Raw genomic sequence first — 65763 nt, 5'->3', positions numbered from 1 at the left:
TTGGTTATCTTAATTTGCAGAATACTGTGTTGGTGTTCTCCTGTTGTCATATTTAATGTACAGTGTCCCTCAGAAGGTGACTGTTGCTATTTCAGTGCCAGACCAATCTGTATTCACTCAAACTGCTCAGGAGCTGCTTTGAACTTTGAAGTGTATTTTTGTGACAAGAAGCATTTTTCATAATGAACAAATACAGTGATATTGCAGAGACAACAAAGACAGTGTGAAGGACAGGTAATGCTCTCGCATCGATATCATGTAATTTGCCTGACTGAGCATTTGCATAATGAAAAGCGAGAGGCAATGTACAGGAAAATGATATTTGCATTATCTTTTGTCATCAGAGTAATTAAGTATGTTCACAACGGCACTGGAGCACTAAATGCGATATACAGTGTGTCCTGTACACAAATCACTTCTCCATACGTTCAGTCAGTGGTGCGTCATATATGGTTCTTCTCTGTGCTGTGAGCAAAGATTGTAGGTATTGTTTTACTTTGATCAAGGCTGGATTACCAGCTGGGCAAAGCGAGCAATTTGGCCCCGGGGCCGAAGGTTCACTCTGTGGAAATGAGCTTGATTTGATGGTTACTGTGCCAATGAAATCCCTTAAAGTGTAAGGTGCTTGTTATAGCCTATGGTAAAACTTACATGCAATAAGTTATATTTAACCAATATATGAGTTATAGCTGAATGTAAACATTGTTTGTAAAGATTCAGACAGATATTGTGTGGTATACTTGTATACTTTCCCAAATGCTGTCAATGAAGAAACTGCAGCCTGTACTTTGATAGTCACTAATTTAAGCAGTGTCGCATAAACTGTTGTCCAGAGACTACTTTCATTTTTATTTAAGTCATCTGTGCTCTTATTTCTTATTTTAACAACCATACAGAATACCTAGAGGAGATTCAGGCTTTTAATCAATGATTGGTGCAGTGGTAATATTCAAGATTTATCAAACAAAACACTTGACTTTGCTATTTACAGTGTTTTTCACAAGTTGTTAAGTTATTTATGACTGTAGCAGGCTGCCAGGGGATGCCAAGTGAAGCAGTGGAAAGGTCTGCATGAAAATAAGAAGCACTGTCAGTTATGGTGTTGTGGAAGTCTATTTTCCTGAGGTTTGTCTGATGTTGTGGGACAAACTGTGAGTCTACGTGACCTTATGGAAGCAAAAGCCAGAGGGTTGACAGCAGAAACAGCTTTAGAGTCACAATCATCCACTTAAGTGACCCTGGATGAGACCTCAACCTCGACCTTGGTTCTTGTTTGATTCTCATGTTAGCAACTGCAGATTCAGACTGCAGAGGATTTCATAAGCTGTATTAAATTCCCTCTGCAGTATCAATGCCGTCACAGCAGTTTTATGAATGATAGAATTTCTTCCTGTCATAAGGCCAAAATGCTTTGGGAATTATGGCTCCTCTGTGTAATTTGATTTGAAAGTTATGGACACAGTTGAACACAATTATCATGGTAGCCCAAACTGTAGCTTTAACTTTTTTTTTTCCTATTTAAGGAGATGGCCTTGAGAAAACCTCTGACAATACTTACCTTTCAGACTGGATGAGACTGACACAGCAAATATATGATGTTATTGTGTAATCTTCCCTTTGAGGAAAACAAAACACATGCATGTATAAATATCGAACATTCCTGAATTACAGAAAGGGAGGTGTATTGTGGTGTAATGGCCCTGTTAATAGTGTCCTTTCTATTTTGACTCTCATGAAGTCTAAAAATGTTACAAAAAAGAGTATTTGTATGTTTACAGAGGAGGCGTGACTTAGCTAGGACCGGCATCTGGTTACCTTAGCTTAGCATAAAGACTGGAAAAAGGGAGAAACAGTTTAAACGTATGCCTACCAGCATCTCTAAAGCTCACTAATTAACTATTTGTATGTTATTTATTTAATCCCTAGTCTTGCCGTCACCATGAGGTTACCCGGCAACAAGCGGTTTCTGAACCTGAGTGCTAGTTGCTAAGAAATAGGCTAGTTATGGCATGTACACTAACCCCATGTAAAAACACTTCTGTTTTTGTTTAAACAAATGAGATATAACATAAGGTGTTGGTAGGCAGATTTTTTAAATTTATGGCAGAGAGTGTTTCCCCTGTTCCCCCGTTCCCCCTGGTCTTCATGGGTGATTAAACTTATTTGAATCTCCACATGAAATCATGAATCAACACAAACACTTCTACAAATATAAGAAAACAGTGCCTGAGAAAGAGGACAGGTAGTAGAAAGCCCATTAACTGTATATAGTTAACTGTGTACATTCCTGAGGAAAATGTACCTTTTCATTTTGAATGGAAACTAGTTTTATTCCAAAATAAAGGTCTTCTACTGTGCATGTGAATTGTGTGTTGAGAGTTCATTAATAAAGGTAAAAGAGTACAACATGTTGTCTTACCCTCCTCTTCACATTCACTACAGCAGCCCCTATTCTGAACCAAAAACACTTTCCAGTCCTGATTCAGTAAATGGTTGGACAGCAGTCCTTTTATGATCTTGCCAAACACATAAATCCCATGATTTTCTCCTCACTTCTTCTTTTCACTGACTTCTCTTTCCTATCTTAGTGAAGCAGATCCCTCCGAGTCCCACTGGGGACAACATAAATCAAATTAGAGATTCTTTACACTCATGTCTCAGGCCTGGAGAAAAGAAGCCAAACATCTTTTTCCTGCATTACAGGAAGAGCTATCATCATGAGATCATAAAAGATGCACAGCTGCCAAATTATCTCCTCTGCTGCTGAAACATTAAAGTAGATCACTACACGTAGAGTAAGTGGGCTGGTTCTGCAGCGCTCCACCTGCAGGTGCTCAGGTGGAGAGTTATGGTTGGTGAACCCACGTTGACAATAAAAACTTCACTTGTCAACACTAAAATGCTGCGGTAGCACAGAGCTGTCGCAATAATATTGATATTACACTTGAAAATATTGCCCTGTGGAAGAGGAAGTAGGGTGGCTTCTACTTAATTTCGGAGAGCTGCTCATCCACCTTCCACACCCAAACTTCGCCCAAACATCACACACTCTCCCCTCACAGCACTGCGATTTCTATGTTGTCAAACTGTGTTGCTAAAGATGACTCACAGGTTATAATAACCATTATGGGATGAATTTTGATAATAAACTTCAAGGATAATGCTGCTTATATTCAACATCTCTCTAGTAGTCAACAGATGCCCAATTCACTCCTGTTTGGTGTTTTCTAAACACCACAGTGCCCAGCTGTTTTAGGACATTTCTGGGCCTTTTTTTAAAAGTGAAGCTTTATATTTGTGAACCATTTTTTAAGATTTACAGTTTTCAAGTAGAAAACAATGGGCTAGGATTGCCACAGACAAGGTGGGGAAATCAGAAAATACTGCGAGATGGACTAACAATGTTGGTTTTGGTCTTTTCATGGGATTTGTTAACAATCAGAAAAATATGGACAGACACCAGCCTTATCCTTTAAGCAAACCCACACTATTCATGTCATCAGGTAACATCTGCCTTAGCTGAAATAGTGAAGGTGTGCTCTTCCCTACTCCTCCCACTCTAGAAATAGAAAGTCAGAAAGCTTGAAGGTGGGCAGCTCCATTCACACCAAAAACATGTCTTCCACTACCGCTACCACTTCTACTTTGTGCTTGTTATCAGCAGGTTAAATGTGAGTTCTGTCACCTCCAACTCTCTGTGATCACTTATGTTTTTTGTGTTCAGTAGAGCCAGACACACAATATAGGTTTTTCCTTTTGACACATCTGTGTAGTTTTGTTGTTAGACAACTGCAGAACGATAAAATAGCGACCTTGTCAGGGTTTATAATGTTATCTTACCAAGGCCAACAGTAATACCTTGATCCTCAGTCAAATCACTGCTTTATACTCATGGAGTTGTCTGCCAACATAAAGACACAGCGTGTCAACACCTCTATTGTGTGATCAGCTATAGGGGAAGGAATAATGAGTGACCACAGAGAGATCTGGAGGCTTCTTCATGTCGCTGCTTTGAAGGTCAACAGTCATACATTCGTGTTTTCAAAAAGCTTTTGTTACACTGTGATGTGTGTTGTCAAATTCATCCATTAGTTTTTTAAAAAGCTTGGTTTTCAAGTGTGTGAAACAGCAGTTTGGTGTGGTTAGAAGGCCGACAAGGACAGAAAAAGATGTTTTTATCTCCTTCAGTATGGACAGGGCCTAAAACCCCATATTACATACAGTTGGGCATAAATATCCTCTGCACGTCTGCAGAAACTGTTCTGAGTCTTTAAAAACCTTTCAGAAATCTGTATTGTCCACTTTTCGTCTTTCAGAGCGCACACTCAGACATTTGTTCTACCAGTTCTTCAGAATTTAATAACCCACATTCCAGCTCTCTTTTGGAGCATCACAGAGACTGTCTTGTGATGTTTGGATTCTTTTCCTTCTCAAATGTTCCCAAAGATATTCACTGGAATTGAGGTCTTGTGACTGCTGACAGAAAGCCAATGCGAGTGAACACTTGTTGCCATTCCTTGGACTTTAAATAGGCCCTTCAGAGAGCTCTGATGCATGTTTAGGCTTTTGTCTTGTTGGAAAACAAATCCTCTGCAACACTATTTTAAGTCAGGAGGGACTTAAAACTGCATGCTTCTGAAGGACAGAGCAGCGCTTCTCTTTGGTCGGTGTTGAGATTATCCTTTGCAAGTCACCATCTCTGTTTGAAGAGTGTGTTTGACTGTAGGTCATCAGCGCTGTTGCATTAACCTATAAGGTTTTTTTGGTCCATTTGAAAATGCTGTTCTTCCACTGAATCCTTTCATCTTTTGACTGCACTAAAAGGAGCAGGGTGTTCTTTAGTCAGCTGGCTTTGTATCACTTTGTATCTTGGATGCAGATGCTGTTCCAGCTCATGAACGTTTGTAAAAAAAAAAAAAAAAAAAACACTCCAGAGTGTCATCTAAAGCCCTCTTAAAAATGTACAATGTGGCATAGATAGGATTTTTTGGCAGTCGGGAGAACAACTTCACTCCACTGAAAATGTTACAAATAACAGTATATTTGCCACGGAAATACCAAATAAAATAAAAACACCATCAGTAGCAACAATAACAAGGATCTATGTTAATTTGGTTGATAACTAATAAAACCAAAACAACAGCGTGTTAGTTTATTGTCAACAAAACAAAACTTAAAATCATCAATATTCTCCCTTTCTTTTCCTCTTCCTCACCCTCTTGCCTTCAGTCATTCAGTCACCCGTGCACAGTGATGAATGGCAAAAAACACACAAGTCAGACAGGTCCTAGCAGACAACATGAAAGACATACTGACACTTAGTACTAACAGTAGCACACATATTCCAAGAGCCATGAAAGCTAATTATAGAACCATCTTTGTCAATAAACTGAATTAATCTATAATATTAAATCAATGAACAATTCCACAATGATTGGCATAACAGAGCAGTCCAGCACAATATCAGAACATGATTTTCACTTACAGTAAATCAGAATTTTTCTACCTGGACCTGAAGTAATTATATTTCATTTTTAAGTTGGAATGACAGATAGACTTGAATCACTTGGACACAGCAGGGATAGTGAAACAAAATTAAAGTAGAAAAGTAAAGAAAGCATATAGGCGTGATGTGTAAGGTAGTTACTGCCTTCTATTCTTTGCACCAAAGATGTGAGATAAACCTCTATAATAACAAGCTCACAGGCAAAGTGTGACCAGTAAAGTAATAACAACCTCTTTCAGTCCTATATTAAAAATCCCCTCAGAGTACATGTGTGATCGTCTCTATGTAGTAAAAAAAATATTCTGGGATTAGAAGGGGAAACTGACAAAGCTGCTGGTATGTGGGTAATTGTGTGCATCAATGAGCCACACTGGAAGCTGCTTATGCATTGAACTGGGCTCATAAACTTGAAAGTGTAAGTCATACCCTCCGTTCATTTCGACATAATGACCAGCCTTGTACTGATAAACACCTTCCTCTAGGCCTTGCCCAAAATGAATCTGCCATTATGAGGCAAAGCCTGTATATCCAGTCTTCATGCACTCTTTGTTGAAAGAATGTTTTGTGTAGGTCCTGCATGACTTAAGGATTGATAAAGTGTACTGTGGTCTCATGAAGGCTTTTAGAAAAATCATACTCACTAGTGTCAGCCAAAGTCAACAGTAAGCTTCTCAGCAGTGTTTCCAGGAAAGGTCAAGTAAACAAGATACATCATGGCCTGACAAAATAAACAATGTCCGTGACACACACACACACACACATATATATGTATATATATATATATATATATATATATATATATATATATATATATATATATATATATATATATATATCACGGAAACCATGTGTCACGGAAACCATGAGGAGGCAGCAAGGAAGTCAGCCACAGACTGTACACTAAGCGGAACGAGGGAGGCCGAGTACTAGTGAGTGCCAGAACCACTGTCCAGGATGAAACAACAAAGATCCAGGAGTACATCAGGAAGATGGCCCCCAGTGATGAACGGCTAAGTGAATACCTCAGGCAGCAGAAACCCGAGGATGATGATGAGGAGGAGGATGAACCATCATGGAGAGACAAGCCCCTGCACGCCATGTACCACAGATAGAAGGAAATGGCTGGACTAAAGGACAGCACAGAAGCACTAATCATGGCAGCACAAGAACAGGCACTACAAGATCAATAGAGGCTGGGATCTACCACACCAGACAGGATCCCAGGTGCAGACTGTGCAGGAGCCCCTGAGACGGTTCAGCACATAACAGAATGGTGTAAGATGCAGGCAGGAATAGCGTACATGGAACGCCATAACCAAGTGGTGGCATAGTGTACGGGACCATCTGCCAGCAGAGAAGTGGATTATGTCGGAGGAGTGGTGTGACAAGTTTCTATGGACATTTTAATACTTTTTTCTAGCATGCAAACTTTTCACTATTGGAGATGACTGCAGGTCTATAAAGTGGTGAATTTATCAGGGTTTGTAAATGCTGAATAACCAAGGTTAGTAGTTATTTAGGAACAATATGGGAAGAATGTAGAAAATACTAACTCACCACATGATCTTCATAGTGACCTATAAACTTGGAAAAATCAGTGTAAAGTAACAAAAAACATGATTTGAATATGAATCCAAATAATGTCAAATCAAAAATGTTGGTCAAACAATGAATTTTATTTGAACTTCATTAGAATTCTCCCCATCTGGTTTTTATTACCAATTTAAAGTGTTTCTCTACCCCTAAATCTGTCTCTGAGCATCTGGAAAAAATCTAGTAAGTGAACTTTTTGTCAACCTGCTGTTTCCAAGGTCAAGAATTAATCTTCAACTCAAAATTCTTTGTGTCTGTGAATATATATATATAAAGAATGGCAACTGCTTTTAAACTTTGGTACCTCACAAAAGTTCTCCAAATAAAAAAGTTTGTTGGCATCGACTGCACACACTAACTTGAGAATGAACATCTTACAAGTACAACTTTCCATGCAAATGTTTCTGTGTCTGTTATCCATCCACGCACTGACTAAAGTTATCCACAAAACAAACAATAGCTAACTAATAGCTAACTGATATATCACACATCGACCCCCCCATAAACACACTACTGAAAATTATTCTTCTCATATCCTGAAAGTGTTGGAAGAATCCTCTGCAATTTGTCATACTGCATCAACGGCTCACCTGAAAACCTCCACCTGCTTTAAACACATTAGCTAACATGCACTCATTGACGCCACTGAATCTAGTTACTTTCTCTGATTAAATGATTCTCAGTCTCAGTGAGCAGCGGCAGGCCTTCCAGTCATCGAGCAGCCCTGTGTGGGATGGTAATGTGGGGTGAAATAACTGAGATTGAATATTGATCAGGTGCCTGTGTACAGCCCGGAGGCACCTCAGTATAATCACCTCCACACTTGTTCTGTCTCCTTCTGAGCGCTGCTGATGGAGTGATGACAGAGGATTCAACCACGTTGCGCAGGGTGTGATTTGTCATAATTCAATGCACACACACACACACTGACTCATAGAAACTAGTTATGAGAATGAGATTAGGTTACATTCAAGTGCTGATTCAGAACCATCATAACTTAATTGTTTTGATCATCTATTTTAAGGAAGGAAATGTAGATTAAATAGTAGGGGGGAAATGCTTGAGTGTACTGAAATTGAAATGAGTTAGACCCAGTTCCATCCACTGAATACAGCCTTTTTTCTTTTTTTTTGCAGCACAAGTTTAATTGAACTGTGTCAGCAGTGTTAAAAAAAAAGTGGTGCTCAGGCTGAAAAAGAGAGTGTCTGAGAGGCATATTGATTAGCTGCTCCTGGAGGAAAGGATCCTCCTCATCACACTTCCTTGCAACACCTCCCACAGGGCATCCATCTTAATGTGATATGACAACCCTCAGCCATATCAAAACTAAATCTGGACATCGATTTCGACATTCAATTTCAGCGCTGAAAAACACTTTTCCGCTTTCATACGCATGGCCAGACGTTGGGGTGTTTGTCTTGCTGAGAGGGACTCCTGCTGAGGCCTTACACAGTGTGCGCTGGAAGCCCAGGCCTATACTACCAATAAATACATGCTTCTCAAAGTTCCTTGCTGTTGTTTGTATGCTATTTTCTATTTAGCTCTATACTGTCTGACCACCACGCAAAGTTTTAAGAGTTTAGGCTTTTTAGAGTACAACAATGAAAAGGTCAACTTCTGTTTGTCTGCAGCAGCCCTAGCAACTGAGGACGTGTGATTAGCATTTTTCATTTCTAATTTTATACAATAATAATGTTCACTTCAGACAGCAAATTAACCTGCATGAAGATTGCCCAAGTAGTCGCGGTTGCAATGTACTTGCCAAAGAACGTACGGTTTGCGTTGTGATGCTTAAAGGGGAGAATATGGTTTAAGCTTTTGGCTCAGAGCTCAGGAGGCAATAAAAGGCCACAAGACAAGATTTTGGCAGCAAAAACCAGTAGACCAGTTTAATAGGTGCAGACGCTCTGCGCACAAATCTGCTCTGAAGTTTAAAGAATAAATATGGCCAACAGTAATAGTACGGCCAAGGCTGGTGTGCTCATGTGGAGTACAGTACATCATTTAGTATACAGACTGTTAACCCCACATCATTCAAACAGCCTAGGCAAGCTGATGGTATGTGTGTGTAGGTTCAGCTGTGTTGAATGTATGTTGCAGTTAATGTAGGTGTCTGTAGGTGCATTACTCTTGTGATGTTTTTGCGACTGAGAGAATTGTACAGTTGAACTATATATCGGTGAAAAGTCAACTTCTTGGAGAATTAATATAAAATTGCCTTGTTTCTAGCCTGGCTGGTGCATTTGTGATGTTATCGATTGGATTTTAACAAGGTTTAACAAGTTCAGCCAGTCAGCCAGTTTTCTCAGTCTATAGAGGAGCATGCGGGTGACTGGAATCCCAGTGACTTCGGGCCTTAGTGCCAACTCGTCGCAGGGCAGCATGTAATCCTTTAAGTGAAAATGCAAAAACTGCCAAAACTTATGAGTTGTTATAAGGTTCACACATGGCAGCAGAGATATGTAAAAGGTTGAGGGCTATTGGAGAAGACTATTTTTACTGTATATTTTATGTCTTCCTTTTGTCTTTCTTGCATTTTGTGGTGTCTGCTCTATATGAAAGGTGCTTTAAAGGATTCACAGATTCAAGGGTTTTATTTGTCACATAAACAAACAGTATATAAGATTAACATCTAAAAGACAAGTGTGCAATGAATGATAATTATTAGGATAAAAGTAAAAAATAAGAATTAGAAAAATAAATTTAAAGGGTTATTATGTTTCTACCACAAGGTCCATTTAGTAAATATAAAGGGTTAATATATTCAATTCAATTCAATTCAATTTTATTTATATAGTGTCAATTCATAACAGAAGTTATCTCATTGCACTTTTCCTATAGAGCAGGTCTAGACCATACTCTTTATAATATTATTTACAGAGACCCAACAAATCCCACCATGAGCAAGCATTTGGCGACAGTGGCAAGAAGAAACCTCCTTTTAAGAGGCAGAAACCTTGGACAGAACCAGAGTCAATGGTGGGCGGCCATCCGCCGTTGCCATGTTAGGTTTTGAGAGAGTGAGCAAGAGAGAAGGGGGTGAGGGAGAGAGAAGGGGAGGGGAGAGGGAAGCAAATACCACATATTCCTACCACAAGGTCTATTTAGTAGTTGTTCTGGAGTTCTCAGTCATATCACATGATCTTAATCAGCAGGTTTGCTCAGTTGTCATGGAATTGTAGATGTTCAAATGTCCAATTTTTTTCTGAGCAGTTGCAGAACTTCTTTAAAGTCATGACAACTGGGCATGCTAAATCTGCTGATGACTATGTCATATGGTCAAAAGCTCCAGAAGAGCCACTAAATGGACCTTGTGGTGACATTGTTTTCTCAAATGATGAATGAGACTTTAATTGTGCTATGATTTAACAAATAAGTAAGGTGAATTTAGGTGAGTTTTCTTCAGTAACGTGCCATGTCAAGATCAGGACTGTTGTCTGGATGAGTGTCTGTACGTGTTCATGAGAATGTCTTTGTGCAGTGCTACATGTGCTTCTTTACCCCCCTCTACCATTCCTGACAACTACAAAGGTCCCTTTCAACAAGGTTGCCACAGTGTTTGGGCGTCCGTCCCACACAAAAAAAGAGTGAGTCAGTTCATGTAGCACTTAGCTACAGTAGCTATCAGTCTATGACTTCACTAAAACCAAACTCAAAACAAGTGTGATTAAATGGCCTTGTAGTAACATATATTAAGGTGGGAGATAAATAAATCTGCAGCACTAAAGAGGGTGAGGAAGAAGTCGGAGGTATAGAAGAACCTGTTTCTCCCTAATATGATTAAGTAGGACTTGTTGGCAGCTGCATACGTTATGTAAGCTTGCCTGATGATATATAGAGGAATGATGTGATTATAAGCATACGGCTGTGTAGATAGGATTCCATATTTCATGCTAAATAAAGCTTAAAGTCTTTGGTACATGAAGTGTGTAAGGAACTCTTATTGCACTTCACTTTTAGGTGTTTTCAGGGTGTCATTAGCTGATCCCTTCATGGTGTAGTGACATGATTAATATTATGGAAAGGCGGTCATTAACTCGTTAATTAACACAATTCAAGGCCTTTAAAAAGCTTTACTTCTATGCTAAGTATTTCTGAAGAGAAATAAGACTTTTTTAAGTGCTCACAGGGAACATCTTAATTTGTATGTTTAGGCCTCACAGAGACCTACAGTAAGAGGTCTGAATGCAGGAGATACAGTATGTGTTTATACACCAGGTAGTGTGGTACAACATCCTCCAGCTCTAAGATCACATGCAGACCATTTACTACCTCCCATGAAAAGGATTATTTCACTTTTATGGACGCCCCGATCTGACTTTTTCTTTTTCTCTTTATATTGATTAGGACACCTTTTATATAATAATAATAATAAACTTTATTTATACAGCACTTTTCAAAAACAGAGTTACAAAGTGCTTTACATGACTGAAGAGGGTTTGCATTGTGGCAAAGAAGGGTCACCAATGGCAAGACCAATCTGGAGTTTTATTTCATTGATTTTGGTTGTGAAGAAGACTACAAATTGCTCACAGATCATTGAGGTGGCTTCAGTTTGTTGGCTAGCAGGAGGGTTAATTATGGATTCAATGGTTTTGAACACAATACTGGGGTTATGACGGTTTGTTGTAATGGTGTTAAAGAAATAGGAGGACAAGGCTTCTTTTACTGATTTCTGATAAATAGACATGAATTCTTTCAAACTTTGAAATTAAACCATCAGACGGCCCTTTTTCCATTTATGCTCTGCTTGTCTGTAATTCCTCTTTATTTCTCTGGTGTTGTTATTTATCCATGGCATGCTGTGAGTTGCCTTGACTTTCTAGATTTTTACTTACACATATTGTAGAAGTTGTTTAGTAATTCTTCTGTAGACATATTTGATTTTTGGTTGTTGCTATGTGTAGATGCAGTGGTGAAGGCCTTATGGAATCTATCAGCAGTTTGTGTTGAGAACACAAGAAGAAACATAGGTAGCCACTTTGGAAGCAGGAGGTGGGAGGAGGGACTTAAAAATAATGGCTTTGTGGTCAGACAAATATAAGCTAGCCTCACAGAGAGCAACACTATCAAGACTAAAACCAGAGGACAGAACAATGTCCAGGGTGTGTCCCTTCAAGTGAGTGGGACCCTCAACTGACTGAATAAGATTAAAAGAATGCACAATTTCTATAAAATCCATAGTAAAAGAGGAACCAGAGGGCAGCATACACATATGTTAAAATCACCTAAAATCAAGACTCTGTCAAAATGAGGCATAATAGAAGGTAAAAGATCACAGAATTCCTGAATAAAACCAGAGTTAGATTGGGGATCTGTAGATTAAAACACAAAGTAGCTGGGCAACTTTGTGTTTGTGAATAAGCATATTTCCCAAAACACCAAACAATTTTTTAAGGACTCTCAGTGACTTACAGTACGCCCATTCTCTGGAGGACCATATTCAACCATATTGAATACATGTCCAGCTTTAACCATTCCCTTAGCCTTAACCATAACTCTAATGAAAATGGAAACCAGTTTACATTGTGACAAATGCAACTGTGGTGAAACCAATTTGGAAACACCAATTTGGAAACACCAATTTGTTCGTAGTTAGACAAAACAGCCCCATTAACTGGTTTAAATGTACAATTTGTCCCCATAAGTGGCCTAGTTCAGAAACACACACACACACACACACACACACACACACACACACACACACACACACACACACACGTACATTCTGCTCTTCTTGTCAAGCACCTTGAAAGCACTATAAATATATATAGCACAGATAAATATTCCAGCTAAAATTGGTGACATGCAATTAGCTCTTGTGTGATTCTGTCTTTAAAGTAGAGCCACTTGGGTGAATTATGGTTGGCCTGAGAAGCTCTCTCCTTCAACTTAACCCTGTGGCACGCTCCTGTGACTGAGGTGCCAGCAGATTAAGAGCAGTGCCGTGGGTTTTGTGCTTTGGCCATAATCATTCTTGCCATTAATTAAATTGAGCTCTGATTCAATCACTATTTTTCAGGTAATTGCAGAAACTCAGTCGATTACACCACCAACCAATCAGGTCTGTTAGACCACAACAAACGGATCAAAGCTCAGACATCATGACATCATTTGATGTCTGTGTCCATCTATCTTGTCTAAGAGAAAACCATTGCCTGCTAATATGTTGTGGAACATGTTGGGGTCAAAACTCAAGGATTAGAGATAAAAATCACTTCAGTTTCTTTTTCAAACTAGATAAGAACACAAATAAGATGCAGTTCTTCTCATTTAATAACAAACAGGAAGGAGCACACCACTTCAAAGATCAAGCGTGTTCATGTTTTTCCCAAGTACTTCAAAGATTTATATTTCTAGCAACTTCTGTATGTGTCAGTAACTCCCCTCGCATGCCTCTATCTCTACCCCATGTTGCTCTGAAAGAGTGGCTTTAACGCACAACATGAAAAGGCGAGGAGCTGAGAACTGTCATGTGATGTCTGTTTCTCCAAGTTAGCTGACGCAGATGTGACGTCACCCGCTACTGAATGGGTGCCTTTGACAGTTTGGGGGGGGTTTAGTTTGTTACGCAAAAGGCATCAATAAAATCAATTGCAGTCCATGCCAGCAGGACTAACAGCCCTATCTGGACGCTGACATGGTTCTACCCCTTGTGGAGAACCACAGGAACTTTTCCCACTGCCTCAAAATGAGTTGTATCTGTTGTGGGTTTCCGCCTATTACTCCAACGTTGTGGGTGTCTTTCCAGTGTGAACCATAAGAAAGAATCTCTGTGCTTGCTGAAACACTGAAATCATATTTGTGTTATGATTTGTCCATATAATTTGTGCTTGGTTCATTAACAGAAGGGGAGGGGCGTGGATGTTGCACATGAGATTATTTCCAGCATGGATTGCATTTATAAAGCTTAAACTTTAATGTATCATGCTCACTATAAAAAAACAAAACAATTTGTCCTCACAATTTGTAATCAGATGCAGTGTTTTCAAAGTGATAATCATTTCATTTATCTTGACTTTTCCCACTTCAAATTCAGGGAATCCAGGTTGAGCTCAGAGTGACACACCGTCAGAAAGAAGGGGATTTTCTTCTCTGAGGGTCAAATAGAGGGCCAGTGGACTCCTTTAAGATTGCAAACAGAGGCACCATGTGCTCTTTAATTGGCTAATTACAAACTGTGTGGCTCTAACTCAGCTGCTCAACCAAGGATTAAAACAACTTGGTGAAATCCTGAACAATGTACAAATGTATGGGCTCTAGGACCATGGACTGAGTCAGACACTGCAGGCCTGCAAGGAAACGTAACGGCGGCCTATCCCCAGTGTGGAAATCTCACTCATCAGACTTTATGAGTTATTGTCCAGTGTTGTAAGGGGGCAAGACTTAAGCCCTCCTAGGCAGAGCAATACAAAGTCTGCAAGTTAGTAAAAGCTCAGACGCAAAACTTGAACATAACAGCCGAAGAAAGTGTCATGACTCTAATGTCAAATTAGAGTCAGTTTCTATTTTGCTTATTGAGTGTTTATCAGCCTGGCAGATCAGTTAATGTTTAAATTATCATCAGATTTGTATATTTAACAGTTGGTGGTGTATAGTGCATCTAAAATTCGATATTTTAAATGCAGAGCACCTCATGGAACTGGGTGGTAACTAACTCACTTATTCACATTCAGCAGGCTGAAGATTCTCCACTAGAGGAAGCTATTCAATCAGACCAATTCTACACATGGCATCCAACCACACCTATAGAAAAAGAAAGTAAATGCAGCAGTTTTAATACATGCAGAAGTAGATATATCAGTGTGGCCTTGTACAGGCAAAGAAAGTACAAGCTGCCACCTGCCTTTTTGTATCATTTATTTCCCTATAAACCAGGTTTAACACCAAGCTTTTATTAAATGTTAACTGTCTGGAGCAATAGTCATAAGTTAACTCTTCTGACAATAAACAATACATATGTACCAATGGGTGACAAATGAAAGGAAAAACCAACATGCAGTGTCATGGAGTCAGGCTACCTTGAGCCTCCAGAACAGCTTCAGTGCTCCTTGTCAAGTCTATGGAACTCTACTGGAGGGATGAACACATTTCCCTCATTTATATATACAACCTTTATTTAATCAGGTAATCTCATTGAGATCAAGATCTCTTCTGCAAGCTAGACCTGAGTACAGCAGATAGGGAAACATAGCCAGCTATAACAAAAGGACATATAGCATCAGAGACAGTCACAGACATCACTAAATAGATTTGAAGATAAAGTTTATATCATTTGGTCTTATGGTGATGGTGGTGGAGAGCATTGTCTTACATGTTAGTCCAAGATCTTCCATAGGTGTGAAACTTTCCACTGTCTCCTCATATACCTTAACTTTAAATGCTGCTATATTATTTTTGCTGCTGTTATGTTATTTTTGCTACATGTACCACATGTTCATTTGCACTACTGGACTATTTATTTATATAATTCCATAATTTGTACTACTTAATATTCATTGCACTGCTATTCTGCTCAGTCCAATTCATTATTGTACATATCCATCAGTATACTTCTGTTTATACTAATTCCATCTGTATATAATGTCCATAGTACCTCTTGTAAAACATTTTCATAATATTGCTCTATCCTGCATTTATGCACACACTTTATATCCTGCACTAGCTTATTGCACTTCTGGTTAGACCTAAACTGCATTTCGTTGCCTTGTACTTGTACATGTGTAGTGACAATAAAGTTGACTCTAATCTAATCTAATATAAACTGGGTTGAGATCTGGTGATTGTAAAGGCTGTAGCTTTTTATTTACATCATTTTCATCCTCACCAAACCATTCAGTGAGCCCTGGTGCACGGAAGCATCTGCATTTGATATGTTTCTCCACTCTTTTATTCCGGTTTTTCCTTTAATTTGTTCCCCGTCCGTATTTTTAATTTCTGACACCAACACAAGTTTATACTTAAAAATATTTAGTAAACTTGAAAAGTTCAATTTTTGTCCGCAGAGTATTTTCCCAAAAATCTTGATGATCCCCAAGACTTTTGGGAAAATACTGGACTGACGAGACAAAAGTTTAACTTTTTTAAAAGTAACACCGCATTTCAGAAAAAGAACATCACACCAACAGTAAAATATGGTGGTGGTAGTGTGATGGTCTGGGGCTGTTTTGCTGCTTCAGGACCTGGAAGACTTGCTGTGATAAATGGAACCATGAATCCTGCTGTCTACCAAAAACTCCTGAAGGAGAATGTCCGGCCATCTGTTCGTGACCTCAAGCTGAAGCGAACTTGGATTCTGCAGCAGGACAATGATCCAAAACACACCAGCAAGTCCACCTCTGAATGGCTGAAGAAGAACAAAATGAAGACTTTGGAGTGGCCTAGTCAAAGTCCTGACCTGAATCCTATTGAGATGCTGTGGCATGACCTTAAAAAGGCAGTTCGTGCTCAAAAACCTGAATTACAACAATTCTGCAAAGATGAATGGGCCAAAATTCCTCCACAGCGCTGTAAAAGACTCATTGCAAGTTATTGCAAACGCTTGATCGCAGTTGTTGCTGCTAAGCGTGGCCCAACCAGTTATTAGGTTTAGGGGGCAATCACTATTTCACACAGGGCCATGTAGGTTTGGATTTTGTTTTCCATTATTAATAACAACCTTCATTTAAAAACTGCATTTTGTGTTTACTTGTGTTATCTTTGACTAATATTTAAATTTGTTTAATGATCTGAAACATTTAAGTGTGACAAACATGCAAAAAAATAAGAAATCAGGAAGGGGGCAAACACTTTTTCACACCACTGTACATCCTATATCTATACCGCCTCCTGCTTTCTTTTCATTCACATATTAAATTGTCAGAGTAGAAAGAAATCCTTGTCTAACAGCATCTCATGGGAACACTTACCCAAAGGTGGACATCAGACAGAGGAAAGTATTTAGTTCTGAAGAAGCAGCCTTGAAAGAGGTCACTGCCTTCTAGTTGACATTAAAGCAACAAAAGTCAGAAAACTGGACCTGGGACAAGAAAACTGACATTATTCTGAAGAAGATGTGTATATAAGCTGTGTTGATGTGGAATGGATGGACATCAGACAGAGGTGGATAACAGGAAGACTGTGTATTTCTAATCCTTTGTACTATTTCTGTTGAATTGTCTTCAGAGAAAAAAACAAGTAAAAATAATTTAAAAAACACATTTGACAACTAGTTAAAATGTACACATTATTTTTTTATGGCAGTGCATTCAAGATCACTATTTGTAAAGCCAAATAAGCAAAATGCTGTTGACACTTGGTTCATACGTCAACATGCTCAGCCAAACAGATGAGTTTATCAAGTGATGAATAGCTTTAGCTAAGATTACACCCTCAAGAAAGAAGATGCTTTTCTTATTGCACACATGAAGTATCTGTCTCCAGATCTACAAACCACCAGCATATGGATTCAGGCTGCACTCATGACTTTGCTGGAACTCTAAACCTTTTGAACTACATGGAAATGATAAGGCACCAGTGTAACACGTGGAACAATCAGAATCGGAATCAGAAATACTTTATTGATCCCTGAGGGGAAACTCTTTCGTTACAATTGCTCACTATCATGTCAATGCACACAGGAATAGAAGTACTAAGCATCTACTATCTTCTATGTAGGTTGTTGCTGCCTACTGTACATGATGTTTCCTGTGCAGATAAAAAAACACAAGGCCAGTCATATTTATTGGGCAGACAATGCTCATGGTGGCAGGTGCTTTAAATCAAATCAAAAATCGAGGAATCTCAGTTGCAGTAGTTGTCCTTGTGGTTGTGAAGCTGCATGCTTTATGTAAACAGGTACGACGCTAAATTTATGAATTTTCAAGGCTGGCTAGGTTTACAAATGATCATTCGCTGCTGTTCCCTGTGGCCAGAAACTGTAACATAAAGGCCATAAGAGCACTGAGGCTTGTGTCCATTATGTCATTCGTTCATTGTCAAGGAAATGGCTCCACTTTCTGCATCCTGCTGGAGTGTTTTGTCTTTGAGATGCATGGTAAAAGAAAATGCCAATAGTCTCTAATTTAGATGAAGATGTATTCTCTTTGATCTCAACATCAAGGCAGAGCCGTAATAGCAGGTAACTGAATGGGTTTGTATAGCTTCTAGCTGCTCTCCAAAAGCAACTAATGGCAATAATACACACGCTGTTGCTGTCTGCCTGCTTTGTTTATTTTATCTCAATTTTTGCATTGCATTTCTGCTGCCTTACAGGATTAAAATATGAAGTCACAGCAGAAGTGTGTCAGTGTCTGAACTCACAGTCACTATTTGTCTCCCTCTATTGGCTGACGCATCCATATCATATGATGAATAAAAGCATTTTCTAATTACAGAAAACGTTAAAAACAACATTCCAGTGTAACTGGGAGAATTAGTGTAGCATCTGTTCTTAATTTTTTGTCAGTGTCTAACAGTGCGTTGTTGCTTGACCCCTTTCCTCAGAGTTCAGTGATGGAAGAAGTATTCAGATCCTTAGTAAAAGTCAGAATATCAGTGTAAAAATATTCTTAACAAGTAAAAGTCCTGCATGCAAAATGTAAAAGTACAGAACTATTATCAGCAATTAAAGTAACAAACGTAAAAATACTAATTCTGATATATCACTATTGTATTATTACTATTATTATTAAGCATTTACATGTAAGCAGCATTTTAATGTAGTAGCTGGTCGAGGTGGCACAAATTTTAACTACTTTATATAGTATATACTTTATATATAGTTTGGTAGTTTCTGGTCAATAACAAATCAACATATTTGATGTCAAATCTTAATCTGCTAAATAGATTTCAAATACAGTAAATGTAAAAGTGGAGTAAAAAGTACAATATTTCCCTCTGAAATGTAGTGGAGTTTTAAGTATACAGTAGGAAAATTTTCAAGTACAATTATGTCAAAACTGTAAATACAGCACTTGTAAATGTACTTACTGTCCATGATTGCTTGAGTTAGAAAAAAAAAACACTCATCTGTTATCATAAATCATTTAATATAGGAAGGAGGCAGATTTTAACACAATATACAGTGTAACAGACCATGTCCCACAGTTTTCATATACAACATTTCTTTACAAGGCTACCCATCTGAGTAGACAGGTCTAAACAGAGTGGATAGACAGTATGGTTTTGTTTGTTGTATTCTGCTACAACTAAAAACTGACAAACTGTAAGTAAAACTGTGAAGAAATGTTTTTGTTGCTCAGCCGAACAAAGACATTTATAGTGGTTTTTGTGTGGCTAAAAGATCATTAACTACTGTATCCATATTCTTCAACTGTGAGCAAATCTGTAAAACCCATCTTCAACTTAAAACCAGTCAGATCCCGCTTGTGTCTTGATCAAATGCCATGACCTGGTATGGAAATGTCAGTACTAACAACTGTGACATTGCTGTTGATATGCTCACAAACAAGTCAATTATGGTGCTTCTCTGTGCTCTGATGTGACCGGCGTCTGCACACGATGAGGCAAGACTTGTGAATGTCTGATGTGCTGCTCACCTTTGTAAGAAATATCAACAGAAATGCCTCAAGACATAAGCACACTTCAAAGCTTGAAAGGAATCACAGGACAGATTATCAGAGTCACAATGACAGTCACTTTGTATAATATGCATGAAGGAAATTTAGTCAAATCATTCAGAAACGCATATGTAGCAAAAGAAGTTTTATATCAATAACGGATTATCAAAACCTTATCCACGCTGTGTACTGCTACTGAAGAGAGATTAAGAACCAAGACACGGTTGTTTCTGATGATTAAAATGCTTTGTGATTGCATATAAAATTCCCCACGTACGTCTGCACACACACCTGGAAACAGAAGAAATGGAATGCTCATCTGCTTTCATGCTCGTTAAAACAAATTTAAAAATGTAAAAACCAGAACATCTATAACTCTATTTCACATTCCTTAACTTCATTTGTCTTGTGCATTGCGCTGCATAAGGGTAACAGAGCGTGGAGCAGTAGGTCCATGCTGATACAGACTTCTACATTCATGGTATGCATAAGGCTCCTCCTCGGAATGATTTAACTGCCCACAGGGAAAGCAGAGAAATTAAGAGGGTGTTTCATGATGCAAGGCCATTATGATAAAGGACAAAGCATAATTAGTATTGTTTTCTCCCTCCCCCTTTCCCCGACATTAAAGGAATACAAAAGCAGAATTACCCAAAGCTGTTAAAACAAACATACTCCAGTAAGTCACCTTTGCAGAGTCTGCATTTTAAAGTCCTGCCGCGCTGCAACAACTGATTATTATGGCATTATTGTCCTTATTACCAAGGTGACTGTCTGATTATTGGCATATCCTTCCTAACACGGAGGTGGCTGCAGAGAGAGAGAAAGACAGAGAGAGCAGGAGTGCTTTTTGTTTAAGAGCTGCAGCTCTGTACTGCAGCAGAACTGACACCCGTGGCCTCCATCTGCCTTCAGCCAGATCCTCAGCATCACTCAAAAGGCAGCGGGCCCTCCATTTTATCACATACAACACAGAATCTTCTCGCTTGCATAAGCAGAGGGTGTTTTTTTTTCTTTTTATGAGAGGAAGGGGTGTTTAAGACCCTGGGCGTACACTTCCAATTAACGGCAATTTCAGGAAAAATGAAAGACACTTCAAAGATTTGTTGAAATAATTAATCACACATTATCTGTTTCAACCCACTTTTCAAAAGATTAAACTAGAAAGGTGTGGAGGGGGAGAAGAAAAAAAACTGGTTTCGTCCTGATCTTCTAGACTCAGGTGGGACAGACTGATTTACAACAGTTAGTGAAATCAAAGAGGCCCACACACATTTCGAATTGCAGGATGAAAGAAATCATGTCACATCAGGCAAACGTGGCAACTTCGGGTGATAATTTACAAGAGCTGTAAGTTGTGTTTTATCCTGTAAATGTTTCTACATTTGATATGAAGGAAAAAAAAACCCTGTCTGTTCTCTCCGATTGCCCGAGGCTCGTACTCACTGATTACACCTAAAATCTCCTATGGAAACTCATCCATTTCAACTGAGAAACGTCATTACGACTCTGTCACTTCCGTACAGATGCACTGTGTTGCACTGGATCTCTTCTATTCAAATGACTGTTGTTTTCTCTCTCTCTTTTTTTTTTCCAAAACGAGCCCCGTGTTTAAAAATACATCAAAATGACAGGCTCTGAAACAGGTGCACTCAGATCAGGTAGTGTTTTGAAGAGGGAGCGTGTGTGAAAGCAACATGTGACATGTATGCACAGCAGGTGATCATAAGGTGCTGTTACTGAATGAGCTCATTAAATTTTTTATATATATATATATATTTTCTACATCAGACTCTGTGAAGCAGAAAACGTTTTGGTACACTGTTCACAGAATATTAATGCTATTCATCTTTCAACTTGTGTGCGTTGCAATATGTTTTGTTTTTTTTTGGCCGAGGTTTTGTGTATATAGGGAGCTGTGTGTGTGGTCGAGTAAATCCCACCCAAATCCTGCCTGTGCAGTGTTATCTGAATGATTCTGCTATAACCAGAAACAACTGTAGTGGTTAAATGCAGACAGAAATGTACAAAATAATCAAGTGAACACACTCATATCTGAAAATACATTCTGTGAGGATCATGGACAAGATGAAAAGCTGCAAGGGCAACTTATAATGTGATCCAAGAGGTTTTTTTTTTAATAAACAACAAAGGGCAACATAATCTGAGTACAAAGTGTAAACTTGAGAAAGAACAAATAATCAGAATATTCCCTCAGCCTGGAAACAATAACAACATGGCAAATTGTTCAAATGCCATCATGTGAAACTTGTTGTTAGCTTGGTTACTGTACTACATATGAATAATCTACTCAAAGTTAAAGCAGCATTCATGTTATATTGAGGCTGTTGCTAATATCAAAAGGTAACAGCATGTATTAACTATTCTATTTAAAAACCAGTCCAAACAAAATACACAACATTGAATTAAAGATAAAAGCGATACTATAACACTTTTAAGTTTTGTTTTCTCATTTCAACTGGCACTTCCCACATAAAAAGGGATAATAAATTCACATTTTGGCTATCTAGAAATGGTATTTGTTATTCTTGGCATTCCTAACAAAATCAGAATTGTAGCCAGACAAAACCTTGGCAGGTAGCTTGTGGCCAGCTGATATTATTTGGTCTCCATTAGGACTGCTAACAACATCAACAATAAGAAGCAGTTGACTGATGGTTCAGAGGTAAAACAAGTGGCTGGTGAAGTAAAACAATGAACCCAGAATAAAAATCTGTGTATATGAAAGGACAGGAAATAAAGGATGAATAAAGGACATCTTTAACAGACAAATATTCTTATTTCAATATGCAGAGGACAAAATATAAGACAAATGTGGTAACGTACGTCAAGTAAAAAGGCCCCAAACCAGCAATCCCATGTGCCTGAGGGATGCTCAGCGATAAACAACAATCTCAACTATCATTAAATCCTTTTCCCTGTATAGCATAGACTTACGATCCTAACCACACCAGGCCATTCTATATAATACAATACAATATCCTTCAGTAAATCTATAGATAATACAATCACTGCAGGGCAAACAGGGCGACTTTCGAGGACCTGTCAGTGTTTTTCTGCATTAATCTAAATTCACCAGACATGGATGGCAAAAAATAGATATACTTTTAACCAGTGGCAGAAAGCATATATTTTCGGCCAGGCCCTGAGGTATTGTGGGGCATGGTGCAGAAATTCCATGTAAAGAACAGGAAGGAGATAAAAATATCACTGGAAATTAATGGCACTTTTTACATTTTGAAGTTGCAGACTTGACCAGCCAGCGTTCAGTCTTTTCAGTGGTCATAAAAGGTCACGATGGAGAAAAATGACACGCAGAGGAATCCATGTGTTTGTTGGCCAGCTGGCCAGCAACCCACGCTTCCCTACAGCAGGAAGTGGGGATAAGCAAGTTAAAAACAGGCTGTTTGTTGGAGGAGATGTTCAACCCCTCACTGAGTGGACAGAGGCTCTGTGACAATGTTGGACGCTTGACCTAAAAAAGGAGACTTATTGTCCATTTTCCTTTGCTTTTTTGTTGTCTCCTGCTTTCATCCATGGCTTCCAATCTCCCAGTTGAAAGGAGTCCTTGTGCAACTGCGCCCCATAAATACACTTGTCCGAAGAACAAAATCAGAGGAAACAGGAAAAAAAAGAATCTAACTTTGAAGCAGGCAGGACCGTCCCCTGTATATTTGGGTTAAAATCCCAGCTGAGTGGTAAACAAAGTGTTAATGGTTTGGTTTGTGTGGAATTCTTCTCCCTCTTCAAGTGTCGCTGATAAATTCTTTGTGTCTGCACGTGTAGTGTGAGTGCATGTGTGTGCTGCTTAGCTCAGTGGCAAACTAGACAGAGCTGAATGTTCTCGGCTCTGGACTGTTAAGTGTGCTGTGTTGACTCGGTTAGGCCTGAGGGGCGGGGTTCCCTCACTTCACCTCTCATGTCACCAGTTGGCTTTGACAGCTTTGACATCACTCACCAGGTTTTGAGCGAGGCAGATACCAAAAATCTGAAGAGGAAACCACACAGGACATTAGGTCAAGTGATGCTTACAGAAAGTGAGATCAGAATGCAGCATGTTGCAAAAAAAAAAAAAAAAAAAAAAAAAAAAAAAAAAAGAACAGACTGCTGTATTGCAGGGGTTTGCATGATGTTACCTGCTGTCACCACTAGATGGCAGTGATGACATAATATCAGAAACCAGACATATTGTTAGTTTTAGATAAACACCTAATTTCAAATGCACTAGGTTTCCTCATGTAAGTGTTTGCAAGAAAAACAGTCTAGTTCTTACCTGTAAAAGTGCAATACCAACAAAGATTCCAGCTACAATAATCAGGTTGTCCTGAAGCCACTTCTCAAACTGTCCCACACAGCCCTTGGTATAGATATATTTCTGCCGGTCAAGCTCCTTTTTAAAAACAAAAACAGATTAAGTTAAAATTAAGAGTGAATAAATTGCTTTTTTAAAATCACATTAACATGATCAGTTCTCAGAGAGGAGATTGGCCTTGTGCATGATTTAAACAAACATCTGGACTCTGACGTGCGACTAACGCTGGACAAAACAAACACACACAGACAGCATTTTGCCCACTGACTCCTTCACCGCTGAGGAGGGCATGAAGATTCAGTGATGGCTGAGTCACTCTTGGATTACAACGTGTCAGTGTCTGGACATCATAGAGAATATCAAGGCAGTGTATTCAGTTTCTCTGAGGACCCTGTCAGAACTGAACAAATAAGCACAAGCTGTTTCCTGTTGACGGACAGATGGCAGTTTGTGTTGTCAGGTTCAGCCAATGATGTACATGGTCTATTCAGAGATGGAAATAAAAAAAGGTGTAACTTAGAGCTGGAAGGACACTAAAATTGGGGGTAAGAATGAGTGTGACAGGACTCTATACAATGCTCTCTTTGTTACTGTTCAAGACAAGTCAACCAGGCAACCAGGCTTTGTTCTCTTGAAAAACCTGAAAGCTTGCTTTTAACCAATGGGAGGTAAAGGGAGTCCCTTGGCAGCCAATAATAAGACAGGAAACACTATGTTGTTCTGGCTGTGAACTTCCTCTGAAGCTATTTCAGCCCTCTCCATGTCTCCTGCTCTTCCTCTTTCCCAGCCTGCACTCCACAAACAAGCTGCACAGGAACTTACTGCACATAACTGATGGTTTCAGCAATATGTCAATGGCCAGGGCGTTTGCAGAAGAGCACACAGAGAAAATTAATTCATACCAACTCAGTGGCAGGTGGTTCACTTATTGCAGTGCGCCTAGCAACAGCAATCTTTCTGACTGCAGTGCAGTGAGTTGTAACCACCACACCCACACACAGAGGAAAAGGGAACGGACTGGCATAACCCACTGAGTCGCCAATTACAGAGTGTAGTAAGGCTGCTCTCTAGGCTATAACTGGAGCCTAATTATCCCTGTTAGAAGAACAATCTGTTATTAAGGCAAGAAGCATGCAGAGGAGGCTGTGTGCTTCTTAACCCTATAGATTCTCTGTGTCTGCTGTGTTGGCCAACTGTTTCTAGGTACACGTTTTTTGTGTTTTTAAAAAAGGAACATCTTTCTCATCAAGAATGTTAAGTAAAGCTGCTATAAAAATCTAAATTTAACTGGTTCCATTCAAAGTTATTTTATTTCAACCATGAATCTATTTTTATTTATTTTTATTGAACCTAATTTCCACTCCGACCTCAACAACTGCTTAGCTTGTTTAAACAGGTTTGCTGCTTGTCAATCATCTCGCCCTCAGGAATTCCACTCAGCAGCTTCGTGTCGTTTTAACCCAGAAAGGCTGGCACTGCCTGCCAATCATGCTCCACTACAGCCACTGACTATACTGTGAATGAGAACTTGTTGTGTTTAACTGCTATAACTTTATTAGACTTTTTAAATTTTTATTTGAAAAATATCATAAAGCACAATATTAATTTTCATAGATCTAGGTCCTGAAACAAGAATAACCGGAGAGTGATGTAAAACAAATATAGGGTTAAGTATAGAGAGCTCTAGAGATCTACAGAAGTGGTAGAGACATGTCTAGAGATACGAACCCCTTGAAGTCGAACATCATAACCACACTGAGTGTTGATGACATCCTCCTGTAAGAACAAAACAAAAACATGATATCCATTTCTCCAATTCAACTACTGGTCAAGAACTGACTGCTTTGGAGAGAGGAACTTTACAACAAGTTATTGATAAACAATGGCTCAACTGAGTGTGGCTCCAGAATAATGGCTACAAGAATTGCTAGATATAAAAAGCCAAAACATTATTTAGTACTCCATCTTATCCATTTTCAAATACTTTCTAAATCAACTCTATAAGTGTTCAAAATGAATTAAAACGCTGAAAGAAATATTGCAATTTCAAAACTAGATTTGGGCTGCAGCTAACGATTATTTTCATTATAAATAAATAGTGAAGGAGTCCAAGGTGACGTCTTTAAATGTCTTGTTTTGTCTGACCAACAATCCAAAACCAAAACAGATCCACTTCACTATCATATATGACAACGAAAAGCATCAAATCCTCACGATTATTTGATTATCAAAATAGTTGCAGATTAATTTTCTGTTGATCAACTAATCGTTACAGCTCTATTCTAAATTATGAATTGTTTTAATGAATTATGAGCGATTAATCATATATTATTATTGTTGAATGACTCACTGCAGGGTCTTTGAGGCAGCAGGAGAAGGGAACGCCGCAGCGCTCCCTACTGGGGTTCAGCTCAGTGCAGTTGAAGTAGATGTTCAGGTTCCAGTCGTCTGGCCCATGAGCTCCACAGCATGACCACTGAGAGAGCAGCAACAGCAGGCAGCGATTAAACAGCCAACTCCAGTTAACGGACAGATTTATTTTCTCTGATCTGGTCTTGAAACAGCTCTTTAGAGTCTGGCTCAGGTCAGCTTGGGTGGGTAGCCGGCTTACTGTGGTGGGTAGCAACTACAGATAGTGAGGCACAAATGGCGACACAAAAGCGGATCTAATCGCCTTTACAGTGCGTCATGACAGAGCCCAGAGTTTACACACGGAAGCCAATTATCTAAACTGTTTGATTCATATAATTGGATAATCATTTGAGGGAAATACAAATCACATTAATCATGAGATTTATGCCACAATTACATAGGCTGACTCATTCTTCTCTCTGCCCAGAACTGAGCTGATTCAAGATCAACACATAAACAAAATTTCTAAAGAAGGGCGAGTGACCTCGTCCAGCTAAGAAAGCTGAGCTGTTACAAGGAAGTAGGATTTTCTTTTTTTCCTTTTTCTTTTTTTTACTGCTGTAGTCACACAAGTTTCAGTGAGTAGGTGTGGACTCACATATTCCTGGGCAAAGTCAATGAGATTCTGCAAGTCGATGTCATCGCGGTAGGCCTTGACATTATTGTTGATGAAAAAGTTGAGCTGGTCTTTGATCCAGTCCTTAAAGACGAAGGCAAGGATTCCTGCAGTCAGCTCCAAGAAGAAGATCAAACCCAGGAACACAGAAAACTGAAAAGTACATGACGCACACAAGAGTAAACACACACACACACACACACACACACACACACACACACACACAAACAGAAAACAACATATTTGTCACTTCAACCAGGGAATCTGGGTGTGCCCAAGAAAATCCTGTTTTGTAAAGGATCAAAGCACTAATAACATTTTTTCCAGCAAAATAATTAATAGGACAACAGCTGTGATGTAATGTCCGTGTGCAGGTCTGGTTGTTGGGCCTGTCCTGATTTGCTGAGTGAGAGTGTGGCAACAAAAACTGCAGTCCCAGAGGTACCGTTATATCATCCCTTTACAGTAAATGTAAGGAGGAGGACGGGGCTAATGATAAATGCACAAGAGCCACATTAGCTCCTCACTCTGACGCCTGACTTACTGCTGCTAATGGACATGGGCTGGAGTTAATAGCTACTCAGAATTGCAGCCAGCAACAAGGTAAGTTTGTCTCCATCAGTGACATGTAGTTATCAATACAGATGAACCCAAATTCACCTCCCAAAATGGTGTTGACATGGATTTGGGCTTCAGAATAATTCTGAGCTTTTTTTTTACAGATCAAAAGACAAAAGCAAAAAGTGCTGATCTGATGAAGAAAATATCACTTGACACGGAGAAAATGTGTTGGTGGCTTATGAGGCACGGATCAGTGTTTCTCATCATGACTTTATGATGAAACAGGATGAGATAACACATATTTGTGCCATGCAAACGCCCATAGCATTTGGTTTGGGTGAGTCAAAGTGACACCTGCTGCACTGACAGCCTCAGCTCTGGTGTGAACTGCATATCCAAAGGGTGTGAAGCGGTTAAAATGGTGTCTGTGCTCGGAAAGCCGGGAGCTGGCTTACAAATTTAAGCAGGAAGGTGTTCTCTCTGAGCGCTCCAATACAGCCAGCAAAGCCCAGGACGAACATGACCCCTCCGACGACGATGAAGAGCCACACGGGGTCGAAGCCCCCAAGGTCTGTGATGGATGACAGATTGGACAGCACGCCCTGAGGGAAAGGAAGAAAGACAAAAGAGAGAGTGGTTAAAATTCTGACTGTAATACTGCCAAAATCAATCCTTACTATCTCTATTACAAGGTCCCAGCAAAATTGCTCACTCTAGAGTTAACCTTGAAAAGAGCTTGTAATGTCAAAGAGAAATAGTGAGAATTTAACTAATGACACAGCCAAGAGGCCAACTGGGGTTGCCCTGTTCAGAGAGGCAAAAATCTTTCAAAAGGCAATACTGTTATTTGATTAGAATGGTATCTATCAAGTGTGCTGCTTTCCAAATAAAATAACAAACCCCCAGAGTTTTTTTTTTATTTTTATTTTTTTAAATCAATTTATCTACAACACAATTTCATTCTCTAGCAGATCTCTGTCCAGCCTATAAAGCAAGTGACTTTTATCAGAAGAGGAACAGTTCAGAGCCTTCGGAAAAAATTCACAAACAGACATCTGTCCTTCCTCTCTGCATATCCTGCCCTCACAGCCCTGAGGTCACAGTGTGTCCACAATGTTTTCCTGTCAGTCTCTGTTCAGCATCATGCCACGCACTGACAAATTTCTCAAACATAAATTACACCTTGACGCCAAAGTGTGGGCTCTCTGGAAGATGAGTTAATGTCCCAGGGTAGCATCATTACAAGGAGGTGCAGTTTGTGAGTACAGAAGCTTGTTCAAATATAATGTGTGTTCTGGTTCACGCATGATCGCTCTTCATCTCTTTCTATAATTCTCACCCACCTTGAAAGGGATCCCACTGGTGTTACGTGGGCACCAGCTCTCAGTTCTCCTGTTTGCTTGTCACATACAGCGCACATGTCAAACACTTGCTGCTAAAGCCCAAGAAGCTGAAATCTCATACTGCTTAAGTTAATCTCCCACTGCACTGAGCTAGGGCACAACTATAGGACAGAGGCATAACTGCATTCTTGTGTTTTTATGGCACTGGTGCAGAATAAAGTGCCTTCATTTGAATTTAAGCATGAGGCCCAGAAACAATGTAGTCTGGCTGAACGCAGCAGGCTAGAAACTAATCATCTTAGTCACAAAGACCCAAACTCACTGTTATTCCTTTCCCATACCCACTATTCATCATTTGGCCTAATCCCTTTAAATTATTCACGGTGTTCCACCAAGGTACTCCGGTGCAGGCCTATTTGCACAGAGTTCATGACCAGACGTTACTAATCAGTACATGCTTCAACGCTGGTGCAGCATTTACTGGAACGATTGGTACAATTTCTAGATAATTAATGAACAAATTGACTGTTAACTGGATTGGAAGGAGTTTTAAATGTGGCCATGAACCACTGCACATGAGAGGTTAATGGCAGCACCTGACCTTTGTAGCTAGTATACTGTGTGGACAATAAACAGTAACCAGTTTCCATGCAAATTTGAGGCATTCATTTTGTGACGGGGCAAAGACATTACATTCCTGGTGGCTATGAGTCAAATGAGTTTGTAATTTTGGCCTTATGGCTCCTTATTTGTAGCTGTGCCTATTTCTAGCTTGTTAACCTCTGCAACTATAGGAAAAAGATACTGGCTCAACAAAATGTTAACAGTCACATATCACACTTAATCTGCAGCAACATAATTCGTTTCCTGAGACGACTAAGAAATGTTTTCCAGGACCATTATCAGGTAATATGCCTTTAAGTGCTACAGAAATGGCGCCTTTATTTTCCACACTGCTTCTCTCAAAAGCTCTTTTTTCATCTAAACTCTCTCCTGCAAATTGTACTTCCAGTATACTCCCACCGGAATATGCAGAAGACTTTTAGCTATGCTGTTGAGGCAATCATGTTGTACTTCAACAGGGTGTGTTTGTGTGCATGTGTTTATACCGCAGTCTATGGTTTATACTTACCTTCTCCGCCCATGCCCACAGGCCTATGCCCAAGAATGCTGCTCCTAGTAACTGTAAAACAAAGCACACACAAGAGGCTTCACTGTCAGACGGAAAGCAACAGTGAAATTATGAAGAAATGAAATATTTGATACAGAAAACACCTCACTCAGTGACGAATTACAAGTGACACATTCTTCTATCGGGACTGTGTGGGTGTGGTTTGATCACATTTGATTTATAGTGGCGTCTACCTGGCAACATATGAAAATAACCCAACAACTGTCTACAGATTTTTATAATGTTAAACTCTGATTGATCCATAGTGATCCATGACATCACCTTTTTCGAACACAGCCTCACCCACATTAAACACGTGAGCACAGTCAAAACACAAATACAGTAATGTCTCAGTGAAATTTTTTATAAATGATCTTCTAAAATGGGCAGACAATAGTGCATCCATATAGAACCCCATCACTTACAGAAAGAAACCAATTAAGAAATTTAGCTTTAAGAGCCTTTAAACAAAACTGAATTCTGAGAAGATGCCTTTTAACTTGCTGTGGAGAGAGTGAATCATTACATTTGCTTATTATTGCAGGTTAGAGTCACTGCACTGGTCTGCTTAAGAGGCTGGAGGATCTGATATCCTGAGAATTAAGGAAAATCCCTCTGGTATTAGCCTCCCGTCCCAGTGAAGGATGAATGTGGGGCTCACAGTTTAAAACATGCCAAAAAAAGACAACTTTGAAAAGCACTGGGCGGCTGCTTGAGATGGCCACAGTACTGGAACACCCTATGTAAAGACAATTTAAAAAACAACAGTAAGGCTCCAAGATTATACTTATCAGACTGCATTTCAGTAAAAATCATCCATTTCTGGGTAGTGTGGTGTTACTCATATAATGTTATTGTCTAATCAACTACTTAGCTGACACAAAATGCCATTCCTAAGAGATTTGGGATGGTAATGAACTTAACTGAGGCACACTATAACGGCAGAGCCTGAAATATAATAGCTCCATTGAAATTGGGATAAATTATATTGTTAGGAAGCTGATTAAATCGGGGAAAGAAGGTAAACCGATGGCAATCCGTCAAGCACACATAACAAGACCAACAATGTGACAGTATGCCAAACAACAACAGTAACTGTGAAGGGTTGCCCTGGTAGTTACATAAGCAGATGTAGTGAAGGGTGTGGTGGCTTCAGCTAGAAAGTGACACGCAGAAAGAGTTGAGGTAAGCAGGCAGAGATCAGGTAGAAGAGATTAGACTGACAGAGTGGGAGTATTAAACCATTTAGCCTCTGACTCTAAATAATCCACATAGATTAAAGAGAGCACAAAAACCTGTGACAGAGTAAACAAATGTCACATTACAACATCTAGTATTACACAGCTCCATCTAAAGTGTAATGTTACAGATATTGTGGATAATTACCAATTGTGAACACTTAATCATGGTTAATTAAATTCATGTTCAATAACTATTGTCATTTTAAACCAAAGACAATCTAAAAATTTAGATTATTTGATTCTTAACTGCAAAAATTTGAATTGGGATATTATTTAAGCAGCGCTATGAAGATTAGCTTCAGACAGAGAGGAATCTATGTACATTCAGGGCAACAGTTAATTTGTTCTCCATTATATCAAAACACAAATAAAAACTTGAATTTTGCAAAGACAGTTTCTTCATATAGTATTCTGGTATGGCTTTTTGGGTAAGCCAACATTATTATGACAAATATTTTTCAATATATGGATTTGAAAAAGGGAAAAACACTAATGTTTGTGTTATTGTGTTGTTTCTGTGTATTTGCCACTGCTCAGTGAACACACTGCCTGTTCTTCAAGAGTAACGCAGCACAAAACTCCCATAATAGTATTCTGCAAAATAACTTGACATCACGTGACAGTTCGCTCTATGTTGAAGGCACAGTTCACCCCAAAATAAAAAATACAACAACTCATAACAAAACAACGTAGATGGATAAATAGCACTACAGGTAAGAGGAAAAATATGTATTTCTGATTTTGGGGTGAACTGTCATTTTAAATAAAAATATTTACTGTATGAAAATCTTCTTCTGATAGCGAGATCTGTCTACACTTCATACAGTACAGTGTTTCCCCTAGGTGCTGAAGTGCGTGAGTATTATTTTGCGCCGGTGGAAAATATTTATTTATTTGCAACTTCAATCACAACATATAAGAAATGTATCAAAATATGAAATATATATATTTTAAGAAGTTACACACTGTCAATTTTTTCACAATCACTATTAATGAAAGTATTAGCTTTTGTTTGTCCAGCGTCTAGCACTCTTTATTATGAGGAGTACATTATGATTCTCACTGTAACTCAAAATACATGCCTTTTTTACTCCCTTTTCTTCAGCCAACTCACGTCTTGTTTCTCTCTTTTAAAGAAAAGCATCAAACTTGCTATTGTTGGTGATGCTTCATTTTTTTTTTTTTTCCTATCGCAAAAGTCTACCAGTAACGTTACTACTCTAGTCACAAACTGTCCGAGACTCACAGCACGAGAGTGGGTTCACTTGATTCCTATCCTGGCGTATGTTGGTGTCGAATCAGTTGGGCGGAGTCTGCCATCAAATGAATGTAAAATAAACACATCGGTGACCAGGTAGTAGACTAATCAAGTCAACCCAACATTAGTATATTGGATGCTAGAGAGCTACCACGGCATTTCGCCAGATTAAAAAAAAACTGGGGGGCACAAAAACAGGTTTTCGAAAAGGGGACACACACACAGACACACACATCCCTAGTGGATGAGTTAGCTAAATAACAGACTTTCCATACAGACAAAGAGGGTACCCCCTTTGATAAAGAGGAGTGGCCTACTTTTGAGCTGTTCCGCGCCATCTCTACGTCTTCGCTGAACTTCGTTGTAATAGGTAGGTAGCGAGACCGGCAGCAAAGCCTTCATTGCCGCCAACTCCGCTTTCGAATTACCAATAACCAATAACAGACTGCTCAACAGTGGCAACGTCTGTGGGTGTTCCGATTTATATTCCTTACTTGTCCTGGACCCTAGCTGCTTAAAGTTGAGAGAGCAAGTTCATTGCGTTTGGTGAGATTTTTATATAGCAGCGGCGTTGGATGCATATAGGGGAAACACTGCAGTATGCAACAAGCTGAAGTTGTATTTGGTAACAGTTCAGTTGGCAGTTTTAGGCAGCACACACAATAGTATATTTTCAAATGAAAAATAAATTATGTCTTGATGTCATTGCATCAAGCATTGCCAATCCTTGTGCCAAGTTGTGGGACAACAACACAACACCTGTATGTTTTATATAATCAGGTACAACTTTTGTGCTGCAATTACTGAATCTTACTCCTTTCCAATTCAGGGCTTGTAACTTCCTAAGGACGCAGCCCATGAAGGAGTGTCCTCGAGGGAACCAGAAGACTAAACTGAACCTGCATCTTCTTTCCAAATGAGACAATCCGGCTGCACAGAACCCAAAATTAATGTTGCATTAAAGCGGCCATTAGAGTTGAAGTTGTCCTCAAATGAGCAACAAAGTGGCTTGAATTTTGAAAACTTGGTGGCAAGTAATCACTCAACTTTACTGTTATATGAACTGCATAATAATTATCATTCCCAACATCATACGTTAAATGTTGAAATGAGGAGAATCTGCTGCCTCTGTCAGTGAGGATTTGATGTCCTATCTGTAGAAGCGCCACTCAGGATGTTACACTTATGCTGCTTATTGCAGCCTGAAAAGGAAAACTTAATAAAGTTATGTTTTACTGATATATTGTTTTGTATTTTCTGAAGGTAGATATTATTGCCTGCCCACAGACACATGGCTGATGTTCTTCCCGTCTCCTTCCCATTGCTCTGTCCATCAGGAAGAGCTGGTGACACTTTGATGGATAATATCTGGCACACATAAAAGCTTGTATTTCCTTAACTAGAGCGAATATCTACCATTGCTACAAATTACCAGAATCTAATGCTGTCCTTAAGTGCTTCAAGAAGTATCCATATATTGTGGGGAAAGAAGACATTTCTGGTGATACCAGAGCTGCGGAAATGCAACATTTAGGAGACAACGAGCACAGAATCCATACTGACTGATGTAATGTGTCATACTGTTTATCACGCAGTATTACTTGTAAATTATAAGCACTTAAAATATACATACTTCTGGCTAATTGCTCAAATCATCAATTACATGGTTGCCCTGGTGGTTCAGTATGGTCACATCCCACTCTCTCTTCCCATCTTTCCCGTTTCTTCTTCTACTGGAAACTATCCAATAAAGCAGAAAGAAGAAAATAGCCTCTTCACTCTGGTGCTTCTAAAATAAAACACCAGCCAGACACCAGATAAGTACCTTTGTTAGTTATATGGCTCATTTTGTTATTATTTCCAGTCAAAAGTACTTTAATGCATGTCAAGTTGCATTTCCCCCTGCCACAGCTTGAGGTGACCTTGAAGGCAGCATTGAGTGAGACAACAGTCATTTTGGCTTACTATTTCTTCCACCATTTCTGAATCTCTTTCTCAGTCAGCGAATAGTTCCATTAACTTTATTTATAAAATACACAATAACTGAGCTCCTTTTTTGGAGAGGACACAATGCTGATCAAAACTTAAAGTTAAAATCACAACTACAGTTTAGTACATTTTAGCAAAAAAATCCAGATTCAACTGAATTTCTTGTGAGCACATTCTGTACCCATATTATGTGCCTTTTTAAAGCCCTATTTAATAACCAAACTTCTCTCATGGGACAATAAGGTTTGGACTAAAGTGAATTTGACTTAATCAGCACATTGAAACTGAACTGAACCTGCCTTTGTACAGTGCTTATGTTATTTCCTTTTATCTAACTTTTCCCACAGTGTAATGTCCCACAGCCAGAGTCAAAATCAGGTCAGTCGGTGGCATTGAAACACACTACCTGTGTACTAAACTCTGTCAATGCCACCCTGAGACAAAAATGCTCTCCAGAGGATCAGTGCTTTTTACCGAGAACTGAGCAGTAGATAAAAACTAAGTGACAATTAAACATAAGATGCTAATTCCTTGTTTGTTCTTGCTTAATTTATATTTCATTGCTTCTGTTTGTTTGGAGACAAGACGTTTTAAAAGCCCCTCAGGATTTGTTCATTTAAAATCACCTGCTCCAGTAAGTAATTTGCTTCCCTTTCTTCTGTATATTTATATCATTCTATCCAATCCCTGTGCTTTTATCATTGTACTTCTATGTTTTATCACTGAGCAAATAAACAAAGTCTGGAACTAGATGTCCTTGTATCCACCTCATTATTCAAATCAGGCTGTTGAGGTTATTTCTCTGTCAAATGCTGCAATAAGATCTGTGTGTCCCAGAGTGAGGGGTTCCTCTCCATGTGGACAGACAGATTATCAGCACTTGAGAAGATGCCTCCCAAAGCCAGCTAACCCCATTAACCTCAACTAACTAGCAGACAAACCAAGCTCCACGCTACCGTGACACACAAAAATCCCCCTGCGAGTGGACTTTGCCTCCCTGTTCACATTTGATTTTATCTGTAGGAATTGGCAACTACCACTAAACAGAAAAACATTATTTGGTGCCTTATCTTGGATAAAGACAACTGTCTTTAACTTTGGGATGCGTTTATCATGCAATAAAGTAGGGGTGCAACTAACAACTATTTTTATTATCGATTAACCTTACGATTATTTTCTTGATTAATCCATTAATCGTTTTGTCAGGAAATTGTCCGAAAACATTCTGATTTCCCAGAGCGACATATATTAAAATTTCTTGTTTTATCTGATCAATGGTTCAAAATCCAAAGATATTCAGATAACCATCCCATATGACAAAGTAAAGCATCAAATGCTAACATTTGAGAAGCTGGAACCAACAAATATTTGGTATTTTTACCGACTTATCGACTAATCAATTAATCAACTAATTATTTCAGCTCTTCTAAAGTCTACTATGCTGTCTTCCAATGCATATGTGGACACATGAATAACTGACTACCTCTACATGTGGCTTGAGTGATGTGTCATCAAATGGCTGCATTCACACTTAGTTCTTTACAGCTGTCCACCTGTGATGTGATCACCCAATGTGCATTTTAGTGCCAAATGTGAACAGACACTTGGAGCTGTAGCTGGCTAATAACATACTGCCTGCATCCAACCAACTCAGCAACAGCTTAACAAGCTCTTAATTACAGCATGCAGAGCTTCCAAACATTTCAGCAGCTCAGGCAGAAAACATGATTAATTAAGTGGATGTGTCTATTGTAAAGACGAGAGAAGTTGCTGGGTGAGAATGTCTGGCCGTCAACAGCGAGCTCGGGCGCTGGAAGAATTCACACAGAAAAGAAGCACAAGGTTTTATTGCTCTATTTTGTTCACAATATTTAGGGTCTTACAAGCATTCTGTCTCAATTCAGGCAGCATTTTCAAGCCTGACAAGATCACTATAGGAAAGACAAATGGGTTGATTTGTGGAGAGTAAAGCCCATCTCTCTCTATTTCGGCAATGCACTGGCTTGTCTGTCAAATCCAGTTCCGCAGCACACAGACAAGAGGAGAACATCTTCTAGTGATTATTAACGGAAACAGCCAGCGAGCTGGAACATGTTCCACAGTTTCACAAAGAGCTCAGACACAGGACTGTTAGCTTGACCTGAGTGTCAAACAGTCTGAAAGAACACAATATGAGTCAGACACAACACTATAGCCCTATGACTCAGTATTTCCTGGTTGATTGCTCAGTCCAACTGAATTACAGAACACTTTTCATTTCTGAGGCCAATTGTAGAAATTTATTTGAGTATTGTTTTTGTTTTTAAACTTGAGGCATGTTTGGCAGTTCATATCACCTAAGTTTCACAACAAAAACAACATGACAGAGATATAGTTTTATACTCCGACATTTTGAAATGGAGTGTTGAAAAATTAAGAGGTGGTGACGACAGGAGGAGGAAAAGGAAGAGAGTCAGTTGCATGTGGATCACATGGTCCTGATGAGTCCGTCAGAACAAGCATATGAGGGGAGAAAACACAGAATACCCCCCCACAGTCTTTGTTATCGCCAGCCCTCTTTGTGCGTTTGTGGGTGTGTGAGTGAGACAAACAATGCTGTCCCGCAGAGCCCGAGCACTATAGTGGTGGAGGGAGTGAAAGGGATGCTTGAAAAGAGGAGGGCTGGGTGGTATTCAGGCCTGTGTGGCCTTTTCCTTCCAACAGTGTGTGGGAAGACCCTCTGGGGCAGACAGACACACCATTCCTTCACCAATAGACATTATATTACGCCAGCCGCACAGAGGCAAGGCAGACGGGTGAGGAGGGAGGGGTGAAGCAGACTGAACAGAGGAACTTTTCAGTCTGAGGAGGGATATAGATGGAGGGAGGCATTGTTAAGGAGATGTGGGCTCACTTGCCACTGGCCTAACAATACAGAGGAGACTGCCATTTCTCAAACTCAAATGACATGAGCCCAGCTTTAATCTTTGTTAGTTTGTATCTCCACCAGCTTCTCTCACAGACAAACCATCATCAGAGGTTCCTTTACTTTTCTACAAACTTTAGTCAGACAATGAAGCATTTATAGTGACTGGTAATATTTGTGACATACTCGCCACTATTAACCAACAGTTAATTTAAACAGTTTCATGAAAGGAAAATTTACAGCTGCCCACAGGCCAATAAAGATCAAGACTTTTAGAGAATAACTAGAGGTCCGCCAAAAGAAGTGACATTTTTAAAGACTTATCGCACACCTGACTAACGTTACTGTCCTGCGCCAAAAAATACTTCCTCTAGGACAATCAACTAAACAAGCTAATCTGTTATGCAAGTTAACACACACAAACAACAACAACAACTTATAACGGAGAAATAATAATTTAATACTTTTCTAGTTAACTCAACTAACTTAAATGACCACATTAAGGACCTCAGACCTCATTAAGTTCAAATTCGCCAACATCAACGGTGCTAACGTTCAGCTAACTTTACCAGACTATTTAATGAGAGTTTAAGTTAGCGTTATTTTTCTTATGATATCGGCAGGCAAACAGTAACAGTTACAGAGACTGTATTTACTTACCCAGAATAAAATGTTGAATCCAAATAAGAAGTATTTCACGCAGCAGCTGACTTCTGCTCCTTTAATATGATGGTGTTTTCTACTCATTCTTCCAAGGATAGTGGTGGCTAACTGGCAAGCTAGGTAACTACTACGGTTGGTACTTTAAAAGCTTAACCAAAGCTGCAGTTCTTAAACTACTGAAGCCAAGGTTAGCTGGCTCCATCAGCTATACAACGCCGAGTTCACCTGGACAGCATTAAGTAAATCAAACATAACGTTGTGCGGCTATGCTATTATATTTTCTTCGCTTGAACCATTAGCTTGCTAGGCCAGCTAGCTCGCAAGTTCTATGGTTAGCATTAGCAGCTAACAACAACAAATCCAGCGACACTTAAGGCACAGACATTCATCTGCAGTTCAGTCGATATTCAAGTTGCCTGGAGTTAATTTCGTAGCGCACACCGGGGGATAGAGATAAAGCCGATGGCCTTTCAGCTACCTAAACGTCTCCTCGATTATCTCTGTTTCCGCACCGTCGCTTGAAGTCTTCATCCTTGTTGTTTTGTGCTGTAAAACAAGCCCCTGCTGTCAAACGAGGAAACCGCTACGCTGGCTTTCGCCCTTTTCACCTCAAGAGCGGCCTCTTGTGTCTCAATGAAGGTTTTCACTTCACTGGGTGGACAGCAAAATGAGAAGTAGCTCAAATATCCTAATTTTACTGCCCTAATTTGAGCACAGAGAGGGTAAATGCTACTCCGAGTATTTCAGATTAGTATATAGTTATATTTAACAATATAATAAAGCCTACTTTTTATCTTATGGTGTAATGTATATTTGGCAACACAAATCTGTAAAAAATTAAAATACAATGAGAAGAGTTGTGGACGGGAAACTGCTCAGCTTGTGTATATGGACTCCCATTACTGTACAGCTGCTGACTATATGCCACCTTATTTGCAGTTCTCTTGCAAGTCTTTCACTTTTTGAGTTGAATGATAAGTGTGAAATCTAAAGCAGCAGATAGCACCTTTTTTTCTCAACAAAGCGGCTGTGCCAGAATCACATGAGTTGTAATCATGGGACACAGGTTAGTCTGTACACTGCTCACCATATTGTGATGAAAATGAAAGATTACTGACACTGTCACTGACACTGGGAGAGTATTGGACTGTTTCACAACCGACATTCTGACTTGTCAGAGCAGGAAAAGCACAGGTGTAAGTAATAACATTAACTAAATGCTATTATCGTTAATTTTACCACATACACTTGTTATTTTGCTGCTATGACATGTTGAAATGTCTGCAGTGAAAAATGTCTGTTATGAATGGCATTCATTCTTACTTCAATAAGGGGATAATAAAGTGAAATTGTATCTTTCATTTCTACTGTTTTTTTCACAGTATTTTCTTTCAGGAGAAATTGGCTCATTTTAATGCTATGATAAAGTATTGAAAAGAAAATAGAGACCATGAGAGAATATATGAAATGTTTTTGTTGAGAAACAGTTGCATGTACACAATCAGTTCAAACAGTTTTGCTTCATTTGAACTTCTGTCCGGAGTCCTACAGATGGCAGTCTATGAACCTGTGATAGATGTGACTTTGGTTTTCTTTTCACCCTGAGGAGTTGCTGTTAGGGACATTTCAGTCCCCTAATTATCACCACAAATAGGTAGTATGTTGCACTGACAGTGAAGCACAACACAAGACTGTAAAACCAAAGGAATAGGTGGTTGATCCTGTACATATGTCAGTACTTTGGGCAATAAACAACTTGTGAGCATATTCAAATGGTAAGCAGCATAAAAACCAGGGGCAGAGATACATTCGTACGGGGCTGCATGTAAATAATATATTAATGATAATTAATTTAGTCATCTAGTTATTATGTTGTAGTTACAGAAATCTAACAAGTTTGTATTAGCTTTTTGATAATATGATTTTAAACTGGCAATTCATAACATTTCATTCCAACTTTTAAATTGCATCAATTTTAATGAAGGGGCTGTTGAAGTGCCTTAAGGGGATATGTTAGGACTGGATGAAATATGAATCCTTGTTTAGGTGGCACTGTACAGGATTACTGTAGTCCTAAATGAGTCACGTAGTCTTACCTTAAATACTCCAAGTGAGGATATAATACTCCAATAAGGATAAATTAATTAAATAATCAAAAGACTAGTTTAACAGATGTGTGGATAAATGTGTTGTATATGAAGTGATGTGCATCCCATGACATACCCACTTAATGTTTCATTTTGGCATATTTTAAAAAAGGGGAAATTACTACTCCAGCTTACATTATTTTCAGTTATACCACTATTTTCAGTTCAGGGTGTTATGAAGTATAATAGTAAAACAAGTGACAAACAATACATAATTTAAATTGGTGTGTCATCACTTTATTTTGCATTCATTTTCAGTTATGAAATAAGAGAAAAATGAGCTGAGCTGTATTGAAAAAATGTAGGCATGCAATCATAAACCCCCCCGCCACCAAAATGCAATGACTCTTTTCTGTGTTTGAGGATGTCAGCAGTGTTCGGTTTGTCCAGAGGTGACCCAGGTTGAAACCAAAGCCATAACAGTGATAGGCTTAATCCTGCTGAAGGAGCCAGGTCACCATGTAGCAGGTGTCCCTGTCACTCAAAAGACACAGAGAAGTTAATATTTAGAAATGTGCTGATGCGTTTGGCCTGTATGCCGGAGAGTGAAGGAATGATCTGTTGTGTGTGCTGGTACAGGACTGGGCAAGATGGGAATGGTGTGAAATGGCTTTCAATGCATCCCACACTTGAAACAGAAAGCCAGGTGTGGTTTGAAGGCAGCAGTCAGGTTTACAGCTAATTGCCACCATCATGTCAACGTGTTGAATAGTGCAGGAATGTTCTGATTTTTACAGTAGGATATTTATTTGCTGGTTTTATTGTGAATGACACCTGTTTGAGCAAATCAAGTTTTAAACAATGCCAACTTAGCCATTGAAATGGAATGAACAGAAGTGCAAATCAAGTATAAAAAGAAACTTTAGAAGTTAACGAGAGTTATGTATGTATTCAAAATACAATCCATTCCTCTGATCCTTTTCTCACAGACACGTAGATTAATATTTCACAACATACAACATTCTTCTAACCTTTTTTCCCCATGAAAGTTTAACAACATTTTGTTGTACCTTCTCAACTTGTGTGACATACACATTTGCTTCTGAACCTCATACAAACAGGCACTTTGTACAATAAGTACAGGCACAGGCACAGACTATGTTCTGTTTGTGGTCAGCAAAAGTGACAAAACTTAGGCATACATACATCAATCTCTAATATGAATATTACAATCAATATGCCATTAAATTTGCACGTTGGCAGCTGATATTTGTTAATTAAATTGTTCATCATCAATGTTTAAACGTTTGCAAATAAAACTTTTTTTCCTGAAACATGAAAACAGTGTTTGATTGAACAAGTGCGTCAATGCCCCATCGAACCTCCACATAACTCTTTATACTCAACACTCCTTTTTTCATTCTCTGTCAATCTGTCTGTAAAGTTTACATTCATTTTAGCAAATGCATTACATAAAGCAACATATATACGCTGTGTTAAATTGATTATTGCACTGTGATAATTATGCATATGATTTATTATCCATTGATTAAAATGGATAATAAACTGTGATGAATACTTTTGACTATGTATGATAATGTGAATAGCATGTGTCCCACCTACCACTGTGTTTTTGTCATGGAAAAATGATGGAAACTCATTTTACCCAGTATAATCAAAATCAATATTCACTGTACAGTTCAATTTGATCCTTTACTAATACAGCACAAATGTCCAATGAGCTATATATTTACACATTACTCATTCCATGCATGAAGTCTCTTCCCACTCATTAATAACATGTAACACCGATACTCCTTTACTTACACACTATTTAACTGGACCAGTGGCTGAATGTATGTTTTTGTAAAGGTGTAAAAAGTATAACATTCAGTTAAGTGAATTCAAATATCTTCGGTTATTTTGAGTCTTTGCACTTTTTGGTATGTAAGAAGCGTACAAGCCACAGCGACTGCGTTATGTAAAAAGCTTGTTCTTGTCAGTCCATAGTATGAATATGAGTCATATAAAATACTAATACTACCTTGATACAACATTTACCATTGTCCAGGATCGGTATTCAAAGTTACAGAAAGGTAACTTGTCTAACATTAGTCTCATGAAATGCCATCAGAAACTCTTTTACTCGTTGATACAATGCCACAAAAGTCTATGACAACTGAAATCATGCTTTGTCTGCCATCCAGTAACGCCCTCACAGGTCAGTGGAGACGGTGCTTCTCTTCACCCTCAGGCTACCGCCCCAGCCGCGAGGACAGGTGTTGTAGGAGTGCAGGCCAGGCGATCGGAGGCCTGAGTCTTCAGACTCAACAGAGGCATCAGAGTCGGTGAGAGAGCGAGTGTTGTAGAGCCTCACAGGGGAGCAGATCCTCTGCGTTGGGGTAGGAGGTGGGCTGGTGAAGGTAGGGGACTGGGCCCCCAATGCCCGTGACTGGAAAGGGCTGATGGGCGGTTTGTGACATTCGTAGCCATGGTGGGAATTTCCCAGAGGTGAGATGGGGAGGCTGTGACCGCTCAGTGCTCCCGGGGATGGGCTGTTTTTACGTTTGGCTGCATTGATGATGTTCTTGGCCAGGAGGCGATGGTTGGCTTTAGAGTCTAGGTTATTAACAATGGGGGACATGCAGCGACTGTCTTTGGGTGGGGGAAGAGGAGAGGTGGCAGAGGATGTGTACAGAGGCTTAGTGGCGGGGAAGGATAAACTGGTCTGAGAGAGTGCAGGAGACTGGGAACGTGAGCCCAAAGGAGGAGGGACAGGAGATGTGGTTGTATATGTTTGGGTTGGTCTGGATGTGGAAATGGAGATGACAGTGGAAGTATTCTGGCTTACCATTGGGGACTGGCATCTTGATCCCCAAGGAGAAGTAGTTGTAGAAGTTTGGGAAGGTCTGGAAGTAGGAACAGAGGAAAAGGTGGAAGACTGGGTATTCTGGCTCACCATAGGGGACTGGCATCTTGATCCCCAAGGAGGAGAGCATGGGGATGTGGCTGTGGAGGTTTGGGAGGGTCTGGATGTGGACAGGAAGGTGACAGTGGAAGATTGGGTATGCTGGCTCACCATTGGGGACTGGCATCTTGAACCCCAAGGAGGAGAAAGAGGAGAAGTAGTCGTAGAAGTTTGGGAAGGTCTAAAAGCAGGAATGGAGGAGCTGCTGGAAGACTGGGTATTCTGGCTCACCATTGGGGACTGACATCTTGAACCCCAAGGAGTAGAGCGTGGAGAGGTGGCTGTAGATGTTTGGGAGGGTCTGGATGTTGCAGTGGAAAATCGGATATTCTGACTGGCCATAGGAGATTGGCATCTTGTACCCCTGGGAGAGGATACAGGGGAAGTAACTGAGCGGCTGGATATGTTGGTGGAGGGGCGATTATTTTGGAGGCTGGGGGTACAGGTTCCAGTGGCGGGGCCCTCTGGGCTGCTGATACGTCTGTTGAGGCTGGGCGTCCTGGTTGGCGTGGGAGTCTCACTGGGGGTTTCAACTGGGGAGGAGTCCTTTGGTGTCTGTTGGACCATGACAAATAAAGTTTTTTAGACTCTTGGAAACATACGTACAAAAACACAACATGCAAACTTGCAAAATAAGAGATTGTAGTATAATGCTTTTACAACTTTGGAATAAATAAATGTCCTTATTATCTAAATTCTAAGGTTTTGATTTGACCATGACAAAAAAAAGACCTATATTTTACTGTGAAACCTAACCCTATTCAATAAGACACATTTTAATTATACTAAGTGAATCTGTTTTGATAAAATAGTTTTTATGTGTTTGTCAGTCTGAGCACCAGTGGCCTTCTTCTGTGTGTGTTTCTTCAATAAGCCACCAGTGCACATAGACCTGGTCTTTAGTGTCTCTCTCAGGTTACTGTCATCTGGCCATCCTGAGGTTGTTAACCTTTACAGGGATATGAAGTTACTCGACTGAAGCAAGGGTTGCATTCCATCTTGTGCAGATACTAAATAAGAAAACTATCCCCACTCATGATAATAATATGAAGACTGTCTTTAGTGTTATAGATGGATCAGTATCCTGAGAAGTTAGAGTCTTAGAGTCTAAGATTAATGTTACTGGTGACATTTCCAAAGTTCAGGGCATTTGTGAAAGAAACAAGGCCCAGGTCAAGGGTCATTCCATTTGTCTGAATGTCTGAGCCCATCAAGACCAACAAGACCAAGGGGTCAGGTCTTAACACTAACACACATAACTCAAATTCTTATCAAAGTGTAAAATATTTTGCAATGGCAATAATCATTTCTGTACTTTAAATGTCACATACTGTGTTCCAAAATAGACCTGTCTCCTGTTTCAAATTATCAGGAGACAGATATATATTATCTACTTAATGGAGGCAAAACATTTATTAACGTGTTCAAGAGAAAGGCAGGAAAGTGAAATAACAAACACTTAGAGTGAAATATATGGTTGGAAGAAGCCAGTGAAGTCAGGAAATGAGAAAAAGGAGAAAGAGGTCACAGCAGAGTGTTAGCATAAAGCTTTAATCAGAGAAGGAAAGATTCACTTTAACACAAAAAAATCAATCATAACAGACAGGATAACAGCAGAAGAAAGCAGTGAATCAAGGTTTATGAAATGAAACAGACATAAACCCTGTAGTCTAAAACAACAGTGATTGATGATGTCCTGTGAAGAAATACTTCTGGAATTACTGCTTTAAATCACGAAAACAATATATATGTAGGTCCATGATGCAAATTAGTATGCAGCCTGCAGATTTGAAACATCAAAGAATCCAAGTACACACCATATATTTAGTTAGAAAATGCTGGAAAGCAGAGTAAATTACCCTGAAGACATAAAGACAAAAGGAGTTCTCTTGCTCTTGTCAGTGAGCAGCATTAAATTGCAAATCATAGATCATAAAGCAGATGCCAGACCATCTGTTAAAGTGCTTTGTGAAGCAGCATCACCCTAGTGCCCACAGAATTGGGAGACAAAGTGGAAAAAGTGTGAGTTTCTCATCATATTTTCAAACGTCCTGAAAATGGAAGTTTTTTAGTGCTGACGTGCTTAGCGGCTTTGGAACTTATCTGATTACATCAAGACACATTTTTATTTTAATTTAGGGTAATTACTGCTGTTTAGGTGTTTGTTACTGTGGAAAAAATCTAATTATACATTCACTGAACAATTAAGATAATTGTCTGTAAGATATAGACATGGTCTGTCCCGTGCTGCAATTATTATTGCATTTCTTGTAGATCAGTTGTTTTCTGATACATGTGACGATTAAAGCATTTCACACGTAAAAAAAAATCCACTCTGTTATATACCTACAATGCAAGAGATAGTATTAGAAGAACGAAAAATTTTTTTGATTGTAGCCCTACTTAAGTCAGTTTCAGGTTTTCAACCATGTGTGTAATCTCTTCAAAAGATCCCTCTGATGTAAACAACTTTTCTAAAAATGGTACAGAGAGGGTCTCCACACCTGTGGTGCAATCCCTGCCTTCTTGGCAGAAAACGTGGGCCTTGGTGCCTGGACCCCTGAGCGAGGAGAGGACACTCGCTCTGGAGAAAAGGCAGACATAGGAGAGCTGATCCTTGGCTGCCCAGAGGTTGGATTTGGTGCATATTCTGCTCCTCCTCTTGTGGGGCTGAGAGGCAGCTGTGGAGACATACACTGGCTACTGAAGTGAGAAGGGGGGTTATAAGGTAAAGAAGTCTGTCTAGAGAAAGACTGTGTAGACATCAGGTTCTTGGACTGTGGTGCTCCTCTGGGTAGGGTACTAATGGGGTCCTTGGCTGGGTTAAAGATGAAGAGGGAGGAGTTAAGCTGGTAGGGCTGGTGCCTTGACAGGTCCATCTCTATCTTGGAGCAACCATTTTCTAAAGGAGGCGGCTCTGGAATTGGCTCTGGTGCTGGAGCTTTTTGCCTTGGTTTTTGCTTGACTGCTTGTTGGGCATTTAGGTTTTGTGAAAGCTGAGCGCTCATGTCAGAATTTTTAGCAATGGCCTTGACCCTGCCAGGCATGTTTGATGGGTACACCCAAGATGGAGGCAGAGACATCGTGGGAGAAGGAGACCTAATTTGTCCAGAATTTTGTTTCTCAACGACGTATTTCTCCATCCTGGACTGACGCTTGGCAAACAGCTCAGCCCCCTTTCCTGATACATTGGTGAGGGACTGCTCTGGCCTGTGCTCTGCTCTTGGTCTGGTCCTGGAGCTCTTGAGGCAGGAAGCCCACTCTGGAGCTCTTGCCTCCTCTGCCCTGTCCTCTTCCTTGGCGAGGAAGTTGGAGGCCTCTGCACCTAGCGCCAGCAACTCTTCCTCGGGTGCCAGCTCAGGCACAGATCTTTGTCCATGTTTCTTCCTTTCATCCACCCCTTGCACCAGAGATAGCAGCTCAGGGTTCGGAGCTACCACTGGTTTCTCTTTGAATGTGAACATTGACTTCCTACTTGATCTTCTAGCAGCGCCCTCCTCAAGTATTCCTGTTTTGATTGCTGTTATCGGCTTCCTCTCTCCAGCAGGCTGAGGAACAAAGGTGGAGGGCTTTGGGGCTGTGGGAGGGCCATAATGGGGCATGGGTGAGAACTGAGATACAGAAGAAACAGGGAACTGGGATGGTGGAGGGGAGGAAGGGGACATGATAGGGGACATTGGAGGTGGACTAGAGTAGTAGGTCTGCATGGGTTGGTTTGTAAAGGCCGGTAGAGGAGGTGTGGGATATGACGGAGGCGGAGGTGGAGCTGAGAATGCCACAGGTTGGGGAGCAGTGAAAGCAGGGAGAGGGGGAGTGGCGTAAGTAGGAGGACGGGGAATGTCCATGACAGGGTTGACTGCCTCTGGAGACTGCACTGTCAGCGGCGAGAAAAATGGCCTGGCAGTTCGATTGATGATGGTGCTTGTCTGCTTGGATGTGGGTACAGACACCCTCTCAGGTCCAGAGGTACTGTGGCAGCCATTAAGAAGCTTTCCAAGGGGAACTGGCCCTGTGTGGCCCCCATTTATCTCTGCTTGCCCTTCAGTATGTCCCATCAGAACTGGATCAGTATTATTACTTCCAGGGGGAATCTCATCCTTGACTTTGTCCTCAAGCTCCTCGTGAATTTCATCTCTTGCCTCTTCCTCTTCCTCCTGCTCTTCCTTGACAGGGAGGAAATGTCTCTCTTGTATAACACTGTCCTCCATGTCTTCTTCCTTGTGGAAATCCTTACCTGAGTCCTCCATGATATCACCTACTGAATGTACCCTCCCAGGTGGTGACAAGAGTGGCTTGGTAGAGCTATTCTTAAAGTTCAGGTCTCTATCTTTTTCCTCACTGCTCCTCTCTGCCCATGTTAGTTTGTTAGACGAGGGGTCGATTTTTACATTCTCAGCTCTGTCCTCCCGTGACCCCTCTCCACAGCTTTCGAGCGTGAAGGCGTTGACTCTCTGCTTTCGCCGGTTGAAGAGCTGCACGCCTCTGGAGCTGGAGTTGGAAGGGATGGTGAGCTGAGCAGCAATGATCTGACTCCTGACACGAGCCTCCTTTAGCTCCTTCTCTGATAAACTGGCGCTCCTGGTCAAATCTGGAGTGAAAGAGACAGGGAGAGAAAGTGGACAGCCTGATCAATGAGAGAAACAAGGGAATTTGTCTTTTTTAACAGAGATGTTTGATTAATGATAAAAGGGACCCTAACTTTGGGAGACTTAACAATGTGCTACATCGACTGCTCAAACAAAGACAACTCCCTCAACATCTAATTAAAGCTCACCAAACCGCTTTTATGTACAAATAAAGAGAACCAGCAAGGACAAATTTTTAACAAGTCTGGGACTGAATATTCTCTTTAAAAACCCACATAATTGTTTCTGCACCATATGGGTTTAATTGTTCTTTGCAGTACTTTTGAATCAAACCAATCCAGCGAGAAAAATACAGTTTTGTGGACATTTGACTCAGCGGACTGGAGCTGCAGACAAAGAACTAACAGACGTCGGCAGAGAAACATTTCAAATAAACATTTTAATAAGAAAGACATAAAAGGTTGTTGACTCAAGTTAATAAAAAGGTCTAGGTCAATGTCTCCTACAGAGCCAAAAGAAATTGTTGTCAATCATGTCTTACACTGATGTTACAGTTTTGCTGATTACCTTGAAATTATAAGACTGTCTATGTTAACATTGACAGTTTGTTTTCTGAGCTTAAGAGGTCCATTCCAGGCAGCGGAGCTATTTCCTCTGCCATCTGCAGTACTCCCTCCCTGAGCATTCCTCCACTGCTGAGAAAACTCCCTGCCTGAGCTTCCAACATGCCTTTGGTTTCTCTCTGTAGTTAATTTGTGCAATACTGCAGCTCGAACCCTTAATAGACCATTTTTACAATCTACTGCCTCCAAAAATGAATCTTTCGACTGCTGTCTATAAACATACTATACAATCAAGTGTTCCCATCTTAAATATAGTGACTACATCATACTTCAAAGTTCATGAGGAAAATCAAAGCTGCATCTTTGCTTTTTTTAACAGAATAAAAACCTTAAGTCATAGATTCTCTGGTGGGGAATAACACGTTGTGGTGACACATCTGGTAGATTATTCCTCTAATTCATCTAACTCTGACTGGTGGTAGATATTTAACATCCCTCCAGGAGGTTCCTCAGACAGCTGGCACCGCCATGACTCTTTCTTCATTTAATAAGGTGATGGATCCTGACAGCTACATTATTTGATGTAATCATGTGCCAATCACAATAATTATGTGCAAATCAATCACTTGTAAAGCTTTGCTATAGAGCTCATTCTGCATACAATTTTTCCTTCCCCCAGTAAAAAGGAATAATATGCATCTGTCATTGATTTTACAGACTTTAAGTCTGCCCTCAGCAATTGAATTAACTCTTTGTAGAGTACCCTTGAGTTCCTTTAACATAAACCCATCTAAAGTTGAATAGCATATGTTTATTATCTTATTTTTATCTTATTGTTTTAATATATAAAGAGGAACTATAGGGCCCATTTGGATTATAAACATTTGCAGAGCATTTACATGCACAAAATTATACCCTTTGATGATGATGGTGGTTATGTCTGCAAGGAAATACATCAATGTCAGTATCAACTATGGTACATCAATCAACCTGACACTGACACAGGAAAGACAGAACATGACACTATAAGAGTGAGATATATCAACCACCTTACATATGTGTGACAACAATATTACAAGGATGAAAGCATTATTATCACACAACGCTTTAAACAAGTAGTCCTCTCACTGCTATTGACATGAGCATAATTCACCTTACTTTATAGACTGCAGCGGAGAAATGAACCAACCCAACCCACAAGTACTTACTGTATATTCAGCGCCTTTTATCAAGGTTGTCAATATGGGTGGGAATACCACCACAGGTCACAGCAATATTTTTATTTACTATTATATTTTTTATAATTCAGGCTACCTGAATACACCAGAGCCAGAGCAGTGAGGCTTGAAATGAAGGGTCCTCACTATCAACATGTACCTCTAGTGGGAGTCAGGCTGGTATCCAGTAACATGCAGGTGCAAATCCCATCAGTGATTAATATCATGACCAAAATAGTGAGCATCTTTGTGAAAGTAAAATACCATCTTTATGGAATGTGGACTTTTGTTTAATATTGTTTTTCAGTGAATTTGATAGTAATGTGTATAAAACTTTGGTTATTATCTGATTAAATGACACCGACCACTTAGTCATGCCTCCCCAGTAATACATGTAAACTAATGAAGATGTTAAGCAACAACCAATAAACGGAAATAATCTGAATTGAAGAAATTAATTCGTGTTCTTTTTAAGTTACAGCGCATATTACAAATCTCACAAGGAAGTGATTACACAGCAAGGGTAAAAAGTTCAATGCACTTCGGTTACAACCTTTTAAAAAAGGGGAAAAATAACGTTAAGTTAAGGGACGGTAGCCGATGTGTTCAGTTACAAAAACAGCTCACTGCTACTAACAAGTCATATTTCTTCACAAAACAGGCAAGTTGCTCCTCAGTTTTAATTCACGATTATCAAATATCCTAATGATTCACGAGTTAACTTAAAGTTTAATTTATCTCGCTGGATCCACTTTAGTGCCTAATCCCTTACCTTTTTCATGTCAAATTCAGAGCTCCTCTGTTTTGCCGTACTTCCACAAGAGTTTTCAATCTAACTGCGCCTGATAGCTTCACACCCCCTTTCTGTAGCGAGACACAGGATCGGATTTCTTTTTCTCCGCCGTCCAGCGCACAGACAGACAGACATACAGGGAGGAGGGAGAGAGGGAGGGAGGGGGTCTGTAGCTGGAGGCTGTGCTGTCTGTCATTCAGCCTCCTGCTCAGTTTCACTTTGGCAAATCGGCACCAGCACCGCCACAGTGTTTCCACTATTTATAAAGACGGAGACATGTTTCTGAGAAAAGAGCTCAATGCTTCTGTTGCGAAAGTATTGATGTTTTAGCTGTTGCACACAGACTACACTTTGACAGTTCTGGAGAGGTGTCCAATCAATGGCAAGGACTGAGCGGCTTATCTCTGTCTAATGTCCTGTGCAGGAAAGTGTCTGACCCTTGTTGCGGTCTTTGAAGTGGAAAGATAGACCAGAGATACTCCTGATTATGTGTATATGGATTAGACCACTGAGACTCCAGAGATCCAGCACCTGACCTCTGCTGCCCTCCGTGTCTGTCTGGATATCACCATATAAGTGTGTGTTTATTGTGCACTCTCCCCAACCAAGTGTCTGCCCTCTCTGAACCTTCAGGGCCCTAAACTCCAACCTGCAAGGGCAGGATAGGAATTTCCTGTCCTCCAGCAGAGAAAAAACTCTGCGATGATGCAAGAGCCTCCAAATCTCATTGTCCACCCCTCTTTTCCTACCTCTAACTTTCCCTACCTCATCCCTCTTCCCTGTGTCCTGTCCACTCATCCCTGCGTGGGTGAGAGCAGACGGCAAACTCCCCCACAGCGAGAGGATTTAAGTCAGGGGGCCAACCCCGTATTTGTGTATCAAAGGTCAGATTACCCTGTCGGATGTTATCTTTCTCCGGGCGATGGCTGTGGGGTGAGCGGGATGACAGCACGGCCCCCGTGGGTGATGTGTGAAGCGGTATGGAAAGACAGGGATTAACAGAGGTCCTGGGATTTTACCCGACTGAATGTGACCTAAACTCTCAGTGGATCCCATGGGGGAAATAAAAGACCAGCTCAGAGGTGCAAACCAAGCTCTGCTGTTCATATTGTTACTTTGTGTGTTCTCTGCAGAGGTGTAGTCGACTATTAACTGTGGTTTTGTGTTGTTTTTGGTGATCTGTGTTCCATCTGAGGAAACCAATTAGTGAGTAATGAGTGATGGGAACAGTGTTGGAGGTACAGAGGCTACAGATCTATATCAGGGACTGTTATCTGATGGCCATGACCTTTCTGTTATGCTTCCGCACAGCACAATGTCTTTTTAATCTCTTTGAATGTCTGTCAGACTGCATCTGACAGACTTGTCACAGCCCAGAGGTAATTATCTTTCCAGCTGAGTATTGTTTCAGTGTTTTTCCATATTGCCATTTAACAACATGATATTTTGGTGAGTGAGTGTGACCTCCTCTTTTTCACACTTCTTTGGAGGTTGACATCTGTGAAAGTAAAAAGAAAGGCCTGAAGAAGATTCCAAACAGCTATTGCCACAAGTTAGCCCATTGTTGTCAGTGGTTGTGTTGTATATATTACAACTGCCCTTTAGCAGTGATGCATGATAGCATTTCCATTGCTGTTGGGGCAGCCTGTATTTTTACAGCATGGAAACAGATGTTTCATAGAGAACTTGTCACTGTGTCAAGTTGCACTAATGAGACAGGGCTGCCTGTTTTCTCTATTTGCTGTGTACTCCTCTCAGTTAGGTTTTCTGATATGATCATATACTGCAGTTCAAGCCATACTGTAGCACTACAAATGAACCACTGGAAAATGTATTTACAACTACATTTCTGTGTTATGAAGTAACAGAGCAACAATACACTTTCTTGCTGCTGCTTGGGCTCCCCAAATAAGGATATAAAACGCCAGATAAACAAACACTTACTTGTTTTCCGGCTCATCTGTTCTTTGTTGAATCCTGTCTTCTCCCATGGTGCATTGCACTCTGTCCCAGGGGTGTTTTGCGTTGCCTGGAGAGGTTTTCTCAATCTTCCTGGACTCCAGCTCACCTCTCTCCTGATAGACATATGTCCCTTCTCCATCTCCATCGCTGGCGACGGTAAAATGCTTCTGCTGCAGCAGAAACAAAAGCCCTCAGCAGGGGGGATATGTGAGCGTTTCGTTGCAGTCAGCTCAGTTTTCTCTCCTGATAAGATGAAACTGTCGGCTCAGTTAGAAGGTGGAGGTTTGAGTCCTTACTGGCAGGCAGTGAATAAGTTCAGAAATACAAGAAAACACACAAAAAGGGACAAGGAAAGGAGTAGCTCAACTTCCCAGGTTGCTGCTTCCGGTCATGGCTCCCCGTCCAGGAATAATCCTTACAAATGTCCTGTAGTCAGCTGAAATTTGACGGAAGAAGTGCGCTCTTACTTTGGTCTTTATGAAGGATTATTCTCTATCTAACAGGACCTCCCAGGAGGGTCAGCTCCATTGTGCCTTGGATGGGTTCCCATGGACAACTGCCACGAAAATTGCACAAGTTTGTTGTGCTCTGTTAAAACTCTGGCAAAGAGGGCTGAGAAACAGTCCAGTCTTCTCTATTTGCATCTCTCTAATACTCCTTTTTTTCCTCTCCCAGACGTCGCTCTTCCTCCTCTGCTATTTTGGTCACCAAAACATGCTTTTCGCCTGCATCCCAATCTCCAGCCTGCAGATTATTTTTCTTTTGGTGAAAAGGATCTGCCCTTTATCTTGGAGATCATAACTCTATAGTGATGTGAAGGGGAACTGTGTACATAGCAGCTTCCTGCCGTTTGGTGCATGTGAGAAATAACATTTCACTGTGGAAAGGTCATTCCAGAGACTGGTTTGTTTTCAGAGCTCCAATGTATTCAATTAAAGTTGCTTTATTCTGGTGTGCTGTGTTATTTCTTATACATTAAAGCCAGATACAGTGTCTGAAGGCAGAATAATCAATTTCTTTCTTCATAAAACAACAATTGAGAAGGAAAATTCTTATTTCCTCTGGTGGTAGTTTTGATTAATACTGAAACGCATCAGCATACTAGAACTAAGAATTCATCATGAATACAGTAATTCTGAGGTCAGCAGCTCCACCATTCAGATTTTCAGTTTGTTTGTTTTCCTCCTTGTAGAAAAGATCTTGTCTGTAAAAAAAGTTTTAGTTTGGTGGACCAAGCTTAAGCTGTAGATAAGAGGACTGCTCAGGGGATGAAAGGTCGCTGTACTTTATCTAATCCCTCTCCGTGTCCATTTTCTGTCCAGAACCACCTGCAAAAAAGAGAAATATGCAGGTTAGAAATCAGTTATGCAAATGTCGAAACCATTTAAATCAAACTTTTCTTCAATTGTTATTTAAATGTGACCTTTGCAAAGACAAACACTGGATGTTACATCTACCCACAATGTTGGCAAACCACAGCTTTGGCAAACAGCTGGTACAAGAATCCTACTTGATTTTCCATCATCGCCCTTTGTGTAATGCCACGAGTTTCAACCCACTGCTTTGTACGGGATTTAAAGTATTATCCATGATGGTTTCAAGAAAGCGGTCCAAAAGAGATGACCTTTGTGCTGAAAGAGATGCTGCAGTTTTTACAAATTGGAATGGGTGACTGTTTTTTGAGAAAGGATCTTGAAGAATATATTAATATAATCTGCTTGGCTCATCTAATACATTTACATTAACATTGCTTTACTTCCCAAAAGCACAAATCACAACCAATGTCCATTTTCAAGACAATGAAAGTTGTCTTCAAAGATGAAGATCAGCCTTCTCACTTTGAACTGTAGTCAGGCTTAAAGGGGTGGAAAAGGATATAAGGAGGCACCTTTAAAAAAGTCTGACCGATAGACTCAGTGTCTCCAAAGACGAAAAGGAAGGTCACAATTCATTAAGGCTTTAAGGTCAGAAATCTGTTTTAATCCTGCCAAAAAAATAGCTTTATCTCTGCCTCAGGGTCTGTGATTTGATATGGAAGACTGAGAAAGTGAATGTGGTTAAAACATTTCCATGCAGCATTGAGTAAAGAGACAAACATAGATTTGAATGTCATACAGTGACATCTGTAGCATCCCTCCCTCGTATTTGATAAAGCATTTCATTAGATCAGCAGTGTCATGTTCCCCCTTCAAAGCTAATAAGACCCACTGGCAAAGTTTGTAATGATAAACTGGTGTTTGCACATCCTTGTCCTTGATCAGACTTGCCTCTCCTTGAAGTTGATCACGGGTGCACTTGTTTTTGCTCGAGAGTCACCACTGTAACACTGGAGTGGGAGGACTATGCAGAGAACTACACACACAATCATTATTTTTCAAAAATATATTTTTTTTTTAGTAATTCCTTGGAAGCATAGCAACCATGCTCACATTAATCTTTTCTGCAAGCACTGTGAACCTGTTTGCCTCCCTTGAAGGCCGTGTTTTGTGGAGACGCTCTCCGACATGACAACCGAGTCATGACAATCTGTAGCAGGACTGCTCATTGGCCCCTGAACACAATCAAACCCAAACAAAACACTGCCCCACCTCCCTGCAGAAAAGAAACAAAAAAATCTAGCTTACTGGCGTGATCGTGTCAAGTGCGAAGAGATGAAGGCCAGCATTGTTTAGAAACTCTGACAACAGCTCTTTGATTCCCCCAGATGTGTTTGGATCAATCTGGATCCCATTTGGAGACTGACATTGTCTTTTTAGTTTACTACCTCATCTTGCTACATTTTCTTTATTCACATTTGCCTTTGTTGTTCCAAGATTTCATGTTTACCGTAATCAATAAGAACAGAGGTGAACATATGTTTATGGCGTGTCCTAACACCTCTGTACCAGTTTGATTAAAATATGGTTTGATTACTGTCTTCGATCCAGTCTGCAAATATTTATTAACTGCCGGACAAAGAACAGATGTAGGAAACTCAACATTGACATGAGCAGAAATGCAGATTTAACTCTGGTTCAAACAACAAAACAAAGACATATGGACTCTTGAAATCCTCATTTGCCACAATCTGTTTTCTTTTTCTTTTCATTGGTCCCAGCTTGTTAATATCCAGCTTTTGTATTTCTTCCAAACAAACTTGTGATATCTACCCCAACTGATCCTATCTACTGGCCATACCTAAGATCTGATGTCACCCCCACCCTCCAATTACCTTGAAGTTCAAAAAGTATTTTATAGTGCCCATCTGTACAGCTCAGCTCCCACCCCCGCACAGTTTTCTTGTGCCACCCATTGACCTCTATGATTAGAGCCAAGGATATCATTTACAGTCTGGCCCTTAGGCCACTTTAGTGTGTAATCACAGAATTCCTGTACATCGTCAACATATGATGGATTCATACGCAGACAGCAAATCTATCCCACAGCTCTCTGCAGCATGTCTCGCATAGTGATGATGTACAAAAGAAAGGGCTTTTCGTATAAACTGTAATCATCTCTCTTGTGTACATTTATTACACATCTGCATCAATAGCGAACTTGTAGAAAAGCATGTCAGCCACCTAATAACTCATATACTGCATGCATTTTCGCCTCAGGAATGGCATCTGTACATCATCAGTTGCTCTGAGTGCACATGTGTTGAGGTATGTGAGATGTGTGGATGTCAGGTGAGCGTGCATTCCACCTCTGTCTGTAAGACTTAAAAGTGTATCAGTTACCAAGCTCATAGTGAGGCATCTAGTCACGACACTGACTGGCAAGCCTTTATGATTTAATACCTAGGGGCAGAGCTGCTATGTGTCTGCTATCTCTTGTCTTTTGCCTGGATCCTTCACAGGTTGGCAAGCAAAAATCATTCAACTGTAAATGCTAAAGGCTTTAGCAGGGCCGTTTGCTCTCTCTCTCTTGCTCAGACAAAGAGCCATTCAAGGGCCCTTGCAGCACTAAGAAATAATTTTGGGTAGTGCTCCAAAATTGGCATTCCTGGTGCATAATTCCTCAGGAGGCTGTGATAGTCAACATGCCTCGGCTTGTGCTGGCTGGTGACTGACATCTAAAACATTGCAAGGCACAGACTCCAATAAAAGTCCCAAATGTTTCCTTCTTTCTGTTTCTCTTTTCTCTTTTAGGAATCATGCAAGTGCAGTCATAAATCATGCAGAGGAAAACCTTGTAATGAAGTGTCTGCTTTGTGTGCAGCTCATCCTACTCTCATAGTCACAGGTGGAGAACTTCAAGAGGCAAAGATAAATACTTGAAGTAGGTGTGTATGATCCGGTGCCAAGAGGGAGGAATCTTATAAAACAATCAGTCATAATCTGAAAACGGTTAGACATCAAAGGGAGTAAAATGTGTGCATTTACTATCAATACTGCAGGAATTTGTGGCATGGTATTGACTTTTAGCATTGTTATTCTCTTCACATTAAGACATTTGACAAAACAGTTTTCTACAGTTTCAAAGCATTTTCTGTCACAGCAAACTACAGGGGTATCATCAGAAAATATATATATATGGTAACACATGGCTTAACAAAACCTATAGTTGCTCCCCTGTAAAACAGTTAATGGGCCTCACCTGTTGTGTTAACAGGAAGCAATTACTTATATATGTAAGTCAATACAGCTCCAGCCAGATCTTTAATTGGATACACCCTCTAATGTTACAGAGTGCAGTTCAAGAACCTAGCTACACAGCAGGCTCCACACAGTCAGGACAATAGGCTCAGATATCAGTGACCACAGTGCTAATGTAGCCAGCCAAACCCCCTCTGCAAGTCTGCAGCCTGCACCGAGGTAAAAAACAGCGGCCACAGATGTTTGTAATCTACTCAAACAAAGACTTATAAAGTTTCCCTCCTCTTCTGCGTCAGTTTACTGCATTCCCCCTGCTTTCTCTCTCTCTCTCTCCAAACAAAGATAGTGCCTTACCCCGTAAAGATAAATATAATGGGCTGCAGGTGACAAAGTATGCAGCTCTCACAGTTTCACAGTGACAGATAAAATTCCAGGATTCAGTACTCCTTCCTGTTTGGCGTGTGTTGGTTTAGTCATGCTGCTCACCTGTACTCCGGTGGGTCTGGCTGTGTGAGGCAGCGAATGTGTGTACTGCCCCTTTTCAGTTCCTACGACTGCACACACACCTCCCCCTTTTACCTCTCCCCTCTCTCTCTCTCTCCTTCTCTCTCTCAAATGAAGCAGACGAAGGATGGTGGTGGGAGGGGGGTCAGTTGGAACACAGAAGGCTCTTTGTCTGGGATTTTTTCATATGGTTTCCTTCAAGCTTGCATACTGAACACATTATTCTATAATGTATTTTCATATTCAACACAGGGATGTTGAGGGGCCAGTGGGCCCCAGTCTGTACTGCCCATTTTCCCGCCATGCACACCAGGCACAGAAATCCAAATAAAGAGTGAAAACTATGCAAGAAAAATGTAGACAAAGTTCCTGCTAAACCCACAGAATTTGTTGATGCAGTCCCTGGCTGTTTTTGAATAATAAAACTCAAACACAGAAACTTATTTCCTCTCCAGACTTAGGACAAGAAACATCAAATACAAAGACCCTACAGAGCTTTTTTACCATGTGTGCAGACCACTCAGGACAGTAACTCATGGACAGTTACATTCATATTTGTTGTACAGTACAAAAACTTTTGGCCTCTTTGCAGGAATGTTAATCCAAAGATTATGATCCTCACTAACATCACTTCATATCTCCAAACATTGATTTACTCAAAATATCCCACAAGTGCCATAAAATCACAGTAACATCTGGTTCACTGTATAGTGTGTGATGCTTTGAAATTATTAGATCTTTAGATTTATAGATCTGCAGTCTTCTGCAGAGAAACATTTGGATATATTTCATCTTTAAAATCCTTGGTACTGAATCCTGAAGGCCCTCAGTGAGATGAGGACTGGCCGTGGGCACTACATTGTTGGATCTACAGTGAAGACTCCATGGCATATGGTGGCACAAATGTATCCTGAATGGCTGCCAGGCTTTAGGAGTAACATCTTAATCTCCCTTCAGCCATAGGAAAAGCTAACTTTACTTAATGGTGCAGTTATTCTGCTTGTGGTTCACCACTCTTTCAAACAGCAGGTCACACAAAGTTTACCAAAAGGCAAACCCCTGCTTCCTAAATCAGTTTGGATCATGAGCATTTCTGAAATATTTTCAGCATCTTTTGTAATTCTGAAGGTGTTGTTGTTGGCGATTTCGGTGTCATATGTTTATCTAAACTTTTCTTTTCACCACCTTTCCTCACCAGATGGATGGTCCTGCCAAACTGCTCAGACAATCCATCACCTCAAGGCTACTTTAAGTAATGTCTCTGCACTGCCTCTTCTCCTCCTTCAACACCCCTTTCCTCCTGCTCCCACTCTCCCTCTCTGTATTCTTCTATCATTTTCTTCTCTTTCCTCACACATCTGCCAGCCCAGATCGATTTTCCTTCTCCTTATCTCTGTATTTCCTTTCTTTATAGTTCCACGTTAGGCTACTTATTCCTATTTTCCTCTTCAGTCTCCCTCTCTTCATCACCATTCCTGTGTGCTCTCTCCTTTGACCCAACCCCTCCTGACATGATTATATATGTAAGACCCCATGCAGCTGGGAGAGCAGCCATTAGCCCCGTGTCTATCTTTCTTCTCCCTCTCTGCCTCTCCAGCGGTTTGCTCGGCTGTGCTCTTCTGGCGTGACTCTCTGAAGGGCAGCTGTGTGTGTGGGAGACCAGGGAGCTGAGGGGAAATGTTAGAGCACATTCCTTCAGAAGAGGGGTTTTTGCTGCAAAGAGAGCATCGTGGAATTTCCTAAGTGATCTGGTTTGCATTCCCTCTCAAGTCGGATCCATCTACAGAAGTTATTAGAGAGCGTTTGCTACAGCCAAGGCCTGAATTGATTACAATCATACACGGGCCCCTCTCTGCTTTCTTTCTCACCATACCAACCCTCAGCTCATCCCTCTGGATGTAATGGGATACAGCCGTGGGGCTGTTCAAAGGCACAGCTTTAGTATAAACGCAGAGAAAAGGCAGAGGGAGAAAGAGAGAATATTCACCATGCTTGTGGATGTTTTGATGGGTAGATGTTCCTCAGTGATTAGGAGGCACAACTCAGTCAAGCTCACGTCTCATTGTGTGCATGAGAGTACAACTCCAGACCGATTGAGTTGATTACCGATCTTCTGGGATACAGTATGCATGTAGGACTAATTTGGTTAAGGCACACTCATGTTTCAGCGCTGCCTCTGTTTATTTTCAGTCAACCAGACATCTGTATTTCTCATAAGCTACCTCAGAGCATGTGGTGGTCTGAAGCAGAGATGAATAAAGCCTGGCAGAATCAGGGTGTGTCCACTTGTGGTTTGATGATGTATACTACTGTAAGGCTACATTAGAAAGAGACAGTCCAATAGTCTAATTCCTTTACAATATCAGTAGCTGCAAGCTGGCTTGGATGCCAGCCTGGCGCCTGCTAATATATTAAAACTCACACAAAGTTCCTAAATTAAATTTGTACACTAAATATACTCCATGGCACAAGTTTCACTATGACATAGTTCTGTGGTCTAAATTGCTTCCACAGACTGGGCAGGGCATCTAAGCTGCTAGTGGACCCTGGAGTCCTTTTTTGTTGTTTGTCTGCGTCTAAATGTGTGTGTGTGGGATCATTTATGAACTGTATGTGTGTGCCAGACTTAGACCCACAGCACCATAAGCATATGGTGGGAGCCCCGGTGCACTGATACACAGAATGAGGCTGAGCCCAAACCAAAATCAGCTGGCTCAGTCTGTCTGTCTGTCTGTCTGGGTAATGTTGAAACACACACAGCGCCAACGGTGCTATTTACACATACCAAAAAAACAAATCAGTTATATGGCAACATCGCCTTCTTCCTAATATGTTCTTGGCAACAATGCTGCTCAGACATGAGGGAATCAGAAATAATTGCAAATTAATCTCAGGAGCTTGCCCTGGACACAATCACTGTTTCCTTCACTGCCAGATCTTCTGGTTTTGATTTGTAATCTTTTAATGTTATAAATTTCTGGTGTTCTCAGTTTAAAATCACACTCATCACTGTTCACATGGCTCCAGCAGCCAAAACAAACAAACACCGGATGTTGCAAAAAAGAAGTTTGGTCAGTTTGATTTAGTTTATTAGTGGATGAAAAAACAGGCCTTTTGATTCCTTGTTTCCATGTTTGGACAATGCACCACCAAATAGACCATGTATGTCCCATTTGTGACAACAAGAGGTACAGGTCTTTCACATGGAGTCCAGGTTGTAATCTATACAGGACATTACTTAATTCAATGGAATGTCGTGCAACACTTTTACTCCTTATTCGCTGTGTTCTTGCTGTGTTAAGTGTTAAAGAATAAGGGGAAGTGGGTGGGAGCTTAAGTATTTTAAAAACACACACACACACACACACACTGAAACTTGTTGCTCTGCTGTTGATCTTTGCTATGCTGCATCCTTTCAGCCAATCAAATTTAACCATCAAAATAATTAAAACTGAGTTTTTCATAGCAGCCTTTTATCCATCAAATTAACATATGCACAAGCGTATGGATCAATGGATGTGACATTGCCGTCTGATTCTGTTTGGTTCAGCCCATTTCCATCTAAAATGCCTTTCTGCTTAGTAGCTGGGCCTCTCTGCAGATGGGATAAGAACAAGGCAGGAATTATTCTCCCAACAAGAGGCTCACTCTTTGTTTGGATAAACGCTCTGCAGAATGTAATCAAAATTTACCAGGAGACAAAAATAAAACGGTAAACACTTATCTGGTTCACTGCCACACAAGCTAAGGACTTAATCTGTGTCACACAATGCAAGGTCCTGACAAAATATTTATTTGTCTTCCCTCCTGCAAATGACATTAGTGCGTGAGCCCAAAATATCTGCCGCAGTCATTGTGAATGTGTAATGTAGTGAAATGCCAGGAAATCAGAGGCCTCAGCGTGTGTGTGTGTGTGTGTGTGTGTGAGAGAGAGAGAGAGAATGAAAGAGTCAAAGAAAGAGAAAATGGGAAAGGGAAAGAGAAAGTGAGAGAAATACACATATTTTTCATTATCTTATTTCCAGCTCTAGCTCTTTGTAAGTTCAAACTAAACCTAGTAGCATAAGTGTTTTTTCCATAAGTGGAAATGTATACATCACTAAATTAAAATGGTTTGCACCACACAAGCTAGTTTTTACGTAGAGATTAGTTGTTATTGAATATTTGCACTCAGAAACTGCTGTAACTTTTAAGTAGCTCACTGAACTTCTGACAAAGCTAACGTCTTGCTAATATATTACTTGTTTGTATTGAAGAGTAAGAGGTACTGTGAAATATGGTCGACATAACTGACCTGACAATTGATAAAATGTTTAATAATGATGTAAACTAGGACTATTTTAAATTACATTTCCCCCAAATAACACAATACACCTCAAATAACAAAACTCTGTGCTAATAACGCCACACTAAATGACATTAACATCACATTAAATAGCGTCAGTTAGCATAATCGGATATTTTCCACAACATACTAAACTGCATGAATAATAGGTTACTAACTATAAAACATATGTCCATGTACTGAATGCATATGTAATAAGGTAATACAGACATTTACAAAAGACTGGCAGTTTAATATATATATTGATTATATATAGACTTAAACTGTTATTTTTGGTAGTTTGAAGTAATGCTACAGCTTGTGATGCTAAAATGTCTTCCTGTTTACATAGCTGATTGCTTTTGATAGGACAGCAGATGTTTCCTAGCAACTGATTTACACATTGCTAAAATCTTTACTATCTAAGACATTGCTAGTAGTTACTAAGGACTTCTCACCAAAACATAGTAATGGATTTATGAATAGCTAGTGAAACCCAACCCTGGAGCTGTCATTTATGGTGACATCAGTAGAGAGCTGTCATCACGCTGTCACAATGTTTCATGTTGCCACAGAGCTAATGAAAAATGATTCATAGGGCAACTTTCAAGTTGAACAATTAACACTTTCAAAGGACATCATGGGTCAGTGCTCATTGTGATGGCACTGCTCATGCTGTTGCTATAAGTAATTTCAGTCATTCCAGACACAGTGAATCGTAATAATATTACTTATATAATATCTCCATCAGAAGTCTCTCAGGGTGTATTCGTGCAGTTACAGTACCTTGTACCCCCCTCTGCTTGCATCGTGTCTGGAAGCAATTAAATTCATACCTTCTCCCATCTGGGCTCTGCATGGCCTTCTCACTTTTTTACTCTGAATTAGGGACTAGGTTGAATCATTTTCCGTTGTGTGGACTCTTATTTATTCTCAAGACACTAGAGGTTTTGTATGTTCAGTTTTTTTCTTTGCCTCGTGCTACATTTCTCAGTGAAAATAACCACTGGAGAAGGTTTCAATCTCTCACCTGGGAATCACTTACTGTAACAAGATTTGCTGAGTTAATGTACAAATAACGCAGCTGCAAAAGCATTCATGTTAAATGATGTTGTTAGATGGTTTATAGTGAGCCATAGTCTTTTGAATGATTTCATTCATAATGCAAAATCAGTTCACAGGGCTTATTCAGAGAGAAATGTGATCAAAGAGCAAAAGCTGAAGCTCAGTGTCATTTCAGTTGCCAGGCCTCAGGGTTTGCCAAACCGGTGAGTCAAGCTGTAATAGGTGTTCCTGCTGTTCACATTTAAGCAGAGTCTCCACAGTATGCTCTGCTCATCACTGTCACTCCACGGTTTTAATGGTCTTTCACTGGCCTGCAGTGGATCCCATTACTTTGAGCTCAGTGAAAGATACTGGCAAGGACATGACTTTTCCATTAAGGAGAAAGTGCTAAAAGAGTCCACGGAGGCTGATCGAGGGGTCATGGTGAAGCTGCTTCACCAGAGGTTAGAGATGGTTATTTATCCTCTTTGGCCAGGTTCGAAAGACTACAGTAGACATGCAGTTTCTGAAGAAGACCCCTCTGCCGCCTGACAGATGGGACTACCAGCAACAGAGACAGCTTCCCCTGCATCCTGGAAAAATCCTACTCAGGACCTGATAATGAGAGGCAACATCTCCCATCTCACTCTCACCAGCATCTCACTTCCTTTATGAACAATGATGAATAAATAAAGGTTTTCTTTTTTTAGGCTCTGATCAACGGGATGGTGTGAATTGCACAAGCCTTGACAAGAGGAGTTGCAGGAACCTACTCATGCTAAGCCTATTTAATGAGATTTTACATGATGCTTTAAATGCATGAAAAGTTGTACATCTAGACATGTATTTAGGATGAACACTCTTGTAAGTGTCGTGGAACTTACCCACAAGCAGTGAGACCTTGGCAACTCTTTTTATGGCTCTCAGTGATTGGTCTTTTTCACCACAATGACTTATTCACTAGTGGTTTGTGCCAGTAAAAGAGATTCAAAAATCCCCAAGTCAAACCCCACAAATTCTCAGGAAAGAATTTCCTCTGTAAAAGTTACAGGCAACTTGATCACAGTTGCACGTAAGGGAAAGTTTTGACACATTCAGGAGAGTTCACATGCGAAATAAATCTGTGTGAACATCAATTTTATAAAGAGAGTGAGATTTCCAGGTTTTATGAGACTGCTACAAAATAAAGGAATACTCGAGCTCATTGTGGAAGTGGTGGGCAGCCACATTGCCCAAGTGCTGGCCACCATATTGGGGTTTGGAGTGTGTGTGTAAGGGTATGTGTGTTTGGATGGAGTGCAGATAAGTGGTCACACCCTCTTTCATTTCTTTGATTTCAATGGCTTAGGATGGGAATATTGTTTTTCATGGTGGTTTCCAGCTCAAAAACTCTGAGAACTGGTCTGATTGGACAGATTTTAGTCATTAGTCAGTGAGGGCAGCCAATCATGACCAAGTATAGTTGTAATGAATTTACTGAAGGCAAGGCAAGGTTATAAGACAGAAAGGCATTAAGAAAAGATATAAAAGAAACAGAAGGCAATGTAAAAAGACAATACAAAAAGACACAAATATGATTTTAAATAGTATAATACAAAATAAAATAGATAACAGAATGAAAATTACACTGCTGCTACAGTTCAGAATTTTAAATTTAGGATTGCGTCCATGACTACACCAAGATTTCTGGCTTGGTTTGTAGTCTTTAACATTAGCGATTGGAGGTGAGCATTGACTTCTAATCATTCTTTCAATTATTTCAGTGTTATCTTTTAACTGAAGGAAATTTTGACACATCCAATCACTGATTTGTTGAATGCACTTACTCAATGCTTGTATGATATCATTATGCAGTATAAATCTGTGTGTTGTCTGCATAATTATGGAAAGCTATTTTGTTGTTTCCATAATCTGCGCTAGTGGGAGCATGTAGATGTCAAACAGACGAGGCCAGCAAATCTTTCAAATAGGATTCAAACCAGTTTAGCACTGTGCCAGAAAGTCCCAGTTTTCCAGTCTGTCTAGTAATACGTTGTGGTTGACTGTGTCCAATGCAGCACTAAGATCTGATAATACCAAGACTAAAACTTTTCCACTGTCTGTGTTTCTGTGGGTGTCATTTAAGACCTCGACAAGAGCAGTCTCAGTGCTGTGCTGTGGTCAAAATCCAACTGGGACATCAAAAGAATTGTTTAAGGCCAAGAGGACGTTAAGCTGCTGCAAAACAGCCATTTCAATGATTTTACTTAAAAAATGGGAGGTTTGGTATGGGACTATAGTTGTTCATTAGTGAGATGTCTACATTATTCTTTTTTAAGACTGGCTTAATGGTTTTAAGTGGATGCAAAGACACATACACATACATATCCTAAACCTGGTATGAAGGAACTGATAGCTTGTCTAACAATCTGAATTTTGTCAGTGAAGAATGAGACAAAGTCATTGCTTGATTTAGTGGATAAAAGTGACACAGGAGGGTTTGTCAGCCTGTCAACAGTAGCAAATAAGGCATTATTATTGTTTTTGGTAATGATGTCAGAGACTGCCTTCTTCAGTTTTAAATTATAAATGCAAAGTCTCTTTTTATATGTCCTAATTAACCTGGAGATTAATTTTTTTCCATCTGCATCAATGCAGATGATAGATGAGTCATGAGTCATCAAAAAAGTTTGCACTGTATTTAGGTGGCCTGTAGATGTTTGAGAATGCAGCTCGACATGAGGAATTCAACTGAAGAGAAACATATTCAAAAGAAGCACATTTTGCACAAGACATCTGTATACTCTGGACAGAATTATAAAACAAAATGGCAACTCAACCTCTTTTCTTATGCACTCTAGCTTTGCTTATAGAACTGAAGTTGGGAGGGGTTGACCCACTAAGAATATATCAGGGCTGTAGACAGACTGTGGGTGACAAGGAATTGATATCAAATTTGAGAAATTCGCAGATTTAGTTGAGTACATTTTGTTAATGCTACTACTTAT

General features: G+C 40.1%; 2 protein-coding genes across 3 annotated transcripts; both read right to left on the bottom strand.

Moving 5' to 3' along the window:
* Nucleotides 1-19109: 19109 nt before the first annotated feature.
* On the bottom strand, nucleotides 19110-38761 carry tspan17 (tetraspanin 17). The gene is made up of 8 exons (XM_044206332.1): nucleotides 38149-38761; nucleotides 30057-30107; nucleotides 28037-28183; nucleotides 27003-27173; nucleotides 26343-26468; nucleotides 25721-25768; nucleotides 23954-24070; nucleotides 19110-23668 (listed from the first exon to the last, which is right to left on the bottom strand). The coding sequence occupies exons 1-8, from the start codon at nucleotides 38233-38235 to the stop codon at nucleotides 23603-23605; spliced, it is 813 nt and encodes a 270-aa protein (XP_044062267.1). The 5' UTR covers nucleotides 38236-38761; the 3' UTR covers nucleotides 19110-23602.
* A 1752-nt stretch (nucleotides 38762-40513) lies between these two features.
* LOC122880825 (synaptopodin 2-like protein) lies at nucleotides 40514-57509 on the bottom strand. Of its 2 annotated transcripts, none has more exons than XM_044206331.1 (4): nucleotides 57391-57509; nucleotides 52310-53655; nucleotides 45711-47794; nucleotides 40514-43761 (listed from the first exon to the last, which is right to left on the bottom strand). In XM_044206331.1, exons 2-4 carry the CDS (start codon nucleotides 52470-52472, stop codon nucleotides 42454-42456), a joined length of 3555 nt encoding a protein of 1184 aa, XP_044062266.1. In that variant the 5' UTR covers nucleotides 52473-53655; nucleotides 57391-57509; the 3' UTR covers nucleotides 40514-42453. The 2 variants fall into 2 exon arrangements, with proteins under 2 accessions (XP_044062266.1, XP_044062264.1); XM_044206329.1 differs by having other exon boundaries at nucleotides 57259-57417.
* Between the last annotated feature and the right edge of the window lie 8254 nt (nucleotides 57510-65763).

The sequence above is a fragment of the Siniperca chuatsi genome, linkage group LG8, assembly GCF_020085105.1.
Source record: "Siniperca chuatsi isolate FFG_IHB_CAS linkage group LG8, ASM2008510v1, whole genome shotgun sequence".
Classification (NCBI taxonomy): Eukaryota; Metazoa; Chordata; class Actinopteri; order Centrarchiformes; family Sinipercidae; genus Siniperca; species Siniperca chuatsi.
The sequence above is the reverse complement of the archived record's forward strand: the minus strand, read 5'-3'. Positions and strand labels throughout refer to the sequence as shown.

Bases quoted from the DNA above. Each gene is read 5' to 3' on its own strand.
- tspan17 (XM_044206332.1), bottom strand. From the start codon at position 38,235: ATGAGTAGAAAACACCATCATATTAAAGGAGCAGAAGTCAGCTGCTGC. The intron at 27,174-28,036 runs GTAAGCCAGCTC...TGTACTTTTCAG, and splicing joins ACACCTTCCTGCTTAAATTT to TTTTCTGTGTTCCTGGGTTT. The intron at 24,071-25,720 runs GTTCGTATCTCT...GTTTTTAAAAAG, and splicing joins ATGATGTTCGACTTCAAGGG to GAGCTTGACCGGCAGAAATA.
- LOC122880825 (XM_044206331.1), bottom strand. From the start codon at position 52,472: ATGGAGATGGAGAAGGGACATATGTCTATCAGGAGAGAGGTGAGCTGG. The intron at 47,795-52,309 runs GTAAGTGTTTGT...CTTTCACTCCAG, and splicing joins ACAGATGAGCCGGAAAACAA to ATTTGACCAGGAGCGCCAGT. The intron at 43,762-45,710 runs GTGTGGAGACCC...ATGGTCCAACAG, and splicing joins AGGCAGGGATTGCACCACAG to ACACCAAAGGACTCCTCCCC.